Below are 60,948 nucleotides of genomic sequence, written 5' to 3'. Positions count from 1 at the left end.
CCAATATAGTTTGAAGGTTGGGATGCACAGTTCCCAAGTTTACAGGTGTACCTATATATGACGTGAGTTCTCTGAAGGTCACTTTTACTTTGTCTTATATTATTTTTTAGTAGCAGTTGGGATGTCTTTTTATTTTGATAATATATAATCAGTTGTACTTTAGAGTTTTCTTCTTTAGGTTTAATATTTCTTTTAATAATTTGTTGCATAACCCTTTCATCTTCTTTATAGGCTGTGGAGAAGGACTTATAGTAAATTTTAATCAGGTTTTTGGCGTTAATGTCCTGTGGGATTTTGTCTGGGTGGCTTTTGTCCTGGTGGTTTTTGTCCAGGTACCATTTGTCTAGAGTTATTTTTGTGATTCGCTCTATATCTTTATTGGCGAATCCATTATTTATAAGGGTCTGAGAAGCTCTTTCTAACTCATTATGTACTGTTTCCCAATTATTACAGTGACTAAGAGATCTTCTAATATAGGCACTGATTGTAGAATCTTTGGGGACATTCGCTAGTCCCATTTAGGCAATGTCCTGAATTAGATGTTTTTATGTATACTGATGTGTCGTAAGTGCCTTCATTTCTCTGTTTTACTAATGTATCTAAAAAGGGAAGGGACCCTTCTATGCTGTGCTCAATTGTAAGATTGATACCAGATGTCTCTATTAATCGTTCTTTTAGATCGTCTATTTGTTGGCAATTTTCAGCTTTGACGAAAATATCGTCTATATATCTGCAGTAAATGTGAGGTTTTTGCAGATTTGCGAAAATTTCATTTTCGATGCTACCCATAAAAAAGTTAGCAAAAAGAAATATTAAACCTAAAGAAGAAAACTCTAAAGTACAACTGATTATATATTATCAAAATAAAAAGACATCCCAACTGCTACTAAAAAATAATATAAGACAAAGTAAAAGTGACCTTCAGAGAACTTGGGAACTGTGCATCCCAACCTTCAAACTATATTGGCATGACAACAATAAAGCTCTCACGCCGGTTATCATACCACCTCTCTTCAGGAGCTCCCAGAAACCACCATCATTCTGCTCACAAAAGAAATTTAAAAAAAGAAACTCTAGTAGAAAACACAGAAGTGCTAGCAACAAATCAAGACCATAGAAGACTACCTATCCTCGAGGCTCTCTTTATTAAAGAAACATCTCCCAATCTTAATATACAAACTAGGGATTTAGAGGCCCTCCCTAGCGTAAGGAGATATAAGCTCCCTGACAGAAGGTACAATACTGATGACGTCACACAACAGCCGACCAATGAGGAAGTAGAATAGTTCGGGAGTCCCAGTCCAGCCCACTAGCCAATCAGAAGCCTCAAAATGAAATATCAGACCTACATTAATAGTATATAAACACAAAAAAAAATCAATCAGATATTCACAGTCTAGCCACTGATGAAGCACTAAGTAGTGTGAAAACGCGTTCTGGCCAGTTTTTCACTTTGGTAAAGCCATGCCCAAAGTAACTTACAAAACAATGTCATATGGTGACATTATAAGACAACTTCCCGTGGAAGGGAAAAAGGTTCTCAGAGAAAAAGAAAAGGCAGATAAAAAAAAACTCTGCAATAATAATCTTGCCATTCAATTAAAAAAAAAAATATATATATATATATATATAATATATATATATATATATATACATATATATATATATATATATTATATATATATATATATATATATCCCTTCATTTTCAACGTGATATTCAACTTTTCTGCAAAAACCTAATATTTCCTTCAGGGTGGTTATTTGTAAAACTCGTGCAAAATCACATATACGTGAGAAAATATAATGAATTATTTTTTAAGTCAAATGTATCCTAAATTATACGTAGGCCTATATAACGTTACATATTCATACGCTAGTGACTTTGACAATTCTACTTACATTATTTACTTAGATGCTCCAGTCTACACTTGAATCTTCGACATCGTTGTGATATATATATATATATATATATATATATATATATATATATATATATATATATATATATATATATATATATATATATATATATATATATATATATACGATTTCAGGACATTTGTTACAATTTTCATAAAAATGTTTCGGCATACAGATTTTGTTATTTATATCAAGGTCTGATTTATATAATAGTTACTCGTATATGGAGGAATTCCTTCGTTCTGGATGTCGCTAACATCGTTTCATATTTGTTATTGTTTTTCTTAAACCACTGCATCGAGAATCGAATGCTTCGCTTTCTTTCAATACTTGTATACACTTGATATGTTTACCTACTACATATCTTTTCAGATAAAAATAAGATCTACACAATCTTTGTAAATGTAAATACTTGTAAACACTGTTGCACCATTTGTCGAGCCATCACTTTTGCGATCATTTCAGGATGTATTCTGAAAGCGACTGTCACAACAGATGTGTCATGCTTGCACACTAAAGAATTGAATCGATTAAAAATGTTTTAATATAATTTTAATTGTGCTGTTATAATCATAAGTCGAATTATTTGCCTATCTAGCTTTGGTACGGACAAGTAATCTGCACCTATTTGTTATGGAAAATGAGGAACGATAGTGTTCCGTGTTCCCTCTCGTCTAACGCTTGCCTGAACGTTTTCGACATGAGGCCTAGACCAAGGCGAACGATGTTGCCATATGAATATGTCTGTACATATTTTGTTACTGCTTACCCATTATTTTTATAGAAATATCTATTACACAAAAGACAGTCGGAAATATTTCTATTATGTATTTTACTCTTATCCATATTAACTATTACTCATGTCCAGTCGTGGACGTTGCGATAAGTAAAGCGATAATATCGCTTTAACCGGGAAAAAATTATCGTTTATATTTATCGCTTTCAAATTTCCCGCGATAAATTCAGCGATAAAGTAGACGAAAAACCGTTACGGCGGGAGGTTACAGGCTCATTGTTACGCAGCAAACAGATATGGTATTTTAAGTGTAAAAAAAAGAGGTTTTTATATGGATAGGTAGCAAAATTAAGAGTATTTTTTATTTATCGCAGGATTTATCGCTTATCGCTTTAAAGTATCTTGGAAATTTATCGCTTTATCGTTATAGGACTAATTTATCGCTTTATCGCAAAATTTATCGCTGCCCATTTCATATTATAGAAGTCCGTAGTGTCCTAGTCGGTGTAGAACAGTGGTTCCCAAACTAGGGGGCGTGCCCCCCTAGGGAGGCTTGAAGTCATCTGCTCAAAAATATGTTTAATTAGAATAATAAAATAATTCAAAGAACAAATATCTGCCATTACATGCATGCAAAGTATAATTATAGCAGTCACTCCAACCCGTTTTCTAATAAGCTAGTTCTCCTTACACGTTTTGGACAGGTCATTGATACCAACCACACTGACGCCACTGAGGGACTCGTCACAAACTTCCAATACTTCAATCCTAGAATTTCTAATCTTGTGAGGAAGAAGCAGCAGCATCCATCTCACTAAATTAGTTCATAAATTGTGCCTTAGTCTCACCAGTCTTTCCAAATATTATATGCCATGTTTTCACATTATCTATTCTTAATTAAAATTGCAAGTCAATTTTGCCAATTTGCTAATGTTCAATTTTTTCGCTCCCTTTGAACCAAATGTTTCGTTTTTAGTTACTTATAAAAATGTCTCTGGAATATACTATTATTTGTTTGGCTTTCATTATTGAAATTTAATGCAAACCGAAATCTGTTTTCCTGAACAATGCTAAGAAATAAATGCAAGAATCTTTTCACATGAACAAAAGAGGGAGTGGGGGCGTGCTGGTCTACTGGAAGCTAAAAGGGGGCGTCAGGTAAGACAGTTTGGGAACCACTGGTGTACAAAAAATTGCTTACATAGATATAATAATAACTACTACCCATTTCATATTACAGAAATCCGTAATAACTGACGAGCTTTCCAATACAAATAGTTTTTGGTATTTTGACCCCAATTAAACTGCACCGGGCGACAATTGTTCATTTTTTTTTTTTTTTTTTTTCAACCGCCCGGATCTCAACCTTCCGGCAGTCCGAATGTCTGCAATAATGACTTTACCATAGGCTTTGGAGAATGTTTAGTGTCAAAAGCTCATTATTTTAGTTTTCTCATAAAAATGTATGTAGCTGATGAAGAGGAATGGCAATACTATCTCGGAAGTACCTTAGATATGATGTTTCAATCACAATATATATATATATATATATATATATATATATATACACATTAAAAAACCACAATGCACTTTAATTCTAAGCCATCAACATCGGTAGACCCAATTGAAGCAGACATGCAGAAATTGAAATGCGGTACTGCTAAGGACTCGAACCTCAGCAATCACATGACAAGTGCTGTAATTTACCAACTACACTATCAAGAGAGAAATAATCACACAAGAAACCCACAGTTGGAGAAAATAAAATTTGAAAGATTCTTTATTTCCGCTACCAACTGTAGCCCTCTTCCAGTACTTTCCTGAAGAGGGCTACAGTTGGTAGCCAAAATGTAGAATCTTTCATTCGAAGTTTTTCTCAGACTGTGGGTTTCGTGTTATCTACAAATGTGCCACTACATTTCTGTTTAGACACACACACACATATATATATATATATATATATATATATATATGAGAGAGAAATGGGTGGGGAAGGACAAACGAAGATGTGTTGGGAATAGAGTTTATTGCCCTAACATTTCGACCAACTTGGTCTTCTTCAGAGGACATGTTGCATTACAAAGGACCACAAGTCTTATACTCGCAGCGAGGGGGAACCCGGGCAGCTGTGAGCAGATGTGTCAGGTCTTCTCTTCGGCTAATGATTTAATAATCAAGACACTTGCTGTTTTTGACAGGCATTTAAATCCGTATCTGTCATTGTTATTTTCCCTGGTGGCAATATGTGCGGCTTCCTACAGTTTTTCTCATTTTCTTTTCAAGTCCCTCATGTAGAATTTCCACGCAGCTCCAGTCAGGTAGGTTTCTGCATTTGTCTAGATGACGAACCAGGGAGTTGGATGTTCTATGTGCCCTGAGGTCGTTTTTGTGTTCATTCAACCGTTTCTTGATCCCTCGACCTGATTTGCCGAAGTATGATGAAGGACAGCCGCTGCATGGAATGCGGTAAATGACATTGAGGTTATTATGAACTGTGGAAGCCGCACATATCGCCACCAGGAATTTGCCACAAGGAACACACCAATATGGCTCTCTTTACATAGACTCTTATGACACCTTTCTTGTAGTTGTCAGTGCACTCACTCTTGCCATTCATGCATTTATCTATGTTGGTGGGTTTTCGATATACACTAGTAATAAAGTTGTCAGATGTAGAATCGACCAGCACGTCCAGGAAGGGGAATAGACCATTACTATTCATTTCTGTGGTGAAAGTTAGGCCTGAAATTTCCTGAAGGCAGCAACATAAATTCTCTAATAAACCAGCAGAATGGGTGCTGACAAAGATGTCATCTATGTATCTACAGTAGATAGATGGTTTTAGCTCTCCTTCCTGGAAGACTGATCTTTCTACAGCAGACATGAAGGCTTCAGCAAAGAGGACACCCAATGGTGATATCGTTCTTGTACACAATTGTCACCATTACTGTATTTATGTAACTTTTGTAATTTTGTCACCTTTACTGTAATTATGTAATTTTTGTTATTTCAGTTTACTCTTGAAAATGTCTTCATTAAGACAAAATGTTGAGCTCAAATAATGAAAAGAAATGGAAGAATACAGTGATCTAGTTTCAGTTCACCCAGTTAATGGCAAATCTCTAATCAGGAAAATTGAGAATATGAGGAAAAAAATGAATAACTACAACAATGCTGTCATTTTTAACTCCATGTGTATTACCGAGAACCTGCTCCCTTCTTTCACAAATATATATATACACATACACACGAAGCTACAGTTGGTTTGCCTGTGTATTGGCTATGAATAATCTATTAGTTTGAATCCCACACCTAAAAGTAAAATGCAATTATCATATAATTTTATGATTGTTTCACTTTGTAATGTGAAGGTTCTTGAGACTTTGCGGAAGACATCTCATCTTGCATTGCCAAACTCTTGCCTTAAAAAAAAAAATAATAATAAAAAATAATATAAATAAAATATATATATACATATATCTAATGTTACTGTTAATCTGACTCTTCCCATACGAGAAACTTGGAGAGACAGATTCATAGATTGTGTCGTGCAGTTAATAAGTAGCTTTGTCAAGGGGCTTTTCCAAACCAAAGTGAATAAACTGTCATGTCTCAAAGGCTTTGAAGTGGAAAAAGTAGTTTATTAGGTACACATGTCAAAGACGTACTAAATGGAAAGACTCAGCAGAAACTGCTACATTTAAAGAATTAATTAATGAATCAATTGTGAATATCACATTTTTTTTATTAGACACCAATAAATACAAATCTTTCAATAGTGATCTGCAACAATAAATTCTGTTGAACAAGATGGAGCCTTACAAAACAAATATTGCGGATACAATACTGAAAAAAAAAAAATTAATAAATAATAATAATAATAATAATCTCATGAAATGCACAATATTCCATAGATTATAATGAGAGCAAATCTGACAACCTACTGGTCCTGAATGAGTCGGTGACCCCACAGTACATATAATATCAGATATTTCCTACTACCTGTCTCCAAATCCCTTCAACTTCTTCCCTTCAATCTGTGTGTTCAACCCCACTGGGTGTAGCCTACTCAGCCTCCAGATTGGGCCTAAGCCTTCCATCAACTCTAATTTTTCACATTAGAACTGATTACTCACAGCTACTCCATTCCCTTCCTCCTCCTCCTACCAGCCACTGACAGAGGCAGACCCATGCTATATCAAGAGAAAACAGTCCACTGCTTCTTTTCAGAGAGATTTATGGGAGGGCAATTATTATCATCATTAAAATGTTCTTACACATTTATGTATATCCCCTTTGCCCAAGTGGCCAAGTTGAGTCACAACATGCACTACATATGCATTAACACTTATTGAACGTCCCTCTCAACCAAGCACTTCATGAATGAAGTCTTCCTCGTTGTCCACCAGATCACTTGAGTTGAGGGCAATACAGATGTGCTTGTACACCACTTCCACAGTAAGAAGTAAACCCTGTTTCATTATATGGCAGTCCCTCCCTCCTCATCCACTCAAAATAATTCAGAGCAGATAAGAACATCCTTTTAGGCTGGGTCCTATTTTCATCCTTTCAAAATCTTCCTTAATTTATTCCTATCTTTTACACTCTCTCTTCCCTGCTTGAGAAACATTTTTCAAGCATCCAAGGCCCCCTTTACCCCACCCATTCTTGATCTTCCTCTCAAGCTCACTTTATCTAGATTATGCTCATTCATTTGAAATGCCCAAACCACCTCAACAGTTTTTTATCTATCCTATCCAACAGCTCCTCCATCCCTGCTCTCTATAATTCACTTCTACATCCACTCTGTACATTCCCTTATGTGATCCCAAATATCTCCTTCAGCTTCATATCCTTCATCCTCACTTTCAACAAGCTGGTATCATCATTCTTTGTACATTCAATCATTTTACTTTTTCATTTAATCTCACCAACCTCCTTTAACACACCCTTCCAAACTCAGTCACAAATTGTTTGTCTCTCCTCAGAGCAGTGTCATCTATAAACATTTCACATTTCAAAACTTGTGGGATATGACAACCATAACATTTGATAAGTAAAATATCTATCACCTTTTTCTCCAGTCAAGTCCTTAAGCTGATTAAATTGTGATGGTACCTGAGTAAATGATAAATACCTTTGCCTCAAGATTCACTGAGTTGACAGACACCTTCAGCCTCACAGCACCCATCAAAATTCCTAAAACCCCCTCACATCTATTTGGTAAGAAATACTGGAGTTGTCTGCATTACACCAGTGTAGGTCTGTTTCTGTCACTGGACAGTAAAAAGAGGAAGGTAGCAGTTACAGGCTGTCAGTTGTTCTTATGTGAAAAGGTGGAAGGAAAATTGTTTAAGTTGACAGATACAGATTTTGGGCCAGATCCAGTCATCAAGTGCCAGGCCCTCAGGGTTACACCTCCAGGTGGAGATGAAGTTGTTGATGGTATATGAAAATGGGTGTCAGGGGTATCATACATTTATGTCCATCACACAAACCATCACAGCCAGGTACCCATCATTGGTCCCATACCTGAATAAAGAATAACATGATAAACCTTCCTTTAAACTGAAAATGAAATAAGGAATGAAAAAAGTAATTTGAAAACTAAAAATATGTTCATATTCATATTAACATTCATATCCTTTATATTGGGAAGCATAGATGCATCATGAAGTTTGAAATTTCTCACTGGGCTAGAAGGGTGGTGGTAACTGCGAAGGATCATACACAGGAGCTTGGTTTGATGTTTCTACTGAGGATGACTGTGAGGCATTTAACTGAAAGAAAGGTGGGGGAGGTCCTTGGGTGCCTGGTGGGGGTGGGCCTTGAGTGCCTGGTGGAGGTGGCCAGGGGCTCTCATCTCCTGGTGGGCAATTATTCTGTTCACTGTAATGTGGCACATTTGGTCCTTGGTAGGGTTCTCCACTTAGAGGTCGAGTTCCAAAAGGACCTGAGCTTGAACCCCTCATGTGTGGAGGCACACTGAAATCTGGAGCACTATAGGGACTTCCAAACTGGGGTGGACCTCCAAACTGTGGGGTATTGCAGAAAGGTGGTGGTTCCCCCCAAGGCCTCTGTATATGTGGAGGAGGTCCTGGAGGTAGGTTCACTGTACCTGGTGGGGGAGGTGGAGGGGGGAGAGGAGGAGGAGGTGTAGCAACTACTGAAGGAGTGCCTGTGACTGGAGGAGGGGGAGGAGGGGGTATAGGACAAGGTGAACCTAGGGGTGGAGGAGGACCCCCAAATCCATTAGGTGTCACTGGCGGAGGTCCTGAAGACTCCTGAAGATGTGGTGGTGGGGGGCGTCCAAAGTTCCAACATTCCTGGCTGAATCCACTGTTAGGGGGCCGCTGCATGGGCATTTGAGGGGGCCCACCACGTGGGAAACCAGCCCCTCCACTGTTGAAAGGACCACCTCCTCCTGGGGGCATGCCACATGGACCTCGGGGTGGTCCCCTCATCATCCCTCCCATAGGTTGTGGAGAAGGAGAAGCCCCCCAGGGAGGTCTTGCTCCCTGGGGCCTTGGGGTTCCCCAGCTGTGGGATCTCGCACCGTTCCTCATACCGCCCCTGATGGATGTCCTTACAATGCCACCATCACCTCGTCCTCGCTTCTGATGGGGGATGAATTCGTTGGGTGCATGATTTTCCTGCAACAGATTATCAGATCTTTAATTAACCTTATACATGCAAGAATTATTCCTAAGTTGACTGAAATATTGGGAGATATCAGAATAAAGTATAAAACGATACACACAATAAATGGGATATTCCTGCTAAGCATTCAGCTGGCTGTGCTTGTATGTAGTTGGTCATAGGGTTTAGGTTTCAGAGTGCAGATGTTTTATTGGGGTGGTCAAGGTGTATCTTGTTATCATTCTTCATGTTTTATATAGTTTGTAAGGTGTCTATGTTTTTTCTCGACTGCAGGCAAGTTGTAATTAAATGAAGTACTTATGAACTGTTTATAGACTGTGATTAGAGTTTACTTCTACTGACCAAATCCTGTGCTTGCTATCAATCTTGGTTAATTTATTTACTTCTTGATATTCACTGTTAGGTTCTTGATATGTGGGCCGAAGGACATTACCCTCAAGAGTATAGCTCATGATTTTAGAGCTCTTGTCCAAGGAAAGGAATTGACCATTCAATTTCACTATTGGATGTTTCTTTGCTTCATGGTAGTCTGGGGTGAGCAATGTCATTGAAGGTTTTTGAGGGGAGGCCTCCATTCTATTTTGTCTTAACTACTGATCTAGTTTGCCTCAGCATGTTTGGGTGTTTTTAGCAGCTGTTCTGTATTTGCTGTGCTGGGATATCATCATTAAGTCATACATGAATGGTCTGATATTATATTCTGAGTCTGGTGTGGGGGAGATCAACTGTGAAAAGGCTGAATAGTGCAGGTGAAAGTAATTCTCCTTGGGGGGACTTCATTGTACAATCTTCTGATCCCAAATAGTTGATTGTTTTTGGGATACTCTTCACTTTGTTATAAAGTTTGTTTACCATTTCTTGTCTCTGTTATGGATGTCTGTCTCTATGATCTTTTTAACAGAATGTGTCTTGGGGTTTACACCATCAGATGGGAAGCATGGAAGAGACACCAGACAAAACATGGCAACATGAGATAAAGAAATTTGTAAGTGACACAACAGAAGTTGGCACAGTCATGCAACCCAAGGATGTATTCAAGGGATGCCAATATCAAGCAGTGGACTACGAATGGCTAATTGATTTATAAAAATACTCCTCATACTCTGTTCAAGAAAAGATGAAATGTGAAAATAGCTTCATACCTGTCTGACCAAAACCTACCATTGTTTCTGATGATTTCTTATTCTTATTTTTACTGATGCGCTCTTCCTCATCATCTGAATAGTCCAGGTAACATCGTGGAGGCTCATTGTTGTGTTCCCAAGAAGCATCACTTCCTCGCACCCTAGAGGGAAAAACACAACCCATATTACAAAAGGCATGAAAAATGAAACTATACATGCACTCCTCCAATCCATTGGAAATGTACCAGTGGATTGGAGAAGTATATATGTAGTTCCACTATACAAGAAAATGGGGGACAAAAATGAATGTAGTTTTAGAGGAATCAGTGGGTTGAGTGTGGTTGGAAAAGTTTATGGGCATATGCTGAGAGGATTAGGAGGGAAACAAAGAAAATATTTGGAGAAGATCAGGTGGATTTTGGGGATGAAGAGTGTTTATAAATTATTATATTTGGGCTAATATTGAATATACATTTCTCCCTTACCAGGGAGGTGGCCAAGTCAAAAGGAATATAACCACTCCTACACATTTCATCCCCACCCATTCCACTCCCCTCCACCACCCTTTCTTCCCTCTCATCTTAGCTCCTCATGGATGATAGGTCATCCCAGTATCCTGCCCACTGCCCTGGATCAGAAGCAATGCAACAAGACACAGTACATCCATAGCAAGGCTGCTTCACTTAATCAAGCATAAAAAGAGAAGTTGGGAAGAAATCCCTTTGGGCTGCACCAAGATATCATTCACACATAACCACTCCCCAATCCCCATTCCTTCCATTTTCCACTCACCTCTATCTCCTATCTTCTCCCTTCTTTGCTCAACACCCCTTTCACCCCAAACATCCATCTCACCCTCCTTCATACCCTCAAGTTCACTCCCTCCACCTCTGCCTTCCATATATCTTTAACTAATATTTCTTCACTCATTTTTTCCATGTGTCCAAACCATCCTAGTACTCTTACATCAGCCCTATCTACCAACTCCTTTTCCACCCCAGTTCTCCTTCTCACCTTGTTTCACACTCTATCCAACCTTGTAATCCTTACCATACTTCTCAGACATTTCATTTCAAATACATTTGAACTTTCCTTCTCTGCTTCTATCAAATTCCAAGTCTCTGCACCATACAGTGCTGTCAGCACAATCATCTCTTCATATAATTTCCTCTTTGCATCAATTACCAAATGCCTATTTCTCATTACACTTTTTAGTTCCCCAAGGCAATTACTTGCTTCTCTTAAGCTACAATTTAGCTCCACCTCCACTCCCCCTCCTTTCCTGTCACACGCTACCCCAAATACCTAGAGCTATCCACTTCTTCCACCCTCTCACCTTTAAGATTTACTTCCAACTTGTTGCCATCCTCTCCCCTTGTACATCTGATCACCTTATTTTTACCCACATTTACCTTCAACTTTCCTACCAAATATGTTCCCAAATCCCATCACTCCTTTAATCCCCCCTCTGACCATGCCATGAACACAGTGTAATCAGCAAACAACAACTGACTCACCTCCCATTTTTCTCCATTTTCTTGAACCATTTCCAATCCCCTGCCCATTACCCACACCTTTACCTCCTGCATCATCCCATCCATGTCCAAATTGAACAGCCATGGCGACATGACACATCCCTGATGCAGTCCCACCTTTACCTCAAACCACTTGATCTCTCCATGTCTAATTCTAACACAGGCTCTACTACCCTCATAGAAACTCTTGACTGCCCTTAACAGCTTTCCCTCAATCCCATATACCTGCAAAACCTCCCCCACTGCCTTCCTGTCTACCCTGTTATAAACCTTTTCTGCATACATACATATACCAAGGGTTTTTCCTCCTTATAAGGGAGGTAGCCAAAAAGAAAAAGACATAAAACCATTCCCACCCATTCCATCTCTAAATACACTCCACTCCCCTCCATCCTCCCTCCCATCTTAGCACCTCCTGGATGATGGGTCATCCCTGCAAATTCTCCACTGCCCTGGGTCAGAGGCAGTGTCGCAAGTCACAGCACATCCACAGCAAGGCCACTTCATTAAATCGGTGACCCCTCTCTCCGTCCCCCCATGCATAAAAGGAGAAGACAGGGAGAAATCCCTTCGGGCTGTGTCAAATTTTGCTCACATATATTACCTCACCCCCCATCCCCCCACTCCCTCCACATCTGCCTTCCATACCTCTTTTACTAGTCTTTCTTCACTCATTCTTTCCATGTGTCCAAACCATCCTAATACTCTTTCATCAACCCTATCTCCCAACTCCCTTTCCACCCCTATTCTCCTCCTCACCTCCTCATTTCTCACTCTATCTAGCCTAGTAACCCCCATACTTCTCAGACACCTTATCTCAAACACATTCAAACTCCTTCTCTCTTCCTCTCTTATATAAGTTCCATGTTTCTGCCCCATACAGTGCTGTTGGCACAATCACTCCTTCATATAGCCTCCTCTTAGCATCCATTCCGAAATGTCTATTCCTCATTACACTTTTTAATCTACCAAGGCATTTACTCGCTTCTCTCAATCTACATTCTACCTCCACCTTTTCCTGCCACATTTGCACCCAAGTATCTAAAACTATCCACTTCCTCCAGTCGCTCTCCCTTAATGCTCACATCCAGTCTGCTGCCACTTTCACCCCTTGTATATCTCATCACCTTACTTTTACCCACATTTATCTTTAGCTTTCTTCTATCACACACTCTCCCAAACTCTGTCACCAACTTCCTCAATCCCTCCTCCGATCCTGCCACAAGCGCAGTGTCATCCGCAAACAACAGCTGGCTCACTTCCCACTTTTCTCCATTTTCTTTAACCATCTCCAATCCCTGACCCACCAGTCTTGCTTTTACCTCTCACACCACCCCATCCATGTACAAGTTGAACAGCCAGGGCGACATAACGCATCCCTGACGAAGTCCCACCTTTACCTCGAACCACTCACTCTCTCCATTTCTAATCCTGACACATGCTCTACTATTCTCGTAAAAACTCTTGACAGCTCCTAGAAGCTTTCCTCCTATCCTGTATATCCGCAAAACCTCCCACAGTGCCTTCCTGTCTACCCTGTCATAAGCCTTTTCCAGATCCAGAAAAGCCCAAAAAACATCCTTCCCCTTTCCTATAGCTTTCTCACATATCTGCCTTACCACAAAAATCTGATCTACACAACTTACATAATTTTAATATTAGCAGAAATATCATCATTTGCCCAATTCCTCCCCAAAATCCTCCAATACCAAAAATAAAGGTTTGAAATATTGGTAAGAATTTTCAAATATGTTACATACAGTTACTGGCAATACCTTATGATACTTATATATTAATATATATCCCATTTCTTTTAGGAAAAAAATTAAAATTTCTCCAAGAATGTGTTGTACACTTACTTAGTAATTTCTGACATGATGACAAATTTAGTATGCTCGGTTGATGGTGCATAGTAAACAGAGGCCCCAATGTCAATGTTCCTTTCTTTGATGTGGTCATCAGAGTTGAAGCGCACAACATAGAGAGGCTCATGCACTGGACCAAAGACATCAAACACCTGTCCTAAGACCCGTTGGCCACAATCCAGAAAGAGGACGGAATCCAAGTCAATGGCTGGAATCCCTGGCAGAGCCTGCACCACCACTGAAAGATTGAAAAGATTCTTTATCACTTCAAAGCAGTGGCAGTCTTGGCAGTCACATGATACAGTAAGTGGTATTACTAATCTAAAAATAAATTGATATATACATGTAGATCCAGTGAATGACACATGTGAAAGAGATTTTTTCTTTTTCTTTTGAAGAAATACTAGACTGTGGGTCTGTTTATATGTCATTGGATATTATGAAGAGAAGATGGGTACAGTAGCAGTCACTGGTTCTCCATTCTCTTTAACATATGAAATACATATAAGGGAGGTAGCCAAAAAGAAAAAGGCATAAAATCATTTCCACCCATTCCATCCCTAAATACACTCAACACCCCTCCACCCTCCCTCCCATCTTAGCACCTCCTGGATGACAGGTCATCCCTGCAAATTCTCCACTGCCCTGGGTCAGAGGCAGTGTTGCAAGTCACAGCACATCCACAGCAAGGCCGCTTCATTAAATCGGTGACCCCCCTCTCCGTCCCCCCCATGCATAAAAGGAGATGGGGAGAAATCCCTTCGGGTTGCGTCAAATTTTTCTGACACATACTACCTCACCCCCCATCCCCCCACCCATTCCACCTCATGCATCACAACATCATCCATATACAACCATTCTCCATTCACCCCTGTCTTCTGTCCTCTCCCGTCCTTCCTCAACAGACATTCCCCTCTTCCCCAAAGCCCTCCCTTCACCCCATCCATCCATCTCATCCTAGGACATCCCCTCATGTTCACTCCCTCCACATCTGCCTTCCATACCTCTTTTACTAGTCTTTCTTCACTCATTCTTTCCATGTGTCCAAACCATCCTAATACTTTCATCAACCCTATCTCCCAACTCCCTTTCCACCCCTGTTCTCCTCCTCACCTCCACATTTCTCACTCTATCTAGCCTAGTAACCCCCATCATACTTCTCGGACACCTCATCTCAAACACATTCAAACTCCTTCTCTCTTCCTCTCTTATGTTCCATGTTTCTGCCTCATACAGTTCTGTTGGCACAATCACTCCTTCATACAGTCTCCTCTTAGCATCCATTCCGAAATGTCTATTCCTCATTACACTTTTTAATCCACCAAGGCATTTACTTGCTTCTTTCAATCTACATTCTACCTCCACCTCCACTCCACCTTTTCCTGTCACATTTGTACCCATGTATCTAAAACTATCCACTTACTCCAGTCGCTCTCCCTTGACCCCTTCCATACGATGCTGCCTACGTAGGCGGCATGAGGAGCAAGTGGATATGCGAGGCTGCCATATCGGCGTCTTGATTATATTTATTGTAGTTGCCCCTGCATGACATACTCTCTAAACTATCTTCATCACATTTTCTATGGTTATCAAAATTCACGGGTGAAAGAGAGAACGATCGATATAAGCGGTGACTATTTTTCATGATGCGAGTATTATGACGAAACATCGTACGTCTGGCAGCTAATACTGCCCGCGAGATTTTGGCCCGTAGCGAAGTGGTTAATAGTCACTTCCAGTCTGCTGCTGCTTTCACCCCTTGAACATCTCATCACCTTACTTTTACCCACATTTATCTTTAGCTTTCTTCTTCCACACACTCTTCCAAACTCTGTCACCAACTTCCTCAATCCCTCCTCCGATCCTGCCACAAGCGCAGTGTCGTCAGCAAACAACAGCTGGCTCACCTCCCACTTTTCTCCATTTTCTTTAACCATCTCCAATCCCTGACCCACCACCCTTGCATTTACCTCTTGCACTACCCCATCCGTGTACAAGTTGAACAGCCAGGGTGACATAACGCATCCTTGACGAAGTCCCACCTTTACCTCGAACCACTCACTCTCTCCATTTCTAATCCTGACACATGCTCTGCTACTCTCATCAAAACTCTTGACAGCTCCTAGAAGCTTTCCTCCTATCCCGTATATCCCCAAAACCTCCCACAGTGCCTTCCTGTCTACCCTATCATAAGCCTTTTCCAGATCCATAAAAGCCCAAAAAACATCCTTCCCCTTTCCTACAGCTTTCTCACATATCTGTCTTACCACAAAAATCTGATCTACACAACCTCTACCCGTCCTAAATCCACACTGTTCCTCACCAATTACTCCCTCAGTTCCTCTACTAACCCTCTCAATCAAGATCCTCCCATACGCCTTCCCAACTACAATTAACATACTAATCCCTCTGAAACTACTACATTCACATTTGTCCCCTTATCCCTTGTAAAGTGGAACTATACAGGCACTCCTCTAGTCCTCTGGCATTCTATCCTCTCTCCAGCAAACATTAAATAACCTCACCAGCCAGTCCACCATCACTGTACCTCCTTTTTTTCAGACATTCTGCATGGTATCCATCCAGACCAGATGCCTTACCTGCTTTCATCATCTTAACAACTGCTTTCACTTCATCCTTCCTTATTTCTCCTCCATTTTCCTCACTCATCATGGTCATTTTCTTAGCATTTCCCACTGCAGCTATCTTTCCCTCCCTATCCTCCTTCACATTTAGAAACTCCCTAAAATATTCTGCCCATCTTCCCCTTACTGCCTTCTCTTCCATCATCATCTCTCCATCTGCACCTTTTACCTTTTCTTCTCAACTTGATTCGCCTCCTCTTCCTCTCTTAATTTCTTTCCAAAACATCTTTTTATTATTTTTCAAAAAATTTCTGTCATACTGTTACCCCATTTCACATCTGCTCTCCTCTTTGCCTCCTTTACCTTGTGCTTTACTTCTCTTTTCTTTTCTTTGTAACTCTCATATGACTTTCTCCTCCTACTTTGTAACCAATCTGTGAAAGCTCGCTTCTTCTCTTCTACAACCTTCTTTGTTTCCTCATCCCACCATTCACTACCCTTCCTTCTATTTCCTCCTGTCCTTCTTGTTCCACACACCATATGAAATGGTGGAGGAAAGACTGTTCAAGTACAAAGAGTGCCATCCCCATGAGGATGCACCTCCCAGTGGCTTTCAAAGTATTAGTGGAATTTGAAGATAAGTGGCAGGGAGATGATTCTGGTAACCCTCTCAAGGAACCACCATGAACAGGTACCAGTTGTTGGTCCCTGTGTGAAGTTGAAAACAGATGAACAAAAAGATGTATTCAGTGCTGAATGTATATTCAATGGTAGTAGTTTCTACAAACCTTGGTGTTCCACAACATTCCTGACAGTTCCTATGGGTTTGGCTTTATCCTCTTCAACGGAAATTTGCAAGTCTTCTATAGGTGGTAAATCTTGAGGCAACATCTCTCCTTTTGTGCGAGGAGGGCCAGCTTTTTTAAATGTGTTTTCTTTTCTATAAAATAAGGATATAAAAATTGGCACAAGAAAAAAAAAATATATATATATATATATATATATATATATATATATATATATATTACACTAGATTATGAAGACAGCGACAGAAATAACCAGTCATCCATGAGGGGTGATGAAGGAATTTTGGATACGTGTAGGGTGGGTGTATATTTTGACTCAGCCATCTAATGAGGGGAAGGAGAGGGGGGCCACCAACTAAGTGAAGTGACCTTTCTGTGGATGTAGTGTATTGCTGCATTGCTTCAAACCCAGAACAGTGGGCAGGAGGCAGGGATGACCCTTCATCCAAGAGGAGTTAAGATGAGAGGGAGGAAAGTGTGGTGGATTAGGTGTGGAATGGGTGAGAATGGTTACATCCTTTTTCACTTGGCTACCTTCCTTATATAGGGAAAAAGTCCTATAGATAGATAGATCCCATGTAGAAGAGGGTACTGTTTTTTGGTATATATGTATGTACAAAGCAGCCTTGCTGTGGATGTGCTGTGTCCTGCTATTGCTTCTGACCCAGGGCAGTGGGTGAGATGCAGGGATGACCCGTCATCCAGGAGAACCCAAGAAAAGAGGGAGGGATTGTGAATGGGAGTGGAGTATGATGGGAATGATATGGGTTGGGGTGGATTTATGCCTTTGACTTTGGCTACCTCCCTTGTTGGGGGGGGAAAAGTCATTAGTATGTATGTATGTATGTATATGCATGGAAGAGAGAAGGGAAGAGATAGGTGTGAGTGGAGAATGATTATGAAAGGAGCACAAAATGACACGGCCCAAAAGGATTTCTCATCTTCTCTATTTTTGCACGAGGGAATGAGGCGGGAAGGTCACTATGTAAATAAAGTGGTGGGGCCCTGCTATGGATCCACTATTTTTTACTACATTGCTTTTGACTCTGGCAGTGGCTGGGGAAGAGGGATGACTCTTCACTCACAATGAGCTAAGCTAAGGGAAACCAATGGGTGATGGACAGGAGTGGGTCCACTCCTCGACTGGCTCCCACCTTATATGACAAGAAAAAGCCTTTTGTTATACAGATACAGTGTACAGTGTGTAAATAAGAAGAAAATGGCATTTGGGTGCCCCTGCTCTCTATCTGCTTATTTTTTCTCATTCACATTTGGTGTCTATCTACATGCCAAGGGCTTTTTCCCCCTTACATGGGAGGGAGCCAAGTCAAAAAGCAAGTACCTACTCCCACCCACCACCCTTTCCTCCCTCTAATCTTAGTTCCTTGTGGATGATGGGTCAACCCTGTATCCCACCCACTACCCTGGGTCAGAAGCAATACAAAACACAGCACATCCACGGCAAGGCCTCTTCACTTAACATGGGATGCCTCTTCTTTATCCCTTCATGCAGAAAAAAGAAAACGGGGAGAAACCTCTTCAAGCTACATCAAAATGTCATTCATATGTAACCACTCTATAACCCTCATCCCCCACACCATCCCTTCCTTGCATCCGAGTATCATCTATACACAGCCATTCTCTACTCAGCCCTATCTCCTGCCTTCTCCCTTCCTTGCTTAAAAGACATTCCCCTCTTCCTCAAAGCCCCATTCACCCCATCCATCCATATCATCTTCAGTGATCTCCTCAAATTCACTCTATCTCATCACCTTACTTTTACCAACATTTACCTTCAACTTTCTCCAACTACATATCCTCCCAAACTCCATCACTAACTCCCTTATCTCTCCTCTGACCCTACCACAATCATAGTGTCATCTGCAAACAACTGGCTCACCTCCCACTTTTCTCCATTTTCTTTAACCATCTCCAGTGCCCTGCCCATTACCCTCGCCATTACCTCCAGCACCACTCCATCCATGTACACATTGAACAGCCATGGTAATGTGGCACATCCCTGACGCAGTCCCACTTTTACCTCATACCACTCACTCTTTCCATTTCCAATTCTAACACAGGCTCTACTATTCTTAAAAATTCCTGACTGCCCTTAACAGCTTTCCCTCAATCCCATATATCTACAAAACCTCCCACAGTGTCTTTCTGTCTAGCCTGTCATAAGCAATCTCCAAATCCAAAAAGGCCCCCCAAAAATCTTTAAATTTTGCTCAAGCTTTCTCACATATCTGACTCACCACAAAAATCTGATGCACACAACCCCAACCTTTCCCTACCCACACAGGAAGAAACCACAGTTCCTCACCAATTACTCCCTCTGTTCCTCTCCTATTCCTCTCAATTAAAACCCTCCCATAAGCTTTCCCGACTACACTCATCTGATCCCTCTGAAACTACTACATTCACATGTCCCCTTTTCCTTTGTAAAGTGGAACTATACATGCACTCCAGTCCTCTGGTACTTTACCCTCCCTTAGACACAAATTAAACAACCTCACTAGCCAGTCCATTTAAACCTTCTGAATCAGGTATCAGTTTCTCATTTATCCTAGTTACCATGAGACTACTTCATTCATCTCCATGAAACCTTTGACAGTGATTTAATGTAAGAATTAGGTAAGATAAATGAAACAAATGCACATACATAAAAATTCCTAAATCATATATGTACAAAAATGGTTTAATAAAAACAGTCCTGTAAAATTAAGGGAGTCAAATCTACCTTTCCTTTCCACCTTCAGTAGCTGAATCATGTGAGGATTCATCAGAACTGCTTTGATCTGACGAGGATGAAGATCTGGATGAGGATGATGATGAGGATGCAGAGTCTGATTCAGAATCTGATTCTGAGTCTTCTGTTTCACTTGTAATGTCAACCATACAGCGATATTCTCCAAGCACTTCTGGTACTGATGACTCTGTTTCCTCAACAGGGTGATGGTTTTCCCCTACAGACTCTGTGTCACTGTTTGTCTGAATAGCATTGTCTGGCTCCACTGCTGGACCATTTGTGGTTGTTTCATTTGTTGTCATTGGAAGGTCTTTGTTCAAATTACCATTTGCTGTTGATTCAGCCATTTCATGATCAGATTCAACAAGATTCTCTTCCTCTTCCATTCTCTCTTCATTTGTTTGTACTTGTTCATTTCCTAGAGGAAGTGGAGTTTCTAGAATATCAGAGTTATTTGGTGCATTCTCAATCTCCTCAGATTCCTCTTCACTATCTGATGTTCCATAAAAGGATAGAGAGCTCAGTGCACCTAGTGACTGTCTTGATTGATCCTGTTCAATTTGATAAAACAAAGATGGAATGAATACCAATATAAAACATTTATGCCAAGTTATTGAAAAAATAAAGAAATAAATCAATAATAATAATAATAATAACAAAAGTAAATTTAAATATCAACGGTATCTCTAAAACATCCAAGACTCATGGATGACCGATTTGAATGGCTTTCATCCAATAAGTCATGAAGCAAATTGGCATATAACTAAGCCAGTGCAATTCAGCCCTATGAATACAACAGGGAAATGAGACTAAATTTCCACAACAATGAATCTATTCAACATTTAATTGACATTGCTTTTACTTACACAGCAAAATTATATACATAACTAATGCACAGTAGGTAAAGTATTTTTTTGTCATTTCTAGCCTTAGTTATTCTATTGTCAATTTATTATAACTGGTGTGTCTGATACCTAAAAATAATACTATAATGATGCTTTGAAGATGGTGAGGAGCATACATCAGGAAGCATGTAACTGCAGCCAAAGCCATCACCTTAGTCCTATACATTTGGAGCAGGTTAGTCAATGCTGGGAATCTGAGAAGAGTGCAGGATTTGAACCCACAACTAAGCAAATGTAAGACCAGTATACTTCCAATTATGCCACCAATGCACTTACATTCTTTGTGGTGCCCGAAACATAAAAAAGTAAAAAAGTCTACTGCAGTTGTTACTTCTTAGATATATTGCATTTTTGATTGTCTTTCTCAACAGTGGTCACAATTATCATATGTTATGACAGTCATGTCATCTGGATGGCCCTAATTTTACTCCAAAATAAATGTTTACTGTATGTGTGCAATGTATACTGCTTGAATAATAATGTTATGATTTTATCATCCTTTAAAATTTCTGCTTCAATAGAGAGAGAGAGAGAGAGAGAGAGAGAGAGAGAGAGAGAGAGAGAGAGAGAGAGAGAGAGAGAGAGAGAGAGAGAGAGAGAGAGAGAGAGATTGCCACATTCAGCAGATATTTTGGATCCTTTTCTTTATGTACCTCTTTTAATCCTCTCAATCAAGATGATTAATTGAGAGGATTAGGAGAGGAACAGAGGGAGTAATTGGTGAGGAACAGTGTGGATTTAGGACAGGTAGAGGTTGCATAGATCAGATTTTTGTGATAAGACAGATATTGAGAAAGTTATAGGAAAAGGTAAGGATGTTTTTTGGTCTTTTATGGATCTGGAAAAGGCTTATGACAGGGTAGATAGGAAGGCACTGTGGGAGGTTTTGCAGATATACGGGATAGGAGGAAAGCTTTTAGGAGCTGTCAAGATTAGAAATGGAGAGAGTGAGTGGTTTGAGGTAAAGGTGGGACTTCTCTTTTCTTTTCTTTGTACTTCTCATATGACTCCCTCGTCTGTGAAAGCTCGCAACAAAGAAGAAGCGAGCTTTCACAGATTTGTAGACATAATGACAAAAAAATAAATCTGATACCCCTTCATTAAAAAATATATTCCTAGCAAGATAAAATTTCTCATACTGTATACATTAGGAACAAATTCCATGAAATACAGGCATACGTCACAAGCAAAAATCACGATATGATAGGAATAACCGAGACATGGTTAATTGGCAAAGAGATTGAAGCTGAATTTAATATTGCGGGATTTATACACTTTCATCAGGATAGAAACTACAAGGAAGGTGGGGGTGTTCTGTTGTACATTAAAGACAATGTCCATGCCTATGTTTTAGAAAAGTGAAACAAGATACATATAATAGTTTGTGGGTAGAATTAACCCAAACAAATGGACAAAAAATAAATGTAGGTGTAATATATGGGTCAAAAACATTATCATTAGCTGACAACTGTTGTTTCAAGAACTGTCTAGTTTCTGCAACTGAGACCTGATAATGGGTGATTTCAATCTTACTGACATTAATTGGATGACCCTTGAACATGGGCATATAGGTAGTCGCTTGATATATTTTCTCGGTGACAATTACTTAGTTTATTATGTAAAAAAGCCTACAAGACATGGAAACTTACTCAATCTATTGATCACTAGCCGTGAAAGCATGATAACCGATGCAGAAGTTGGTGAAACTATTGCAAATAGTGATCACAACTTTGTTAGATTCAAATTGCCAAAACAATTTAGAACAGATACTTGTGTATCTAAAATACCTGATTTTAGTAAAGCTCAGTTCATAGGACTACGTCAGGAGCTTCAGCTTACAAATTGGGAGGCAAAATTAAGCGAAAGACCTGCAGATCAGATATGGGAAATATTTCAATATATGCTTACTAAGATGATTCATACTTACATCCCATTTAGGGACAGACTCCCTCCAAATCAGGCTCGCCCAAAATGGCTTAACAAAGAAACTGAAAAAAGTATTGCTAAAAAGAGACAGACTTATAAGAAATACAAGTGCTTGGGTTCACTTAATGACTATTAAAGATATGTAATAATACAAAATCACAATACAAAATGAATATTGCTGATAAATCCAAGGAGAATCCCAAAGAATTCTATAGTTACATTAGAGATAAAAATGTTATTAGGAATTACATTGGCCCACTATTATCTGCTGGTCAACTTGAATATTCAAATGAGGAAATGTGTGATATTTTAAAAAATTATTCTAGCTCAGTATTCATAAACGAAACACCTCAAAGTGAACTCCAAACTGAAACCTGTGAAAAGTCTGGGGTAAACTTACTACAGTAAATATAACTAAAGAAAAAATTAAAAGATGTATAAAGAAACTCAAAACTAATAAAAGACCAGGGGCTGATGGTTGGCATCCAAGAATCTTAGAGGATAAACACCTATACATCGGCGAGACCTCCCGTGACCTGAAGACCCGGATCCGGGAGCATCGCTACGATTCCCGGAACAACATCACCACCAACGCCTGTGTTATCCACCGGAACACCAACGACCACCTGATGGATTGGGATAACGCAGAACTTCTGTTTAGTGAACCAGACAGGGTGAGGAGAAAATGCCTCGAAGCGGCCACCATTCAAAGCTTCAAAACCATTGAGCAGAACAGAGGCATGTTTAACATCGCCCCTCCTATCATCCATCTGTTACCCGCATTAAATAAATGTATGAAATGTCCCCCTTAGTCCACTTCAACAAACTGTCCAAAATGTCCTCTTTTGTCTCCACCAAGTCCCACCCGTCCCCCTCCTCCCCCCCTCCACCTACCACCCACCCCTCCCTGATAACCTCTCCCAGTTCCTTCCCCGTTGGCTTATATGTGCTCAGAGTGTGTGTCATGTCTGTACTTGAAAAAGCTGTAACAAGCGAAACGTAGTACCAATAAAGGTTTCGATCTCACAAGGTGTTTATTCTCACAGTCTTGTCGGCTTTTGCCATTGTGATTCATCTTAGAGGAAATGAAAAATGAGATTATTGCTCCATTACAAATTATTTTCAAGAAATCTATCATATCCGGAGATGTCCCAAGAGAATGGAATATAGCTAACGTTACTCCCATATTCACAAAAGATGACAAAAAGAAACCAAATAACTATAGGCCTATAAGTTTGACTTCAATCATAGGAAAAATAATGGAAACTATCATCAGAGATGCTATCGAACATCATTTAGAAAGTAACCGTTTGATAAATGATAGCCAGCATGGATTCAGAAACGTTCTTGTGCAACTTACTCAAATTCTACAACACAGTCATCTCAAATTATGAAAAAGAAACAATATAGATTTAATATATTTAGATTTTGCAAAAGCTTTTGATACCATCCCCCACGAAAGGCTACTTACTAAATTAACTTCACGCAGAGTAATTGGTAGCCTATTAAGTTGGACTAGAAATTGGTTGAATGATCGAAAACAGAGAGTTGTTTTAAATGGCAAAACTTCTAGATGGAAAAATGTTACAAGTGGAGTTCCTCAGGGTTCCGTTCTTGGGCCACTTCATAGTATATATAAATGATATAGATCATGGATTAAAATCTATTGTCTCCAAATTTGCTGATGATACAAAACTGTGCAGAATGGCAAATGACCAATGAAATCAATTAGATAGATATTCAAGAAAATTCAGATAAATTACAGCAATGGTCTGAAAAGTGGCTAATGAAATTTAACATTAGATACAAGTTTATACACATAGGTAAAAATAACAGTATGATTAAAAGTTATTTGGAAATTCATTAACAAAAGTGGATAGTGAAAAGGATCTTGGCATAATTATCAGTAACAATCTCAAATCATCTAAGCAGTGTTTTTCAGCCTCTGAGAAAACAAACAAGATTCTAGGACTGATTGCACAATCTTTTGACTTCAAAAGTCCATCACTCATTAACAAGCTATATAAATTGTTAGTTCATAAGAACATAAGAATGAAGGAGACTGCAAAAGACCATAAGGCCTACACTAGGCAGCTCCGTATCCATTACTACCTGTCATCCCCATCCATAAAGTTGTCTAAACTTTCTTAAGGGGACCGGCTGATCAAAAAATGAAAATCTTTATTAATTGGGTTGTTGCACAGAAATTTATGCCAGGAGTTAAGGACACCATATACATCTTTCCTACCCCAAAAAAACTAATCTGCAACCCTTTCATGTTTTGCCCCCCCATCTCCCTTTCAAAAAAATTGATAATTTTGAAATGACTACTCCTCCTATAATAATTGCTCTACATGAATGAAATTAATATGGTGGAAGGACCTTATCCAGACCTTCAAACTAATAGAGGGAAATTTTAGTTAAAGTAATTAGTTTGTGGAATTTTAATTTTTATATCTTTTCCCACCCCGTCCCCCTTCAAATAGGGAAAACAATTTTTTGGCAAAAATTAACCCTTTCAGATATTAAAAAAAACGTTCTATTTCATCAATCAGGCAGATTTAGACATATTATGTGTGAATTTTCATTGAAATTGATTAAGAAGTTATGGAGGAGTAGAAGTTTGAAGGTTTTGAGATACGGGCCGTCAAAGTTTTCACTAACTTTGAACCCCTACATACTAATATAAATAAGGAATATCATGGCATTTCCTTATTTAGCTTTTTAGGCTTGAATGTTGATGATATTTAGAATAAAATTTATTCATATTCAGTCATATATGTTGATGTCCAGTCATATAATCCTCTGTCTTATGGCTCCTGGTCCCCACCTGCATTTTAGGCAGGTTATTACATTAGGGTGTCATAGCTTGCTTACTTTGTAATTCTTGCCTTTTCCTAGCTTCCTGAAGGTGTTTGGTTTGCTTGCGAGGACATGGCATCTCAAAAATAGTATAACAGCTTGTCAAATGACAAAAGGATTGATGGTGGCTTGCAGTGGAGCGTATCACTCAATTTTTGTCTACTGTTTATCGCTTTCTGAGGCATCTACCCATTCTGGGGTCTATATATAACCTCTGGTACAGAGACAGAGTTGCCAGAAGTCACTAGGAATAGCACTCAATCATTACAAATTATTGTTATTTATTGCAATAATATATATATTGTAGTGACCAATACGTATCATAGGGCCGAGATGGGGTCGAGTTGGGGGGAGGAGGGGGTTTATTTGCCATAACTACGAAAATAAGGCGAATTTTGATTGAATACTCCACATACAGACTGTCGATTGCCATACGCAGATGTAGAATTTTTTTCCCAGTTTTTCATTTCTTTCCCAATTTTCATCGATTCTTGACCAGCCGGTCCCCTTAAAACAACTGATAGTTTCAGCGTTTACCACATGGTTACTAAGTTTATTCCATTCATCGATCACCCTATTAGTAAACCAATTCTTGCATATTTCCTTTTTAAATTATGTCTTTCGATGTGTTCTCTGAGTCTATTTACTATTACTGATTCAAGCATTTTTCCTATAACCGATGTCAAACTGATTGGCCTGTAGTTGCATATAGACAATCTATCTCCCTTCTTAAAAACAGGAACAATGTTTGCTTGCCTCCAAGCAGTAGGCACAAAACCAGTGTCAACTGATTTATTAAATATTTCAGTTAACTGGTTGCAGATTTCAAATTTACACTCCTTTAGCATTCTCAGAAAAATTTCATCTGCTTGACTACTTCTACTTTACTAATGTTGATATTAGAAAGACTACTTTCTTCATCCCTTTTGAAAATTGCATTGCAGTCAGGTACTTTATCTAACCTCTCATTAGTAAACACCGATAGAAAATAATTGTTAAACTCCTCACTCATTTTTTCCTCCAATTCTATCATGACATTTTCATCGTTTTTAATTGGTCCTATTCTTTCTTTATTTTTTGTCCTATAGAGATGAAATAAACCCTTTGGGTTGGATCTTGCTTGACTAGCAACCTTAATTTCATAGTTACGTTTCGCTGTACATCTATTCTTTTTAACCAGCTTTACCATTCCGTTACATCTTGATCTAAGGTGTGTTTCCCCGTTTTTTATTTTTACATAAAGTCCTCTTTTCATTCCGATCTCATGTTTCAATCTGTCTGTCATCCATTTGGGAATATTACTATTTTTCCATATTGACTTCAGGGGGATAAATGTATTTTGTGCATTAATAATTAAATCAGTTAGATTGCTATACATTTCATCCAAATCGCTGACCTGTCTGTTGAGCCCTCACCCCCAAATGACCTGACCCAAGGTATGCATATTACCCTCCGTGACACGACCTCTAGTCATGACCTGACCCCCGGTCACGCACCATGACTCGTCAATGTCCAAAACGTCCGCATGACATTTCATATTCAATTTCAAATAGGTTTTTATATTGTCAAAGTTTGCTCTCCTGAAATCTGGTACTTGGACGTTATTCGTACTTTTAATTCTTCCCAAATAATATTAAATCTTATTTCTTGATGATCGCTAATAAAGTTTCCCAGTCAATGTTTCTATAATTAAAATCTCCCACGATCACAACGTTTTTGTACTGGGACACTGTGAATTTCATGAATCAGGTGAACAGTCTGCTCAATGCTGAGGTTAGGAGGTCTGTACAAGATGCCAATAATAACTTTCTTATTCTTGCCTATAATCTCTACCCAAATGGATTCCGTACAGTCCTCTTCCTTAATCGAATTGTTGATAATACAGTTCATTTAATTTTAACCAAAAGTGCTACATCTCCCCCACTCCTGCAAACCCTATTCTTGTGAAAAAACTTATATCCTATTTCGATTTCCGGAAGGAAATGTTTATCAGCCATGTTGATCCAGGACTCAGTAATAACTATAATATCGAAGTTCTCTACGCATGCTTTACCTTGCAGCAAATCAATTTTGTTAATTATGCTTCTGCTATTTGTATAGTAAACTTTAAGTTTATCTTCCCTCCACCTGCTTTGGTGATTCTTTTCACAGGCCCTGAGTTGTTTCTATTGCCTGAACTATATTTCGATACTTCCCCCCCTACTCCCATGTAATCTACCCGAAAAAAACCCTGTAGGTATTTTTCACTCAAGGGATTCAGCAAGGAGCCGAAATCCTCTGGGTGACAAGTGCACCCCGTCCCTTGTATATAGATGGTTTCTACCATAAAAGCAGTCCCAGTTGTCGACAAATACCCATCCATTGGCCTTACAATGTTTTGCCAGCCTGCAATTCATTGCAATAGCCCTAGAATGCCACATGCCTCCAACTCTATTCCTCGGAAGGATTCCACATACAACAGGAACACCTCCCCTATTTCTAATCTTGTCTAGCGCGTCCCGGAACCACGCAAACAATTCCTCGCTCCCTAATTTACCTATATCATTGCCCCTGGCACTTACGCAAACTACAGGGTCCTTACCTTCCCCTACTAAACACTCTTCAATCCTACCTCTAACATCTCTTATCCCCGCGCCGGGGAAACACACCTGTGTCCTATGTTTCCTATCTTTATCGCAGAAAGCCCTGTCTAAGTACCTCACTTGACTGTCTCCTACAACCAAAATCTTACCTATGGGCAGGGATCCAGTGATCCAGTGTCTGCCCTTCCCTTCTTCTCTTGAGTTTCATTTGCTTCTTCTTCCTGCAGATTCGCTAGAACTTGAAACGAGTTCTTGCAAGCGAGCGGGGCTGGTGAGGACTTTTTTCCACTAATCCGCATCTTGTTTTTCGTTATTTTCCATCCAAGCTCATAGCTAGTTTTGTCTTCCATATTTTGGGCCTTAGAGCGGAGAACTCGATTCTCCTCTTTAAGGCACTATACAGCATCCTCCAAGGCTTCAATTCTACTAAGTAGAGATTGTACCTCATTGGCACTGAACACAGTAACACAACCACTCGCCATATCACTAATTGAAGCAGCTACCCGGATGACCTCACCTGAGTGACGACTATTGCTCGACTCAGTTCGTTCACATTTGTAATATGCTGTTTCTGTATGGTCACCGAATTTCATTAAAGACATTGACAGATTGGAAAAAGTACAATGGCAAGCCACAAAACTGATTACAAATATAAAAAATAAATCATATGAAATTGACTAAAACATAAGAACCTGTTTTCCCTAAAGAAGCATAGACTCCAAGGTAACTTAGGACAGGTCTTGAAGATTCTAAAGGGGATTGACATCAAAAGTGACAAAAATTTTACACTAAATGAGAATCCAACAAGAAATAATGGTCTCAAACTGACAGGAAATAGATTTAATTTGGAAGTGGGTAGAAACAACTTCGCCAACCATGTAGTTAATGAATGGAACAAAATTAATGCAGAGGCAGTGCAATGTAGTTCAGTTTGAAGCTTTAAGATTTGTTTAAATAAACACCTAAGCAAGATGCTGTAATGCCTGCCATTTATTTTACAATATTTGTTTGCTATTATTTGTTTGTTTATTATTATTTGCTTGATTTTCATTTATTATTAGTTATCTGTCAATTTATCATTATTTACTATTTACCTGTTTGTTTATTATTTAACTATACCTATGCATTTATCTTATTCATTATTATTTATATCATAATTTTCATTTATTTTTCTTCTATTGATCATTATTATAATTTTTTCCGCATCTGACCTAGTTATGGACCAAAAGGTCTCCTGTCAGCATGTTCCTCCTTTGTAACCTGCTCAACAAGATATACTAAACACTATTTTTACTCACTTTGTGACAAAGCAAAAACCTGATATCAACTACTGGATAATACTAATAGTGATCATATCTATGCTGAATGCTGGCAATCAGGAATACTACTGGATAAGTTAAGTAATAAATCAAAACTGCAAAGCCCATTTAGCGAGTCTTAAATTTTTCCTTTTCTACTGAGCAACTATGTACAGTGAAGACCCACACACTCATGGACCAATGATGAATCTTGTAAGTGGTGGTCCTACAAAAGGAATTGTACCATCTCCCTGCTGCCCATCTTAAAAAAACTATGCACACCCTTAGCTCCATTTGGAGGTGCAGTATAGAGGAGCTGACCCTTGGTCTCCAGATCTTTCAACAACTATGATTATATTTTCCCCACTTTTACTTGGAGAGCTGACATCTGGCAATTGCCCCACTCCTACTACTATAAACTTGTGAATGACTATCCTACATTAATTAATATAATACAGACATTAATTATAAGATTCTTCTAAGGCAGATTTATGACAGGGTCTAACAACCACTATGAGTCACTGTCAGGTTGAGGGTTTCCAGTCAATATAAGTTAAGACAACAATTATCTCCATACTTACAAGTTGCTGAGGCTCCTCATTCCTTGGTGAGGTTGGTTCTTCAACAATCTTAACCATGATGTAATATAACCCCTGCTGCCAGTACTGGAAAGCCAAAGTAAGTATACAGTAACAACATAATTCAAAGATCTGACACAATTTCATTACAATAAAATTTTGACTGTAACCACTTTCTGAGTTACTATAAAATATATTTTATCAGACCTTGCCCAACACGACTTCACGGTGCACGAAAATCATGTCTACACAAACAGGTAAAATATCCCATCATTTACCGAACACGACCATGATTCACGATAACATGATTTGAATAGCCCACAGGGTTGTGTTGTGCACCAGTGTCTGGGAACCTAACCTATTTTTCCCCGTATGACCTCTAATTCACCCAACACAAATCTCGTCCTGCACAATGGGCCAAGGAACCTAGCACTCATGTTGGGCGAGGTCTGACTGTATATATACCAAGAGCTTTTTCCCCCTTATAAGGGAGGTAGCCAAGTCAAAGGCACATACCTACTCCCATCCACCACCCTTCCTACTATCTTAGCTCCTTATGGATGATGAGTCATCCCTGTATCCCATCCATTGCCCTGGGTCAGAAGCAATGTAGCAAGACACAATACATTCTGAGCATGGCTGCTTCACTTAATTGATGACCTCCCCCACCCTTCATCTTAGCTATGTCCCATGAGCTTCCAAGGATTGTTAATATTTCATTGGCCCCACAACTCCTCTATGTTCTATTCCAGTATCATGCAAACACATTTTTCATTTCTTCCTTTTTTGCATCTGATATATGTTTTCTTTTGAATGATTACATTTAGGTTATATTAAGCTAGGTGGTATTGGATGACATAATTTTCATGTTAAATATCCATGTATGTGTGATTCTACTACAAGCCTATTGATAGACAGCATGTGATGTGATTTTAGGTGGGGATGCTTCTCTTGGAAAACCAATTTACCTTTTGTAAGTGAGGACTGTTTGGATTTTATTGTATGAATCTATGATGCAGTGTAAAGTTGTGGGCCCATACTACTTAATTTGTACAAAATAGATCTCTTGTGGTAAGTACCAATGATAACTGGAAATGTCCAGGACAATAGAATTATTGGTACTTTTTAGAAGTGCACACCTACACAATTTAGTAATAAAAAATTAAATAATAATTTTGTAAATTATAATACATCAATGTAATATGAATTTTTCTTGGTGGAAATCAATAACATAAAACCTTGCTAAAAGCATATACACTACTGAATGGAGCAGCGACAACAGGTGCAAGATACAATGCTGCTGTCTGTCCAGTCCCATCAATGTCAGTTTGACAATGGAGTTGATGTTGTGTACTGGGTGTTCTCCCACTCCAAGTGACATTACCACATTACATATTTAAAAAAAAAAGTGCCATGAAGGTGAGCTACTTGCTTTTCTTCAAGCTATGGAACTCCTCAACACCCCAAAGTGCAATTATTTACCAATTATTTTCTAATTTAGATGTTTTTCTGAACTTGTTTAGACAAAAGAAGGATGAATCTTCTCTGTACTGTTTTCACAAGAAAAGAAGCTATTTCGTTATGTTTAGCACTGGAAAGATGGGGGAGGAAATCATATTGGTGGATAGAACCTCCAGGATTCTTGTGCCCAATAATGATATAATCCAATTAAACAAATACCAGTAAATAATCAGTTGTGCACATGGATGCGATATAGCATTAGAAAATTAAATATCTATTTTGTAAATTATAATGTATCAACGTACATACATATACCGTATTTTCCGGCGTATAGTGCGCGACTTTTTTCCGTTGGAAGGGCCTAAAAATGGGGGGAGCGCGTTATCCGGTGGTGCGCATTATCTACGGCCTACGATAAAAATTCTGCGGCTGTGTGTGTAATTTTTTTCACAACAACGTGACGATGTTGGCCGTCACAAGGTCGGGACGGCACACTTCTCCATGACGTTCCGTGAGAACAAGAAGAACAGCCATGTTGACATGAAAGAATACGCCAGCATGGGCTATATAAATATTTGGTATAGGTAGGTATCTATCGAATCTTATTTTTCATGTTTAAATAGGCCTAAACACCATGAAACATGATCAATATTCATGATATTTGCCCATGTTCACAGCATCCTAGTTTGAATTTTTATGTTGGCTTTATTGCTTCACATTAGGTATGGTACAAATTCCGTTGTTGTCGTTCATAAACTCGTGTCAAACACCTGACTACAACATACTTTTCTGGTGTTTGATCAAACATTTTGGTGTTTTATGATTTTTTGTTTTATTTGACCAAATGACAAGAATCTTGTCATCGGAGTTTAATGGGTTAACTAAACGTCACCTCGATGAGAGACTGTCCTATTTCACCACTGTCATTGCAGGTTCAAAGCTAAAAAGAAACAGTCTGTAGTTTGTTTCAGTATTAAAGAAAAAATGGTAAAGACGAAATATTTCCTCAAGATATAAAATGAACATTTTCTATAAAAATCCCAATATTTTTCTGTATATTTTACTTTCAATAAACTTTTTTTAGATCATGCAAGCCCCTGGCTTCGCCAGCCCGGCTGCGCCGGGGGGCTTGGCCTGCGGCGCACCTCACTTCGCTCGCGGAGGGCTACGCCCCACCTTCAAACAAAGGCTATAAAATAAGCAACTGTAAATTATTCACCTCTTTTATTTTCGTCATTTTTGTTTTTTAGAAAAATATTTTTATGTAGACTTACGCCCAAGATCCGCTCGAGTCCCAAAGATCCGCTCGAGCCCTCAAGATCCGCTCGAGTCCCAAAGATCTACTCAAGTCCTCTAGATCCGCTCGAGTCCTCTAGATCCACTCGAGTCTCAAAGATCCGCTCGAGTCCTCTAGATCCGAAGGAGAAGAAGAAGAAGAAGAAGACGAAGAACGCGAAGACGAAGAAGAAGAAGAACGCGAAGAAGAAGAAGAAGAACGCGACGACGAAGAAGAATGCGAAGAAGAAGAATGCGAAGAAGAGGAGGAAGAAGAAGAACGCGAAGAAGAAGAAGAAGAAGAAGAAGAAGAAGAAGAAGAAGAAGAAGAAGAGGAAGAATACCACCTGACCCCGACTTCTTCTTCTTCTTCTTCCTATTGGACAACCTTACACCCACCCGATGTCCCCAAAATACCACGGATTGAAAAACGGGAAAAACTGGAAAGACTATTTTTTAAGTTACATTGATTTCCTACAAACTATTTAAGCTACAAAGTAATAAGGGACCAATGCACAACATGAGTCATATACCGGTACATGTAGTTCCGACTTTTTCTTAGTTGTGTCCTGATTGTTGCCTAAACTGACACTTGATTTAGTGACAAATCAACAGATTTCCCAGCGGTGGCTCTAGCCAATGAAAAATACTTCTCCATGTAACCTCGTTCACATGATACTAAGTAATTAATCGCCGTTATTTCATTGGTTTATTTTTACTAACATTAATTATCGTAGTCTATGCAAATATTTGGGATCCGTAAAACAGCACTGGTACCAACATCATGAATGTTGACCATTTTAGCTCACCCGGAATATGCTAGATCAGGGCCGAGATTGACAGTTCTATTGCCAATCTAGCCTCCACTAAACACCCTCTTGCGAGAGTTTGTTAAACTAAACGTCACTTCAGTAAAGACACTTATGAACCGAAACATAGTTTGTTGCTGCATGGCGATAAAAACTTGTACATGGTGATAAAAATTTGTACACGGTGATAAAAACTTGTACACGGTGATAAAAACTTGTAAGATGAATTATTCCCTCAGGATAGTAAATTACAATTTTTCTGTAAAAATCCGAAATTTTTCATGTACATTTTGTATTCAATAAACTTTTCATGGCTCAAATTTCCCACAAAACAATGGACCAACACGAGCAGGAGACGCATACATGCAGTTCACGAGCTGTAGCCACCAGTGACTTTTCCTGGCATGCGCGTTATCTGTGTACTGAGATAACGAAGTGCATGGGTGCGCATTATAACCCAATGCACATTTTAAGCCGGAAAATACGGTACATATACCAAGGCTTTTTCCCCCTTACAAGGAAGGTAGCCAAAAAGAAAAAGGCATAAAATCATTCCCACCCATTCCATCCATGAATACACTCCACACCCCTCCATCCTCCCTCTTATCTTAGCACCTCCTGGATGATGGGTCATCCCTGCACCTTGTCCACTGCCCTGGGTCAGAAGCAGTGTCGCAAGACACAGCACATCCACAGTAAGGCCGCTTCATTAAATCGGCGACCCCTCCTCTCCGTCACCCCATGCATAAAAGGAGAAGACGGGGAGAAATCCCTTCAGGCTGCGTCAAATTTTGCTCACACATACTACCTCACCCCCCATCCCACCTCATGCATCACACATCATCCATATACAACCATTCTCCATTCACCCCTGTCTTCTGTCCTCTCCCGTCCTTCCTCAACAGACATTCCCCTCTTCCCTTAAGCCCCCTTCACCCCATCCATCCACCTCATCCTAGGACGTCCCCTCATGTTCACTCCCTCCACATCTGCCTTCCATACCTCATTTACTAGTCTTTCTTCACTCATTCTTTCCATGTGTCCAAACCATCCTAATACTCTTTCATCAACCCTATCTCCCAACTCCCTTTCCACCCCTGTTCTCCTCCTCATTTCTCACTCTACCTAGCCTAGTAACCCCCATCATACTTCTCAGACACCTCATCTCAAACACATTCAAACTCCTTCTCTCTTCTTCTCTTATGTTCCATGTTTTTGCCCCATACAGTGCTGTTGGCACAATCACTCTTTCATATAGTCTCCTCTTAGCATCCATTCCCAAATGTCTATTCCTCATTACACTCTTCAATCCACCAAGGCATTTACTCGCTTCTCTCAATCTACATTCTACCTCCACCTTCACTCCATCTTTTCCTGCCACATTTGCACCTAAGTATCTAAAACTATCCACTTCCTCCAGTCGCTCTCCCTTAATGCTCACTTCCAGTCTACTGCCACTTTCACCCCTTGTACATCTCATCACCTTACTTTTACCCACATTTATCTTTAGCTTTCTTCTATCACATACTCTCCCAAACTCTGCCACCAACTTCCTCAATCCCTCCTCCGATCCTGCCACAAGCGCAGTGTTGTCAGCAAACAACAGCTGGCTCACCTCCCACTTTTCTCCATTTTCTTTAACCATCTCCAATCACTGACCCACTACCCTTGCATTTACCTCTCGCACTACCCCATCCATGTATACATGGTTGAACAGCCAGGGCGACATAACGCATCCTTGACGAAGTCCCACCTTTACCTCGAACCACTCACTCTCTCCATTTCTAATCCTGACACAAGCTCTACTACTCTCATAAAAACTCTTGACAGCTCTTAACAGCTTTCCTCCTAACCCATATATCTGCAGTACCTCCCACAGTGCCTTTCTGTCTACCCTATCGTAAGCCTTTTCCAGATCCATAAAAGCCCAAAAAACATCCTTCCCCTTTCCTATAGCTTTCTCACATATTTGTCTTACCACAAAAATCTGATCTACACAACCTCTACCCATCCTAAATCCACACTGTTCCTCACCAATTACTCCCTCTGTTCCTCTCCTAATCCTCTCAATCAAGATCCTCCCATAAGCCTTCCCAACTACACCCATAGACCTTTATTACTCACAGATACTCTCTTCTCTTCCTCCACAACCACCAAAAACCAGCCTCCGGAAACATATTCATAATCATATCACTCACCGCTCCATTAACACACTGAAAGACAACACACTGCTGCATGCCAGACCCCCTGATATCCACCCTTCTGAATCCTCTCTCCCACGTAAGGACAGAGTCCACTTGGCCAGACTGCGATGCGGTCACCACCCAGCACTTCTAAGCTACCAGAAGAGGCTGGACGACCGTGTTGTGAACAGCTGCCCAGGATGTAACACTTCACCCCATACCATACAACACATAATGGAAGACTGCATTATACACAATCATGCACGCAAACAACACAACATACACTCTATAAAGGATTTGTGGGAAAACCCAGTTTCGGCTGTGGCCTTCCTTGGGGAGACGGGACTGCTCGGACAGACAGTCTAGGGAACGACAACAACAACAACAACAACTACACTTAACAAGCTAATCCCTCTGAAACTACTACATTCACACTTGTCCCCTTTTCCCTTGTAAAGTGGAACTATACAGGCACTCCTCCAGTCCTCCGGCACTCTACCCTCTCTCCAGCAAACATTAAATAACCTCACCAACCAGTCCACCATCACTGTACTTCCCTTTTTCAGACATTCTGCATGGCATCCATCCAGATCAGGTGCCTTACCTGCTTTCATCATCTTAACAACTGCCTTCAATTCATCCTTCCTTATTTCGCCTCCATTTTCCTCACTCATAACGGTCATTTTCTTAGCATTCCCCACTGCAGCTATCTTTCCCTCCCTATCCTCCTTCACATTTAACAACTCCCTAAAATATTCTGCCCATCTTCCCCTTACTGCCTTCTCTTTCATTATCATCTCTCCATCTGCACCTTTTACCTTTTCTTCTCTACTTGATTCGCCTCCTCTTCCTCTCTTAATTGCTTTCCAAAACATCTTTTTATTACTTTCAAAATTTTCTGTCATACTCTTACCCCACTTCACATCTGCTCTCCTCTTTGCCTCCTTTACCTTTTGCTTTACTTCTCTTTTCTTTTCTTTGTACCTCTCATATGACTCCCTCGTCCTATTTTGTAACCAATATGTGAAAGCTCACTTCTTCTCTTCTACAACCTTCTTTGTTTCCTCATCCCACCATTCACTACCCTTCCTTCTATTTCCTCCTGTCCTTCTTGTTCCACACACCATCTTTGCACACTTTGTGGCTCCCTCACACCTAGCTCCATTCTATCCTTCACTCCCTCCCACTCCACCTTCAGCTTCTTCTTGTACTCCTTCTCCTTTTCCTTTTCATTTAAAGAGTTCACTCTAAGCACCTTCCTACCTTTTGTCCCTTTCCTCTTTCTCCATCTATCCTCAACTCTCAACTTACCTTCCATCAAAAAATTGTCTGATATTCCCCCACCCTCTCCCCTTAGCACATGTACATCCTTAACTCTTCCTATCATAATCCTATTTACCACTACATAATCCATCAACGCTCTATCAACCACCCTTCCATCCACCACCCTCTCCCATGTGTACTTATGCTTGACTTTCTTCCGAAACACTGTATTTGCTATCATCAACTTTCTTTCTAGACACATCTCCACCATCAACTCTCCACTACGATTCTTTCCAGGAACTCCATATTTCCCAACCACTCCCTCAATTGGACCATTTCCTACCCTAGCATTAACCTCTTCACTCCGGGGCACATCGCACGTCTGGCAGCATTAGCTGCCCGACGTGCAATGTTGCATCATAATAATCGCATTATAAAAGATAAAGCCAGCGCTCAATCGTTCGTTCTCTTTCACCCGTGAATTTTTATAACCATAGAAAATATGATGAAGCCAGTTTAGAGAGAATGGAGGTTACATAGGTACGACAATAAATATAATCAAGTTGCCGACGTCGGCATCATCGCGTACCCACTTGCTCTTCATGCCGCCTACGTAGGCGTCACCGTATGGAAGTGGTTAAGGTCTCCCAGTACTATTACATTGATATTTCTCCCTAAATCCTCTATGCACTCATTTAAATCTATCCAAAAAGCCTCCCTTTCTTCTACACTCTTTTCACTGCCAGGCCCATATGCACTTACAAAGACCCACATCTCCTTTCCCAGTTTCACCTTCATCCACATTATCCTTGAGGAAACCTCCTTCCACTCCACTACACGTTTACCTATCTCTTCACTTACTAGAATAGCCACCCCTTCCCTCCCTCGCCCTCTCTTCACTCCTGATAACCTCCCACTTACACTCCCAAACTTACACTCACCCTTCCCTTTCAACTTAGTTTCACTCAAAGCCAACACATCCATCTTTCTTCTCACATACTACCTATCTCTTCCCTTTTACTCTCATCTGTACCACATCCACGCACATTAAAAGACCCAAACCTTAGGGTGCTGGTCCGAAAACTCCCAGACCCTCTTATGCCTTTACTTTTTCGTTTAGGAATGTCCCCTGTGGGGCTACAAGGAGAAGGATGCCTAGTCCCAATCCCAGTCCCTTTCTTCTCGCCTCTTATGATCCAAGTGGAAATACTTGGTGGCAGTATTCTTTTCCCCCACCACAGAAAATGAATACTCAGAGAAATGGTACAGGACAGCAACAAGGGGTTGGGGGACAGCATAACGGAGGGACAGTCGTAGTATAAAAGTGTCATCATTTCTCTATGAACAGAGTTTTCCTCTATCATAGACAAAATGATGTGTGGCTCTGGTCCGTAGGGGCACACCATATAGACCCTAAAGTATCAACTGCATGCTACTTTGCCACAATAACAAGCAGCCAATACCCCAGACGGGTGATATGCAATTTTCCTGGCGGAAATAAAAAACAAAAAAGTTGCTAAAACAGATTTCGTAAGTAACGAAGTCACACCGAATGAATGATACGCCATGTTTGTTATGATAGATGTCGACGTCGAAGAAATGAATGGATGATAAATTCGTCTAACCTAACATCAAGGATATTGGCGGCCTGTTCAATCACTCCTTCGGATTGCCGGGTATATAGGTTTTTCTTAGCTTGGAGGAGTGCATGGATTTCAGCTCCATAGCATTCCTTCAAGAATATATACCTAGCAAGGTACTGGCGGAAGTACCGAGGATGTACACCAGGCCTCAACTGGACTGGGCAGACAACACTTGACAAACGACAAGATGGCATCCTGATCCTATGCTAGCGACTTCATTCATTAGTATATTTGCCTGTAGCAAGGTATTTTTTTTTATTTCCACCAAGAAAATTGCATATTACGTTCATGTATTATAATTTACAAAATTAATATTTAATTTTCTAACGCTATCTCATGTCCATGTACACAACTGAACAAATACCCATGCCATGAGGGTCCAAAGATCTTTAATACCCTCCCGAGGGATATAGGAGATATCACCGGCTGTACAGTGGACAGACTGAAGGCTGGACTACGTAAATTCCTGTCATCAGTACCAGACGAACCACCTGTACCATGCTACACTGCTGGATGCCGATCGACAAACACCATAGCTAGGTAGGTCAAACATCACCGGAGGCGCCACCGTCAATGACGAGCACAATAGCGGATCATTTTATGCGCACGCCATGCAAACGGCCAAATTTATATACTGCCGGGAATTTCATTCATACAAATGTTATGCGAGTGTATTTACTACGATTGTAGTAAATTTCAAACAATTACATCATCAGTTACATGTCGGTACATAAAAACATAAGATAAACATGGCGGCTTGCATTCAGCAGTAAATCGAAAATTGGTTTATATTTCAGCGTAAAAAATGAGTTAAATAAATTCAGTGTATTGGCAACTGACCAAAATGAACGAAAACTACTAGTCTCGCGGATTATTCTAATACCAAAATAAAGGCAGCGTGTTACGGAAGAGCTGAGAAATCGGTGGTACTAATTAGTTTTTTTTCTATCGGGTCGGATTATCGGATAACAATAACATTAACATCCATCCCGCCATCTTATCTATCACTGGTGGTATGGATCAAACTTCACTCTATTAAGTTTCTTACTATTATGGGGTATTGGCTGCTTGTTATTGTGGCAAAGTAGCATGCAGTCGATACTTTAGGGTCTATATGGGGCGCCCCTACGGACCAGAGCCACACATCATTTTGTCTATGATAGAAGAAATTCTGTTCATAGAGAAATGATGACACTTTTATACTACGACTGTCCCTCCGTTATGCTGTCCCCCAACCCCTTGTTGCTGTCCTGTACCATTTCTCTGAGTATTCTCTTTCTGATTGGGGGAATTCCCTGTGGTGGGGGAAAAGAATACTGCCACCAAGTTTTCCCACTTGGATCGTAAGAGGCGAGAAGAAAGGGACGGGGAGAGGGACTAGGCATCCTTCTCCCTGTAGCCCCAAGGGGCAAATTCCTAAATCAAAAAGAAAAGGCATAAGGGGTGCTGGCGGGCCTCGGGCCAGCACCCTAAGGTTGGGGTCTTTTAATGTGCGTGGATGTGGTACAGATGAGAGTAAAAGGGAAGAGATAGGTAGTATGTTTGTGAGAAGAAAGATGGATGTGTTGGCTTTGAGTGAAACTAAGTTGAAAGGGAAGGGTGAGTGTATGTTTGGGAGTGTAAGTGGGAGGTTATCAGGAGTGAAGAGAGGATGAGAGAGGGAAGGGATGGCTATTCTAGTAAGTGAGGAGATAGGTAAAGGGATAGTGGAGTGGAAGGAGGTTTCCTCAAGGATAATGTGGATGAAGGTGAAACTGGGAAAGGAGATGTGGGTCTTTGTAAGTGCATATGGGCCGGGCAGTGAGAAGAGCATGGAAGAAAGGGAGGCCTTTTGGATAGATTTAAATGAGTGCATAGAGGGTTTAGGAAGAAATGTCAATGTAATAGTACTGGGAGACCTTAATGCTAGAGTGGGAAATGGTCCAATCGATGGAGTGGTTGGGAAGTGTGGAGTTCCAGGAAAGAATCGTAGTGGAGAGTTGATGGTGGAAATGTGTCTAGAAAGAGAGTTGATGATAGCAAATACAGTGTTTCGGAAGAAAGTCAAGCATAAGTACACATGGGAGAGGGTGGTGGAGGGAAGGGTGGTAGATAGAGCGCTAATGGATTATGTAGTGGTAAATAGGATTATGATAGGAAGAGTTAAGGATGTACATGTGCTAAGGGGAGAGGGTGGGGGAATATCAGATCATTTTTTGGTGGAAGGTAAGTTGAGAGTGGAGGATAGACGGAGAAGGAGGAAAGGGACAAAAGGTAGGGAGGTTCTTAGAGTGAACTCCTTGAATGAAAAGGAAAAGGAGAAGGAGTACGAAAAGAAGCTGAAGGAGGAGTGGGAGGGAGTAAAGGATAGAGCAGAGATGGGTGTGGAGGAGGAATGGGGATGGTTCAAGGAGGGAGTCTTAAAGTGTGCAAGGATGGTGTGTGGAACAAGAAGGACAGGTGGAAATAGAAGAAAGGGTAGTGAATGGTGGGATGAGGAAACAAAGAAGGTTGTAGAAGAGAAGAAGCGAGCATTCACAGATTGGTTACAAAAGAGGACAGGGGAGTCATATGAGACGTACAAAGAAAAGAAAAGAGAAGTAAAGCAAAAGGTAAAGGAGGCAAAGAGGAGAGCAGATGTGAAATGGGGTAGGAGTATGACAGAAAATTTTGAAAGTAATAAAAAGATGTTTTGGAAAGAAATTAAGAGAGGAAGAGGAGGCGAATCAAGTAGGGAAGAAAAGGTAAAAGGTACAGATGGAGAGTTGATAATGGAAGAGATGGCAGTGAGGGGAAGATGGGCAGAATATTTTAGGGAGTTGCTGAATGTGAAGGAGGATAGGGAAGGAAAGATAGCTGCAGTGGGAAATACGAAGAAAATGAGAGTGATGAGTGAGGAGAATGGAGGAGAAATAAGGAAGGATGAGGTGAAGGCAGTTGTAAAGATGATGAAAGCAGGTAAGGCACCTGGTCTGGATGGATGTCATGCAGAATGTCTGAAAAAGGGAGGTTCAGTGATGGTGGACTGGTTGGTGAGATTATTTAATGTTTGCTGGAGAGAGGGTAGAGTACCGGAGGACTGGAGTAGTGCCTGTATAGTTCCTCTTTACAAGGGAAAAGGGGACAAGTGTGAATGTAGTAGTTTCAGAGGGATTAGCCTGTTGAGTGTAGTAGGGAAGGCTTATGGGAGAATCTTAATTGAGAGGATTAGGAGAGGAACAGAAGGAGTAATTGGTGAGGAACAGTGTGGATTTAGGACGGGTAGAGGTTGTGTAGATCAGATCTTTGTGGTAAGACAGATATGTGAGAAAGCTATAGGAAAGGGGAAGGATGTTTTTTGGGCTTTTATGGATCTGGAAAAGGCTTATGATAGGGTAGACAGAAAGGCACTGTGGGAGGTTATGCAGATTTATGGGATAGGAGGAAAGCTTTTGGGAGCTGTCAAGAGTTTTTATGTGAGTAGTAGAGCATGTGTTAGGATTGGAAATGGAGAGAGTGAGTGGTTTGAAGTAAAGGTGGGACTTCGTCAAGGATGCGTTATGTCGCCCTGGCTGTTCAACCATGTATACATGGATGGGGTGGTGCGAGAGGTGAATGCTAGGGTAGTGAGTCAGGGATTGGAGATGGTTAAAGAAAATGGAGAAAAGTGGGAGGTGAGCCAGCTGTTGTTTGCGGACGACACTGCGCTTGTGGCAGGGTCAGAGGAGGGATTGAGGAAGCTGGTGGCAGAGTTTGGGAGAGTATGTGATAGAAGAAAGCTAAAGATAAATGTGGGTAAAAGTAAGGTGATGAGATGTACAAGGGGTGAAAGTGGCAGCAGACTGGAAGTGAACATTAAGGGAGAGCGACTGGAGGAAGTGGATAGTTTTAGATACTTGGGTGCAAGTGTAGCAGGAAAAGGTGGAGTGAAGGTGGAGGTAGAATGTAGATTGAGAGAAGCGAGTAAATGCCTTGGTGGTTTAAAGAGTGTAATGAGAAATAGACATTTGGGAATGGATGCGAAGAGGAGACTGTATGAAGGAGTGATTGTGCCAACAGCACTCTATGGGGCAGAAACATGGAACATAAGAGAAGAAGAGAGAAGGAGTTTGAATGTGTTTGAGATGAGGTGTCTGAGAAGTATGGTGGGGGTTACTAGGCTAAATAGAGTGAGAAATGAGGAGGTGAGGAGGAGAACAGGGGTGAAAAAGGATTTGGGAGAGAGGGTTGATGAAAGAATATTAGGATGGTTTGGACACATGGAAAGAATGAGTGAAGAAAGACTAGTAAAAGAGGTATGGAAGGCAGATGTGGAGGGAGTGAACATGAGGGGACGTCCTAGGATGAGGTGGATGGATGGGGTGAAGGGGGCTTTGGGGAAGAGGGGAATGTCTGTTGAGGAAGGAAGGGAGAGGACGGAAGACAGAGGTGAGTGGAGAATGGTTGTATATGGATGATGTTGTGACTGCATGGGGAGAAATGGGCGTGGGGGTGGGGTAGTGTGTGTGAGTGAGTTTTGACGCAGCCCGAAGGGATTTCTCCCCGTCCTCTCCTTATATGCAAGGGGGGACAGAGAGGGGGGGTCGCCGATTAAATGAAGCGGCCTTGCTGTGGATGTGCTGTGTCCTGCGACACTGCTTCTGACCCAGGGCGGTGGGCAGGGTGCAGGGATGACCCGTCATCCAGGAGGTGCTCAGATGAGAGAAAGGGTGGGAGGGGTGTGGAGTGTATTTAGGGATGAAATGGGTGGGAGTGTTTTTATGCCTTTCCCTTTTTGGCTACCTCCCTTGGAAGGGGGAAAAAGCCTTGGTATATGTATGTATGTACTATTATGTTATTAGTGTAATAGACTTATAGTTGAATTATTTGAACTATTTTCTTTAAAATGTGTGATTTTCATGTAATTTGATCAAAGAGAAATTACGTTTTTATCCTCCGTAATATTACGGGCCACAGCTACGATTCGTCCTGCCCGCTATCTATGATCACTGATGGTATGGATGAAACTACACTATTAAGTTTGTTACTATTGTGTTATTAGTGTAATAGATTGCATATAGCTGAATTATTCAAACTATTTTCTTTAAAATGTGTGATTTTCATGTAATTTGACGGTATTCGTAGCTGTGGAGGGTAATTTTGCAGAGGATAAAAACGTAATTCTTTGATCAAATTACATGGAAATCACACATCTTAAAGAAAATAGGTCAAATAATGCAACCCTAAGCTAAATTTTTATATAAAATTGTGCCTATCAGTAAAAACCATCATTGTTTACGTTTGATCGGCAATTAGTCAGACCGCACGTTTCGGCCCGATTTCCTGGGACAAAATAGGCCCGATTTAATTCCATTCAAAATGCAATATCTCGAGAACTAGGACAGCTAGATGGATAATTCTAATTGCATTGTACTCATAGCGACATTTTGCATCACATGAGGACTACTTCAGCTCAAATATCAGGAATTCCATTTTGATTTCATGTTGACCTAGCTACCATAGCAGACCAGGTGACCTTAAAGAAATTGGACACCAGGAATGGTAACAGTGGTGGATCACCGTGGCTGTGAAGAAGTCTTCTAGACACGTCCAAGTAAATCCAAGTAAATCTGAAGGAGTGTAACTGTAGATCTGTCTTTGAAGACAAGCATTCCCATGTACTTGTAGTATGTACACTCCAATAAACATTCAGATTCAATATACTTTGTCATCAAGCAACTTCCCATATACAGTTCACAATATAACAAATAACCTCTGCTATCTGTATGAAAGATCGAAGTGATGTATAATTTGAAAACTATGAATTGTTATTGTGACTGAGTCATTACCATGATCATGATGTTACGATGTATGATGTCAATTACATGATTTGTTAAAGTGGGGTCTTCAGTAATATGTCCTGTAAAACAATGATGGCATTATCTGATTATCCCGATAAATTAAGCTACTTTAGTAGTTTTATCGTACCTACATGTTCAGTTAGTTGTATAAAATATAAGTTGGTATTTACCTTCTTAATCTATGAACGATACGCCTTTCTGTGTTTCCTTGCCGCATGGGTTTATTTACACTCCTGTGATTTCTAATACTTAGCTAGCTTGCGTTTTCATGGGTGGGCGAGTGTACAATATAAGTAAATCAATAACTTAAATTCCTAATAGCATCATATACTTCTGATATTACATTTTATTCTTAAATATGCATTACAAAGAATATTATAGAGGAAATTTGTATATTGCTGCAAACAAATTTACTAGTGATGGTTTTGAAGAAATCTGTTCGAAACTGACGGGGTCACCACAAAAATGTTATTGACCATTTCTTCCATATGTAATCTTTTGTGAAATACAGAATCCATTTTTTACTACCTTAGAATATGTAAACAATGAATCCTGCAGGATATGCGTCTATAAGAAAACTGACAATATAATGTTTATTTACATAGGCGCAGAACCGTGCGCATAAATCAGTCTCAACGTTGTGTGTATCGGAGATGGTACGCAGCGGGTTTGCACATAATTATGCGTTGTAATACAAGCGTTTTTTCGCATTGTTAAACGTCTGTAAGAAATTGCGGTTTTATAAAGTAGTGAGGTATTTATGTCGAAGAACACATGCATATCTGCAGTCTCTGAAAAACAACAGGATTCCAAATTTGTGTGATTCAGCTTTTGACAGTTGAAACTAAAGGGTTAATCATAAGATTCGACCTCACTTTCACAATAGTAAATCCCAAGGTTGTTGGATTCTGATGGCAGCGGAGATTATCCAAATGCTGAGATGAAAGAAACTACTCCGATAACCATTAAGTGGTGAATATTGACTCGTCTTCGTAAGTGCAAAAATAAAATGATTCCTAAGTTAGGATAATATGAAATGACAGTTGTGAAGATGAATATTCATCTTTAGCCTTAGAGACTGAGTTCAGAAACGTCCTTGCACCTTATCTGACTCGGCTGCTTAATATTCGGCAACGTTTGAGACAAGGCAGTGGTCCAGCATTGAGACTGATTACAAGCTGCCCCAGGTTTACAGGTAAGGTCACGGTGATTTACACATGCATTGTATGCATTTTGTTTGAATTAAAGTTATGATATCTAATGTTTTGATATTTTGTATATTTCATGGTTTGTGAAGCATTTTGAACAAGTAAGTGAAGTAAGTAGTCTGAACCCATTTTCTTTATTACAGATTAAATGCTTTTGTGTTTTTTTTTCTATAGTAGATCCTTGATATAAAAAACTAACTGGGAGGTAAGGTCTGGCCTTATATCTGAAAGTTCAGGATATCCAAGGATATGTCATGCTGTCACAGGTGTTTTTTCGTAAATGATATATGTTCACACAAAATATACAATGATAATACTGAACTATAAATACATTAATAAGAGTAAAGTAAAATATATTATGAGGTATTTTTACAATAGTCACTTAGTGTACTGTATTACACATACCAGGAAGTGAAGCTGTAGTCACAATAGGTAATAATTGATTGAATTGATTGACACTCAAACACGCACCGAGACCACTTGGTCTCAAATTGCATCATTATTTATGAACTACTATCTGATATATTTATCTAGGTTCATTACATTAATGAGTAGTTTGAAAAGGATGGGACACTCATATCAGATATTCATTATATCAGTTTGCTTTATTGAGCAATTACTGTAAACTGTGAAGTATGATTTAGGTGGGGGCCATAGTGATGCAGCTGTGTTAGGGTCATCGTCTAGTACTTGGATGGTAGTGACACGTTGTAGGCCAGGGCACAGAGGCAGGCTGCCTCATATACAAGCATCACACAGGGGACATTGAGCACCAAATCTTATGATGCCCCAACTTGGCTGTGCCCACACAGCAGCATAGTGTTTCTTCCTTGAGTGATTTATAGGCCAGTTTGGTAACAGTTACTGGCTGTTTGGGAGCTGTGGGTATCCTGCAGCAGAGACCTAGGGCAATGGTGTGATGATTAGCCTTGTTCTGACCAGTAATGGCATTTCATTGCTACTTTCTTAAATGTCAACTGTTGGTACTAAAGATATAATGTGGTCAGACCAATTCAAGTTTAATTTCACAGTACAAAAAGTTAGGGAAGCCACTTTATAGAATTAGTCATGTTACTATAATTCATTTTTTACATTCTCATATGTAAGACACGCAAGAACTATAGTTGATCAAATACACATTAGTGAAATTCCATGTTTATGGATGCTCTGTTTTTTTTTGTTTTTTTTTTGTTTTCTCTCTCTCTCTCTCTCTCTCTCATGATGATCTGGCAAGCATGACCTACACCTCCTCTGTTCACCCTCCAGACACCTCTACTCCACCCTTCATATGAAATTCTTTATATTTGATGTCTGGGGTTGTTATTATTTATTTGCATTGATTTTGTGTCAAGAATAAATTTAATAGAGAAATACATCAGAAGCAAAAGAAAAAAAAATCTTGCATTAGTGGATATTGAATACTTATTTGTTATTACTTAAATCTGCCAAGGACATAATCATCAGTCACAGCCTTTCCTTATTTGTCCCTTTTAATTAGTTAACTAGCATGACTGCAGTATTTAACCGTTTTGTTGTTTCTGATATCCTGGATTTGATTCAAGGTGGCAATGTCTGCCAGGTGAGAAAATGCATACTAGGAAAGTACCATTATATCTAAATGAATATAATGTAAATATCATATTCTGGAAGTCATGCCAAATGTTATTACTACTTGTGATAAGAGACATCAGAGCAGCACTGGTGTGCTTTGGCAGCATATTATATTCAATATTATTCCATCAAATGTGCAATTGTTTTAACCAGTCAGGAGAAGCCTCCATTTCTCAGAGGCTGCACGATAATAACAATTGATTCAGTGTGGAGTATTATCTCCTTGAAGGATCTTTCAGGCCAATGGGAGGATTTTATGTAGTGGGAAAAAAATCAGTGAGTGGTGAAGCAATTTGAGGTGCTATGTAGTGAGAACTGAAAATAAATATGTTACTGTTGTAGAACACATTTCATTCTGTATGCTTTTTTTTTTTTTCTTTTTCTTTTTCAACCTGTCTGTATTGGATATATTCAGAATTACTTCACTTAATGATTTACAGGCTGAACTGATGGCTTCGGCCTGTTTCCCAGGGAGGTTTGGACTTCTGCATTGAATATACATATTTTTATTTTTGACATTTCAGCTTCACTGGCAACGACTTTTTTAACTCCATTAATGCTAATTATCGAGGAAAGTTAACTAAAGAAAAAATCTAAAGGGTAATTATGTGCATAGGTGATTAGATAGGGGTTAGTGAAAAAATACTATTAAGGTAATGGGATAGACTGCAATAAATTCGGTTGCAATCATTTTTATCTGGCTGCTGCAAGGCAGTTTTATTAAGACGAGGACCTCCAACACGCATGCACCTTTGGGACAGTTAAGTGATAAATAGTGGAAATAATTTCTATATGACTTGTGTGGTTGGCACCAGGTGATTTTATTTCATTAAGGGGATCCCTGACATTTATGGGTCATAACCTATCTTTGTTAAGAAAAAGTGACAATTGTAATTCTTATATAATTTACTGTGTGGTGCCAGGTGATTTTGATCAGCTGAGGGAAACTTCCTGGTGTTTACATTTTATTTGAGTATTCACAACAATGCAATTTTTTTTTATTTGTTTACTCTTTTATTATTATCATTATTATTGTTATTTTAGAAAGTCATAAGCTACATGGCAAGATGTACTGCTGTATTGCTCTTATTTCAGCTCTTGCCAGGCTGTTTTATTTGTATGTGTATGAACAAATTGTTACCTTACATACGGGAAAGGAACTACGTATCACTCCCTTTAGTGCTAAAGTACTCATGTCATATGACTATTTTCATACAAAGAATAAACTTACCCTTTTGATTGTGGCAGGTGGCAGACTGCTTTATTCAGTTATGAATGACCCCTTTGTTTAAGAAGGTGCTCAGGAAATGCTCACATTCCTAGTTGTGGTTCCAATTTTGGCAGTAATTTCTATAGCTGTGATTCAAATAAATTCATGCTGTAGTTACATACATACATATACCAAAGGCTTTTTCCCCCTGCATGGGGGGTAGCCAAAAAGAAAAAGGCATAGAAACCACTCCCACCCATTCCATTTCCTATATATTCCACTCCCCTCCACCATCCTCCCTCCCCCTTATCTTGGCACCTCCTGGATGACAGGTCATCCCTGCATCCTGTCCACTGCCCTGGGTCAGAAGCAGTGTCGCAAGACACAGCACATCCACAGCAAGGCCACTTCATACATTTGGCGACCACCCCCTCTCCGTCCCCCCCATCCCAAACCCACTCCCCCTCATGCATCTCCCCCTCCTATCTTCTGTCCTCTCCTGTCCTTCCTCCACAGACATTCCTCTGTTTTGTAATGCCCCTTTCACCCCATCCATCCATCTCATCCTAGGATGCCCCCTCATATTCACTCCTTCCACCTCTGCCTTCCACACTTCTTTTACTAATCTTTCTTCACTCATTCTTTCCATGTGTCCAAGCCATCCCAATACTCTTTCATCAACCCTATCTCCCAGTTCCCTTTCCACCCCTGTTCTCCTCCTCACCTCCTCATTTCTCACTCTATCCAGCCTAGTAACCCCTATCATACTTCTCAGACATTTCATCTCAATTACATTCAAACTCCTTCTGTCTTCCTCTCTCATGTCCCATGTTTCTGCCCCATAGAATGCTGTTGGCACAATCACTCCTTCATATAACCTCCTCTTAGCATCCATTCCCAGATATCTATTTCTCATAACACTTTTCAGTCCACCAAGGCATTTACTCACTTCTCTCAATCTACATTCTACCTCCACCCATACTCCTCCCTTCCCTGCCACGTTCGCACCCAAGTATCTAAAACTATCCACTTCCTCCAGTCTTTCACCCATAATGCTCACTTCCAGCCTGCTGTCACTCTCTCCCCTTGTACATCTCATCACCTTACTTTTGCCCACATTTATCTTCAGCTTCCTTCTTTCACACACCTTCTCAAACTCTGTCACTAACTTCCTCAATCCCTCCTCTGATCCTGCTACAAGCGCAGTGCCGTCAGCAAACAACTCGCTTACCTCCCACTTTTCTCCATTTTGTTTAATCACCTCCAACCCCTGACCCACTACCCTTGCATTTACCTCTTGCACCACCCCATTCATGTAAAGATTGAACAGCCAGGGCCACATAACACATCCCTGACAAAGTCCCACCTTTACCTCAAACCATTCACTCTCTCCATTTCTAATCCTAACACAAGCTCGATTACTCTTGTAAAAACTCTCGACTGCTCTTAACAGCTTTCCTCCTATCCCATATATCTACATAACCTCCCACAGTGCCTTTCTGTCTACCCTATTGTAAGCCTTTTCCAGATCCATAAAAGCCCAAAAAACATCCTTATCTTTTCCTATAGCTTTCTCACATATCTGTCTTACCACAAAAATCTGATCTACACAACCCCTACCTGTCCTAAAGCCACACTGTTCCTCACCAATTACTCCCTCTGTTCCTCTCCTAATCCTCTCAATCAAGACCCTCCCATAAGCCTTCCCAACTACACTCAACACGCTGATCCCTCTGAAACTACTACACTCACACTTGTCCCCTTTCCCTTGTAAAGCAGAACTATACAGGCACTCCTCCAGTCCTCCAGCAGTCTACCCTCTCTTAAACAAACATTAAATAACCTCACCAGCCAGTCCACCATAACTGTACTTCCTTTCTTCAGACATTCTGCATGGCATCCATCCAGACCAGGTGCCTTACCTGCTCTCATGCTGTAGTTACAATAGAAAATCACTCATGGTATCAAGAACAATACACAATATTGATTAGCAGATTTTTTTTCTGATCAACATCTTGTATTTCTAGTACTTTTCACCAAGAATGTCTATACATGTAAGTCTCCTTTACAAATATAAATTTTATGACTGAAATGTAACTGCTGAGTGATGATCTGAAGTTGTGTTGGGTTTTGCTGGAAACTCAAAAATGTACTCTGAAATGACCCCAGCTTCATTTCCAAGGTTATAACTGGTGATGACTCGTGATTTATAGATATGACCCTGAGGCAGAGCAACAATCATCACAAAAGAATGATCCCACTTTATAAAGGAGAAAGACTTGCAATCATATCTACAGCAGTATCAAATCCATGTTGATAATTGTTTTGACATGCAAGGCATTGTCCATATGAAATTACCTACCCCCCCCACACATGCACACACTATTGGTCAAGCTGTCAATCAGGAGTTTTTACAATCAAGTTTTAAAACAGCTGAGAGAGAGAATCTGCTGCAACGCCATCCCCAAATATGCACATCATTTGTTGTTTAGCACCTGTGAGTTTCATAATATGGTACTCAGTCACTACCCTCCCAAATCTCTGGCACTTGCCACCTGCAACTTCTTCTTGTTCCCCTCCTGAAATTCCAACTGACAGGATGTCATTTTGGCTCAAAGAGATTCAGAAAGAATTGTAGAAACTTCCAAGGGTGCATGGACTTGTAGGAAAAACTCTTGGATCAACCATTCAGTCCATTTTTCCCCCAGGTTTCTCTTGCAAAAGACCCACATTTCGCTCAAGGATAAAATACTGTATTTGTTGTCTGGTTGCAGCTAATGTGGGGCTGTATAAGATTAGGTATCCAGAGTCCCATGTGTGATGGTTGCATCTGGGGCAGTTAGTTTCTGCAGCCAGGCTTATTCTGTGGTGGTACTGTCTGCTGACCTGAGTGTTAACATACTAATGTGGTTCTTACTTCCTTTGGGAGCCATGTGTTTGATGGAGTGAGGAGTTTGTTGGTCTGTCTTGTTTTGTAGGCTGAGTGTGAATGTTTTTTTGAGTGGATGCATTAAGTGGTACAGGTAGAGGACTATTGTATATGTTTGAGTAGTATGCTGCTGCTTTTTTTTTTAACTGTGTACATATAATTTTCATATATTCTGTGAGGAGGATTTTGGTTTCTCTATGCAGATGTTCTATTGGGTTTGGTTTAGTGCATCCTGTTACTATTCTCAATTTGTTATTTTGTATATGGTAGTTTGTATGGTGTCTAATTTCTGCATTGCTGGGAACTGTGCTTTCAAAACATATTTGAGTGTATTTCTTAAGAACTGTTTGTAGGCTGTGATTAGTTTTCTTCTATTGTCCAGAACCCATGCTTGCAACTGACTTTAGTATCTTTATTTTCTTGTTGATCTTCACTGATAGGTTTTGACATGCAAGCAGGTCATGCGAGTCTCTGAAGGAAGGTCAGGACTTTTTGGGTTCTTTTCTGGTGGAAAGGTTTGGCTGTTTAAATTCACTATTGAATGTTTCTTTGATTCATGGTTGTCTGGGGTGAGCATTGTTGATAATGATTATCAGAAGGAGGCTTCCATTCTCTTATTTCTTAGCAATTTTTCTAATTTGTCTTAGTAAACTTGGATGCTCTTAGCTGCTATTTTGTAGTTGCTATGCAGGGTTATTATTGTAAGGTCATCAGCATATGTGAATACTTTGGTGCTATGTTTGGGATCTGGTGTTGAGAAATAATTTGATGTTTGTAGCCTTTTGGGGAGGGGGGGCAATGACTTGAATATAAGAAACCCCATTGGACCAGAAGGGTTAAAAACACTGTTGGAACATATCTGATAATTTTATACTAAGTAACAGTATAATAGATATGAAGCCATTAGGCTAGATGGAATAGAATATAAAAAAGTTTATTGCATTGGTATGTGCACTTTCAATACTTTATTAATGTCTTCTACCTAATAGTGCTCTTTATAGATTTTGTTCTGGTTAATGGATAAAAATTTAGTTCTAGGTTTCTCTCATCAGGCTAGATAGAATGGAATGCTAAAAGTTTGATGCATTGGTATGTGCACTTTCAATACGTTATTAAGGTCTTCTACCTGGTGGTGCTCTGGCTAATGGTTAAAAGTTTAGTTCTAGGTTTGTCTCTCAATTGGATGAAATCATTAGGGATTGGAAGGCCTATATTGTGTAAAGGATTGAGAATGATAACAAGATTCACCAAAGCCATCCCAATGGAACATCTTCATTCAGCAACCAAAATCTTACTCAAAGAACATCACTTAAAAATGATAGTTACACAGTTCTATTCAAGAGCCTTCAACCCTACTAAATCATCTCATTACATCACAGGACAACCAATTGAAAACAACAAAGAATTACACCAGCAGCATATTACTCAAACATCTATAGCATCCATAAAAAACATATTCATACTCAGATTATAAAACAAGCATTTCACAACTGACCATCAAACTTCCTACTCCATCAAAACCTTTGAGACATTAGCTCCACACAACAACCCCTCCCAAGAGAAACAAGGACCACACAAGCACAAGTATGCTCAGAACACCATCCTGCATGAAAACAATATCATCACATAATAGCCCAAGCCATTGAAATCTCAAATACAATCACTCAGGAGACACTGGGCACCTCATCCTTCACTGCCCCACCCTTACCACACCCACACAACACATTTCTTTCTTGAGTGGCTGTTGCTGGTTCCCTGGGAGCCATTGGTCTCCTGCAAGAGATCTGCAGCAATGGATTAATTCATCGGTGGTATATTAAAAGAAAATGACCTTTTCAGCACAGTAATGAACTTTATACATCACCGAGTGACTTCCATGCTGAACTATTGCAGTGGTTCCAGTTAATTAAGACCCTATTCAGAACCTTACATACCTTATAGTGCTACAGTTTGCAATGCAAACAAAATACTGAATAGTAAACACTGTACGTGGTACTATGTATAGCTCATAAGGTAAATATATAGCTGGTATCTGGTATGGTGCATAAAGATTCAGTTTGAAGTTCATTCTAAAGTTATAAAGAATACATAGGGCTGAGCTGCATTTCCTAGTAGTTATCTTATGCATCAACCATACTATCACCAGTCTCCTTGTGTGATGGCAGTAGTGTATTCCATTTTTCTCTAATTCACTCAACCAATTTTTTTTTATTGTGTATTATTTTTTTGGGGGTGTAGTTGGGAGGTTCTCAAGAGTGAAGAGAGGTCAAGGGAGAGAAGGGGTGGCTATACTAGTAAGTTAAGAGATAGGTAAATGTATAGTGGAATGGAAGGAGGTTTCTTCAAGGATAATGTGGATGAAGGTGAAACTGGGAAAGGAGATGTGGGTTTTTGTAAGTGCATATGGGCCTGGTAGTGAGAAGAGTGTAGAAGAAAGGGAGGCTTTTTGGACAGATTTAAATGAGTGCATAGATGGATTAGGGAGGAACGTCAATATAGTAGCATTGGGAGACCTTAATGCTAGGGTAGGAAATGAACCAATTGACGGAGTGGTTGGGAAATGTGGAGTTCCAGGAAAGAATCGTAGTGAAGAGTTGATGGTGGAGATGTGTCTTGAAAGAGTTGATGATAGCAAATACAGTGTTTCGGAAGAGAGTCAAGCATAAGTACACATGGGAGAGGGTGGTAGATAGAGCATTAATGGACTATGTAGTGGTAGATAGGAGTATAATAGGAAGAGTTAAGTATGAACATGTGCTAAGGAGAGAGAGTGGGGGGGGGTATCAGATAATTTTTTGGTGGAAGGTAAGTTGAGAGTGGGGGATAGATGGAGAAAGAGGAAAAGGACAAAAGGTAGGGAGGTGCTTAGAGTGAACTCTTTAAATGAAAAGGAGAAGGAGTACAAGGAAAAGCTGAGAGAGGAGTGGGAGGGAGTGAAGGATAGAGTAGAACTAGGAGTGGAGGAGGAATGGGGATGGTTCAAGGAGGGAGTCACAAAGTGTGCAAAGATGGTGTGTAGAACAAGAAGGATGGGAGGAAATAGAAGGAAGGGTAGTGAATGGTGAAATGAGGACACAAAGAAGGCTGTAGAAGAGCTTTCACAGATTGGTTACGAAATAGGACGAGGGAATCATGAGAGGTACAAAGAAAAGAGAAGTAAAGCACAAGGTAAAGGAGGCAAAGAGGAGAGCAGATGTGAAATGGGGTAAGAGTATGACAGAAAATTTTGAAAGTAGTAAAAAGGTGTTTTGGAAAGAAATAAGAGAGGAAGAGGAGGCACATCAAGTAGAGAAGAAAAGGTAAAAGGTGCAGATGGAGAAATGATAATGGAAGAGAAGGCAATAAGGGGAAGATGGGCAGAGTATTAGGGAATTGCTAAATGTAAAGGAGGATTAGGAGAGGAATAGGAGTAATTGGCGAGGAACAATGTGGATTTAGGACAGGTAGAGGTTGTGTAGATCAGATTTTTGTGGTAAGACAGATATTTGAGAAAGCTGTAGGAAAAGGTAAGGATGTTTTTTGGGCTTTTATGGATCTGGAAAAGGCTTATGGCAGGGTAGACAGGAAGGCACTGTGGGAGGTTTTGTAGATATATGGGATAGGAAGAAAGCTTCTAGGAACTGTCAAGAGTTTTTGTGAGAGTAGCAGAGCATGTGTCAGGATTAGAAATGGAGAGAGTGAATGGTTTGAGGTAAAGGTGGGACTTCATCAGGGATGTGTTGTCACCCTGGCTGTTTAATCTTTACATGGATGGGGTAGTGCGAGAGGTAAATGGAAGGGTGGTAGGTCAGGGTGGAGATGTTTAAAGAAAATGGAGAAAAGTGGGAGGTGAGCCAGCTGTTGTTTGCGGACAACACTGCGCTTGTAGCAGGATCAGAGGAGGGATTGAGGAAGTTAGTGACAGAGTTTGGGAGAATGTGTGAAAGAAGAAAGTTGAAGATAAATGTGGGTAAAAGTAAGGTGATGAGATGTACAAGGGGTGAAAGTGGCAGCAGACTGGAAGTGAGCATTAAGGGAGAGCGACTGGAGGAAGTGGATAGTTTTAGATACTTGGGTGCGAATGTGGCAGGAAAGGGTGAAATGGAAGTGGAGGTAGAATGTAGAATGAGAGAAGCGAGTATATGCCTTGGTGGATTAAAAAGTGTAATGAGAAATAGACATTTGGGAATGGATGCTAAGAGGAGATTGTATGAAAGAGTGATTGTGCCAACAGCACTGTATGGGGCAGAAACATGGAACATAAGAGAGGAAGAGAGGAGTTTGAATGTGTTTGAGATAAGGTGTCTGAGAAGTATGATGGTTACTAGGCTGGACAGAGTGAGAAATAAGGAGGTGAGGAGGAGAATGGGGGTGGTAAGGGAGTTGGGAGATAGGGTGGATGAAAGAGTATTGGGATGGTTTGGACACATGGAAAGAATGAGTGACGATAGGCTAGTAAATGAGGTATGGAAGGCAGATGTGGAGGGAGTGAACATGAGGGGGTGACCTAGGATGAGATGGATGGATGGGGTGAAAGGGGCTTTGGGGAAGAGGGGAATGTCTGTTGAGGAAGGACGGGAGAGGACAGGAGACAGGGGTGAATGGAGAATGGTTGTATATGGATGATGTTGTGATGCATGAGGTGGAATTGGTGGGGGGATGGGGGTTGAGGTAGTATGTGTGAGAAAATTTTGACGCAGTCTGGAGGGATTTCTCTCTGCCTTCTCTTTTTCTGCATGAGGGGACAGAGAGGGGGGGTCACAGATTTAATGAAGTGGCCATGCTGTGGATGTGGTGTGTCTTGCAACACTGCCTCTGACCCAGGGCAGTGGACAAGATGCAGGGATGACCAGTCATCCAGGAGGTGCTAAGATAAGAGGGAGGGTGGAGGGGAGTGGAGTGTATGAGGGATGGAATGGATGGGAATGGTTTTTATGCCTTTTTATTTTGGCTACCGGGACCTCCCTTGTAAGGGGGAAAAAGCCTTTGGTATATGTATATATTATTTTTTTCATAAAGCTGTATATCATTTGTCTTTCAAATGATACTCAACACTGTATGCATCAAGCAGATATAAAATCACTGGTGAACTTATAAATAAAAGAGGTCCAAAAACTAGTACATGTGACACTGCAGAAAAAAGGGGCCCAAAATTGTTTTTATAATCAGGACTACATGCTAATTAGACCTCAATATCACGAACATTGAGTGGCCAAAGATCATTGGGTAGTGAGTTTGATTTGATTATCTTTACTGTTTAATAATGCAGGTAGGTTGTGCTATTACCATACTATTACAAAGGTACTCTATGTTGAAATTTAATTAAATTAAAGTTGGAGACTACTGAATGATTTGTCTTGTGTTTAGTATTAAGACTAAGTTTGGAAAAAATGTAAAGCTCATTGTACATATCACTTAACACTATCCTATTTAGATAATTATTTCTTGTAATTAAAGTTTATGATAAATTTCCTCAAAATAGAATAGATAGTAAAACACCGATTCATTTAAATACTGTACCTTCATGTTTCCTGTACTGTGGTACCTGTATTATTTTTGGGTCATCTGTTATGGGCCAGAGCCATATAACTTGTTAGAGGCAATCTTTGCTCATAAATGAATGATGATACTTTTGCTAAGGGTACCTCCTTTATGCTGTCCTCTTAATCTTTTTGTGTGATTTCTGTGACTACCTTTTCCTGATACCACTGTTGGGTTAAGAAGAATGCTTTCATTGTGATCCTGTGTGTGTCAAAGAAAGCAATTAAATGGGACATAGAGGGGACTAGGGATTTCCCATTTTTTAAAGAAACACCAACCAAAATAGTCTGGAAGGCAGAGGTGGATGGAGTAAACTTAGGGGAAGACTGAGAGTGAGGTGGATGGATGGGGTGATAGGGACAATGGGTACAAAAGGAAGAGAGAGGCCATGCAATAGTTGAGAGTGAAGAGTGGTTGTGAATTGGTAACAAATTATTGTCCGTTCTGCAAGTTCCTAAATGGAGGAGAGGGGAGGGTCTCCATGTAATGAAGTGGTGGGGGTAAACCAACTTCAGCTGTCATGCCCTGCTCAGGTGCAGTCTCTTGCTGCATTACCTCTGACTCAAACAGAGGATGGGGGACACCCTTTGTCCACAAGGGGCTATCATGTAAGGGATAACAAATGGGTTTGGGATTGGAGGGTGGGTATATGCTTTGACTCAGTCACTTCCCTTTGTAATGCAGTAAGGGTCTTTTAGTATAAGTATATATATATACATACATACATACATATACCAAGGCTTTTCCCCCCTTACAAGGGAGGTAGCCAAAAAGGAAAAGGCATAAAATCATTCCCACCCATTCCATCCCTGAATACACTCCACACCCCTCCACCCTCCCTCTTTATATATATATATATATATATATATATATATATATATATATATATATATATATATATATATATATATATATATATATATATATATATATATATATACACCTTCACTTTCAAGTACTGTAAACATGAAAAAATATGGTTTGGTGAAAGAGAAGAAGATATGGTTATTTTAACATGATGTCAAGGTTGTAATCAATTATTCAAATGTGTAGTTGTTTAAGCCATGTGTCGAAGGAAGGGAAAGGTTTTGACCTGATTTGCTGTAGAAATGCATCACAGAACATTAAGATGTGCTATTTACCTAATTATAATATACAGGAAAGGAGCTGTACATAAAAATATTTATTCTTACATAAGTTCATTATCTTTTTTCCATGTGCATTATCTTGTAATTAATTTATTCATTAAGCAGTAAAGTATTAATGTTGTAGTCTATTGAGTTTTGTATATACTCTTTACTTTTTCATTCAATGTACAGTATATATGTGTGCGTTTACCTAGTTGTATTATATGGGAAGGGGACCTATGCTCGTAGTGACCCATCTTTGTATCTCTCAGCATCTAGTTTGTTTTTAAATTGTTGTATAGTTTTTGCACACACTATTGTTTTATCCAATTTGTTCCAGATATCCACCACTCTGTGTGGACAACTTTTTTTTTTCCCAGATCTCTTCTATATCTATCCTTTTTGAGTTTCTTTTTGTGTCCTCTTGTTTTCCTTTTATCCCACTTTAATAAGTCCTCTTTGTCAAGGACTTCCATGCCTTTCATGATAATGTAAATGGCCAGTAAATCTCCTCTTTCTCTTTGTTACAGGGTTGGTAGATTCAGTTTAGACAATCTTTAATTGTATGTCAGTTTTGAAAGTGTTTGTGCCATCTTTGTTGTTGCTCTTTGGATTCTTTCTGATTTCTTTATATTCTTGTTTGTGATGGATGTCCATAGTGTCGCAGTGTACTCCAATCTTGGTCCTATCAGTGTGACTAATACTTTTTTTTTTTTTTTTTTTTTTTACCATTACCGGTACTTCATTCAAGTAATTAAAAGCCACCTTCATTAATCTTAGTAAATTGTAGATTTCTCCAACTATTTTGTTTATATGCTTGTCTGGTGATATGTCTTTGTTAATAATTACTCCTAGGTACTTTTTGGAGCTAAATTTTTTTTTTTTTTTTTTTTTTTTTTTTTTCAAACTCTATTATACTACATTTCTTAATATTGAAGTTCACTTCCCAGTTTTGGTTCCATTCCCAGACCTTGTCAAGGTCTCTCAGTAGTGATTCACAGTTTTTTTCTGTAGTAGTTTTGCGTCGTTTTTTTCTTTAGTAGTTTTGCGTCGTTTGCAAAGAAGTTAATAAATATAACATTCTACACCTTCATCCATATCATATATATATATATATATATATATATATATATATATATATATATATATATATATATATATATATATATAATATAGCAAACATTATTGGAGCTAATACAGAACCTTGTGGGACTCCACTTATTTCTTCCCAGGTCGAGTTTTTATCTGTGTGTCGTGTGTTTATATATACGTGTGTGTGTATAATGTCATGAACATTGTGGTTTTGTGCCGACTGTGGCACATTAGAAGTGAAATCAGTTAAGTTTGCACCACCACTTAATAAGGGGGGGGGGATTAAGTCAACTGTGCAATAGTCCCCATGAAATGACAATATTCAGGGTGAGTCATGTTTATATATGTTTTATGCTCCTTTTATAGCTAGAGATCTCTTGTAGAGTTGGTCAGTTTTGTTGTTTCATTGTGATTAGTTGTGCTTTTTTTTTGTGAAGGGTCTCAGTTTGTGATTGTGTTATCTTCTTATATCAATTACTGAACTGTTTTTATTATGGATAATGCATGAAGTTCTGTAGATGCTTTCATTGTTATTTACTTTTCTTTAGTATTGTTTTTGTTCTTTTGTTTATTTTTTGACAAACTGTGTCTGCCTAACCACATCACTGCCCTTAGTTATACTTCTTTGTCTTAATGTGTATTCATCTTTATTCTGTCCTTCAGAGGATGCTACAGTCAATTTCTTTCACTTCATCCCTTCCTGGTCATCAGCACTCATAGATAGGATAATTTTCCACATCTTTGCATGAGACCCTGCATGCAATCGTCACGTAAATCATTTGCACAACTTTCACTTTTGACCTTTAGCTCTGACTCTTGTCCATGTCTTACTCCCTTAATTTGCTGTCAGCTATTGCATGCTGCTGTGTATCTCTTTTCTAGTATATACATGAAAGTTTATATTTCTTACTACATGTTTTGTTTTGATCTTGTTTAACATTTCTAGTTTGTGCATCATCATCATCATTTCCCATTTCATCCATGAAAGGGAGAAGTATATTAGAAGGTTACTAAAAGTAGTTTTGCAACATTTAACCCACAAAAGTACTGTGGGAATTCTCTAGATTGAATAGAATCCTCTGGCATTAGAAACAAATAAAGTCCTTGATCCTTATTGTAGTTATGGTCAGGCATTAAGAGCTGACATTTTAAATGCCCTCCAGTGAAGACAAATAAAGATTAATCATGTTTAGAACATTTGTAGGCAGGCACAGATGTGGAGCAGTGGAAAGAAATCCCAATATATGTAAATAACTTGTAAGAACACCACTTAACTTAAATCACAACATAGTATCCAGCAGTTAAGAATAAACAAAGACAGCCTGCACCAAAACAACACCAAGAGATTATCTACATTTAAAAACAAAAACTTTCACATGAAGATGACAAGCACATAGTTCTATGCAAGTGCCCTTGAACCCTCCCACACATTATATAGCACATTACACTCAACATGGAAATAGATTTGGCAGTATTTTACAAACATCTACAATAACCCAATTTCCAGTATCCCACAGTATATCAATACAAAAACACTCTCAAATCACAAAACAAGCACTCCTTGACAAACCACCAAATATCATACTTTGCCAACCCCAGAAATCAATTTGGCAAAGAAATCACTCCTGAGATGAACAAGAATTGCACTGGTATGCTTTGTTCAAAACCCCACCCCACACTAAA

The 60,948-nt window shown here is 39.7% G+C and overlaps 1 protein-coding gene across 3 annotated transcripts; it reads right to left on the bottom strand.

Moving 5' to 3' along the window:
* Nucleotides 1-4,674: 4,674 nt before the first annotated feature.
* Nucleotides 4,675-44,882, bottom strand: LOC143028641 (uncharacterized). 3 transcript variants are annotated; one of them, XM_076191060.1, is made up of 8 exons: nt 44,739-44,879; nt 30,140-30,223; nt 19,977-20,536; nt 17,216-17,367; nt 13,837-14,080; nt 10,480-10,603; nt 8,351-9,311; nt 4,675-8,190 (listed from the first exon to the last, which is right to left on the bottom strand). In XM_076191060.1, exons 2-7 carry the CDS (start codon nt 30,194-30,196, stop codon nt 8,355-8,357), a joined length of 2,094 nt encoding a protein of 697 aa, XP_076047175.1. In that variant the 5' UTR covers nt 30,197-30,223; nt 44,739-44,879; the 3' UTR covers nt 4,675-8,190; nt 8,351-8,354. The 3 variants fall into 3 exon arrangements, with proteins under 3 accessions (XP_076047175.1, XP_076047174.1, XP_076047176.1); XM_076191059.1 differs by having other exon boundaries at nt 4,675-9,311; XM_076191061.1 differs by lacking the exon at nt 19,977-20,536 and having other exon boundaries at nt 4,675-9,311; nt 44,739-44,882.
* Nucleotides 44,883-60,948: the final 16,066 nt, after the last annotated feature.

Source organism: Oratosquilla oratoria, chromosome 9, assembly GCF_046742065.1.
Source record: "Oratosquilla oratoria isolate Oo_2021 chromosome 9, ASM4674206v1, whole genome shotgun sequence".
NCBI classification, from domain to species: domain Eukaryota; kingdom Metazoa; phylum Arthropoda; class Malacostraca; order Stomatopoda; family Squillidae; genus Oratosquilla; species Oratosquilla oratoria.
The sequence above is the reverse complement of the archived record's forward strand: the minus strand, read 5'-3'. Positions and strand labels throughout refer to the sequence as shown.

Bases quoted from the DNA above. Each gene is read 5' to 3' on its own strand.
- LOC143028641 (XM_076191059.1), bottom strand. From the start codon at position 30,196: ATGGTTAAGATTGTTGAAGAACCAACCTCACCAAGGAATGAGGAGCCT. The intron at 20,537-30,139 runs GTAAGTATGGAG...CAAATTGAACAG, and splicing joins ATGAGGAGCCTCAGCAACTT to GATCAATCAAGACAGTCACT. The intron at 14,081-17,215 runs GTTTGTAGAAAC...TCAATCTTTCAG, and splicing joins GAATGTTGTGGAACACCAAG to TGGTGGTGCAGGCTCTGCCA.